Here is a 72,089-nt window from a genome sequence, read left to right as displayed (position 1 = left end):
ATCAGCTGCGGAAGGGTAGGGTAGAGGGTCAAGCATCAGATCATCTTCGATATCAGATGGTTGTATAATGTGATCTGAATGATTCAGATTTTCATCTTCAAGAAGTATTTCATCATCAGCAATTTCATTCTCAAGAAGATCCTCATCTTCGCCCCAGTCAAGAAGTTCTTCATCAGAGGGATCATCTAAAGGGACGTCCTGGGGTGAGGGATCTTGAGAGTAAAATTTGTCCGAGTTGATGCTTGGGATCAAGGTCCAGCCACCATAAATAAATATCCATTTATACCCATCTGGAATTGGGATGGTCGGGGGAAGGAGTTTCAAATGATTAGGTAAATTCCCCTATATTAATGAATCTGATAGAATAGGGTACGGGGAATCTTTTTTTGAAGAGGAGGAAGTGTTACCTGGAATAATGGGTTCAGAAACAAGTTCTGAGTTACATGATTTAATGGGCTCCAAAGTAGTTGATGGAGGGAGCCTATCACGAGGCAACTGGTTTTTAAGAGAAGAAGGATGTGATAAATCTGAGGTTTGCTCATCTTGAGGCATTAAGTCATCAGTGGATGAGTGATCAGAGATGTGCGTATCTCGAGGCAAGCTCTCCATGGTGGATGAGGGAGTGATAATGAGTGAAGGATGTTTATCACAAGACATCTGATCCGAATTGATGGGAGGGATCGAATCAGATTCTTGATCTCGAGAATGTTTGTTAGAAGAATTCACATCTCGGGACTTGATCAGGGGATCATGTGATAAAATTTGATTTGAGATATTGCTGGAATCCTGGGAAATATAATCACAAGGCAAGAGGAACGAATGCATGGTGCCAAAAAGGATTGTAGAATCCCCATCTCGAGGCAAGCTGACGGCCGATGAACAACCAGCCAGCATGTTGCCACTGCATGGCAACAGTATGTCTCCGTCATCGGGTTTCTCACGAGAAGCCGACGAAGAACCAGTGATTCCGGCCAGCGCCTGATCACTGGGGGGTTGCGGAATAGCTTCTAGAGATTCACAGCTATCAATCCTCGTCGAATGGCCAAGACCGGAGCTACACTCAACAGTCTCGTCGGGATTATCATCGACGAGGGATTGAGAAAGGATCCCTTTACCTCTGTCTGCCTTGGATGAGTGAAGAGAGCTGCGAGAAGGTGGTGCAAAAGGTAGAGAGTTGGTATTATCTGGAGTGGTCTGAGAAGATTTATGAATCACCGAGCCCTGAATGACCTTCGATCGAAGCACATCGATTCCGTCATCCTCCAATTTCACTTTGAAGCTTCGGACGCCGACATCCACCGTGACCTCCAATGGAAAGCTGATCGGGTTTTTGAGTCTAACCAAGGTTCGCAGTGTTAGGAACTAAGAAACAAAGGCAAGAATAGAAGAAAACAAGAAAAAGAAAAACACGTAGATTTACGTGGTTCACCCAAAACTAGGGTTACGCCCACGCCGTACGGGCGATTTCAGTATTTTCTTCTCCCTCAAAAAAACTTTTTACAAGGATGAATATATATATAAGAGGGGGGAAACAGAAAAAAACCCTATTACAATGGAAATTTCTAAAATACCCCCTCACAAATTTCCAAATAACACAAGGGGTGTTTAATATAATCAGGGGCTCCACATAACTGAACAATCTCCCACTTGGAGACTGATCTTATCCAAGTTCTCAAGCTTCAAATCTTCAAAGAAACACAAAGTTTGAACAAATGGACCCAAGCGACAAACCCTTCTAATCATCAGTGCTCAAACCAACTCGAAACTTTGTATAGCTTCAGCTTTGTCAACAATAACTACCTTTGGTTAACATATCACCGGATTTTTCACCGTCTGGAATCTTCTCAAGAGCCAACACTTTATCTTCTAATAAAGTCCGAATGAAATGATACCTTAACTGTATATGCTTGGTTCTTGAATGAAATGCTGAATTCCTAGCAAGATGAATGGCACTTTGGCTGTCGCTGTACAAAATACTATTCTCCTACCTCTTTCCCAATTCTGCCAAAAAATTTTGTAACTAGATCATCTCCTTGCTAGCTTCTGTAACAGCAACATACTCTGCTTCTGTTGTAGAGAGAGCAACAACTTTCTGCAATTGAGAAATCCAACTAACTGCAGTGCCATTCAATGTATAGATATACCCTGTAGTACTCTTCCTCAGTATCTCGTATCTCCAAAGAAAAATCAAAGATCTACATAACCCTGCAGTTTCAAACTTGCACATGTGAAACAAATACATATATCTGATGAGCCCTTCAAATATCTTAGAATCCACTTAACTTCTTCCCAATGCTGTTTTCCAGGCCTACTCATGAATCTACTCACAACTCCCACTGCATGTGCAATGTCCGCCTTGTACACACCATAGCATACATCAAGTCGCCAATAGTCGAGCATAGGGCACCTTCCTCATGTAATCCTCTTCTTCTTCTGTCTTCGGTGACTGTTCTTTGCTCAGTTTAAAATGACTTCCCAAGGGTGTGCTTACAGATTTGGCTTCATTCATATTGAATCTGCTAAGAACTTTCTTCACATACTCCGACTGTGAGATCTTCAATATACCATTAGCCTTATCTCTAATGATTCTCATACCAAGGATTTGATTTGCAACTCCCAAATCCTTCATTGCAAACTGTTTTGACAATTGTTTCTTCAAATAATTGATCTCCTCAATGCTAGACCCTGCAATGAGCATATCATCTACATACACCATTAAGATGATATAGGAATTGTCAAAGAACTTGATATAGCAACAATGATCAGCTTCACATCTCTTGAACTCAATTTCATGCATAAAACTATCAAATTTCTTGTACCACTGTCTTGGAGCTTGTTTCAGGCAATACAAGCTCTTTCTCAGTTTGCAGTCTTGATTCTCTTGCCCCTGAACAACGAACCCTTCTGGTAGAAGCATGCAAATGTCTTCATCCAAGTCACCATGAAGAAACGCTGTCTTCACATCTAACTGCTTTCTAGATGTAAAATTCTCCGCAGCCTACAATTCCAAGCACCGACCTAATCATTGATATCTTCACAACTGGAGAAAAATATCTCCGTAGTCAATACCCTCCTTCTGTTGGAACCCTTTAACTACTAATCTGCCTTGTATCGCTTTGCTACCATCATGCTCATTCTTTATTCTCAGATACCCACTTGTTGTGCAAAGCCTTCTTAGTTGTTGGCAACTCAGTCAGTTCCCATGTTTGATTCCTCAACAAGGAATCCATCTCATCCTTCATGGCTAACTCCCACTTGCTTGAATTCTTATCTTGCAAAGCTTCATCATAACATTCTGGTTCACCACCATCAGTCAACAGGAGATAATTTAGTGATGGTGAATAACGTTGAGGAGATCTAATGTTCCTGGAGGATCTGCGAACTTCAGCTACTGGTGTACTCTGATCAACCTGTGAATCTGCAATCTCCTTATCTTCTTCACTCATTTTCTGAATAGTACTTTCAGTCAATTCATCTAAGTTGACAACCTCAGATTTCTTTTGATCTGTGATATCTGACAGTACGGTTGACCTATCCTTGTGCATAGCCCGTTCATTGAATATCACATTTCTGCTTCTGATGATTTTTCTGTTTTATTCATCCCAAAACCTATAACCAAATTTCTCATCACCATATCCAATGAAAAAACATTTTTTAGACTTTGCATCAAGTTTACTTCGAGCATTAGAATCAATGTGAACATAAGATACACACCCAAAAACTTTTAGATGTGAAAACTTCACTTCTTTACCGCTCCAAACCTCCTCGGAATTCTAAACTCTATAGGAACCGACGGTCCCTCGATTTATTAGGTAGCAGCAGTTAACAAAGATCAACCCAAAAAAACTTTTTGGTAACCCAAAGATGTAGCCTCATACACCTAGCACGCTCATTGAGAGTTCTCGCTCATGCGCTCCGCCACACCATTCTGTTGTGGTGTTCCAGGAATAATCTTCTCCATCTTAATTCCTTCTGTAGCACAATACTCACTGAACCCTCCATCTACGTACTCCCCACCATTATCTGATCTTAAGCATTTTACTTTCAAACATGTTTCTGTCTCAACCATGGCTCTCCACTTCTTAAAAGTCTCCAATAAATCTGATTTATTTTTCAAAAAATAAACCCACACCTTTCTTCTTGAGTCATCAATAAAAGTTACATAGTACCTTGAACCTCCAAGTGATGCAATCGGTGAAGGTCCCCATAAATCAGTGTGCACTAATTCTAATTTTTCAACCTTCGGAGTCCTGCCAGTTTTTAAGAATCTCACCCTTCTCTGCTTTCCTAAGATGCAACTTTCACACATATCAAAATCAATAGACTTTATTTTTGGTAGCTTTCCTCTTGACATCAACATCTTCAATCCTTTCTTACTCATGTGACCAAGCCTGCAATGCCATAGGTTTGCATCAATACTTGCTTAAGTAACTGCAACTGTATCTTTTGGACATGAGGTCATATATAGAGTGCCAGTCTTTTTTCCATGAGCCAATACTCTGGCTCCCTTTGTAACCTTCCAGGTACCACCAGCAAACAGGATTGCATGTCCTTCATCATCAAGCTGTCCAACAGAAATCAGATTCCTTCTCAAGTCTGGAATATGCCGAACCTTCTCCAATGACCAGATGGATCCATCGGGTAATGATATCCTGACTTCTCCCACGCCTACAACATCCAATACTGAACCATCAGCCAAATATACCTTCCCAAAATCACCTGCAGTGTAATTTTGTAGGATATCTCAGTGTTGAGTGGTATGAAATGAAGCTCCTGAGTCCAAAACCCAATCATCAAGTGGGCTATCTATTGCAAGAAGTAATGCATCATGTATCTCTTCTGTTACAGCATTCGTAGAATCATCTTCATTCTTCTTTTTAGGGCTTTTGCATTGGTTCCTGAAATGACCTATTTTTTTCCACTAATTCCGAAAGCATTGTCATGGGACGGCCTGATCTAGATTTACTTCTGTTTTGATTGAAATTTCTGGATTTTGATCTACCCCGATTTGAGCTTTTGTTAATATTTCTACCTCTTGTCTCAAGATTTAGGGCAGAGCCAGATCCTGAAGTTTCACTCGCATCTCTTTTTGCGAATCTCCTCGCCAAAAACTAGATCTCGTATATCATTGTACTTGAGCTTTTCCCTTTCCCATAGAATTGCTTACTCGCCATCCTCATTGCTTCCCAAACTGTTTCGGCAAAGAAGCCGAGCGATCGAAAGCATCGAACCTCATCATCAAAATCAATTTCTACAGACGACAATTGATTTGTGATAGTGTTGAGGTCATTCAGGTGTTGTGCTATTGATGCGTTCTCTGCCATCTTCAAATTGAACAATTTCTTCATCAGATACACCTTGTTATTTGTCGACGGCTTTTCATACATACCAGACAACGCCTTCATCAGATCTGCTGTGGTCTTCTCCTTCACAACATTATGTGCAACAGATCTTGACAGAGTTAATCTGATAACTCCCAGTACCTGTCTGTCAAGAAGAACCCAATCCTCAGCCTTCATCGTCTATGGTTTTATCCCCAAAAGAGGTAGATGTAATTTCTTTACATGCAGATAATCTTCAATCTGCGTCCTCCAATACGCGAAGTCTGTGCCATCAAACTTTTTCTACTCCGGGATGCCTTTCCCTCGCTTCCTCTCGCAATTGCTCCCACTCAAAAAACAAAAAAACCTTGCTCTGGTACCAGTTGTTAGGAACTAAGAAATAAAGGCAAGAATAGAAGAAAAACAAGAGAAAACACGTAGATTTACGTGGTTCACCCAAAAACTAGGGTTACGATCCCACTGCCACTGCCCGATTTCAAGATTTTCTTCTCCCTCAAAAACTTTTTACAAGGATGAATATATATATATATATATATAAGAGGGGGGAAACAGAAAAACCCTATTACAATGGAAATTTCTAAAAATACCCCCTCACAAATTTCCAAATAACACAAGGGGTGTTTAATATAATCAGGCTCCACACAACTCAACACACAGGTGTTCAAGAGAAATGTGCTCTTTTTTTTTAACATAAATTAAATCTCCAATCAGCCGAAGAACTTCAACAATTGAGTCCCAATTCCAACAATGGAGGGGAAGGTTAGTCAGTCTGATCCAATTATAGTTTCCAGCGGTAACCGCGTGCGATCCAAATTCGGCCATCCGGTGAGAAAAGCTTATTTTACAATGGCCAAGCTTGGTATTCAGAGTTAATGGACTTCTCTTAACAACAGCGGCGGAGTCTCTAGCTGAGGCCATTGTGAGAACAAAGTCATTTGCAAATGGAGTAATATGTTCACAAAGAGCACTGCCCAGGCTTTGGGGAAGACTGTCATGGAGGGACCTAACACTTGCATTGCCGAAGATGATTCGGATAATGATCATTTTTTTGAGGTCTTCTTTGGATTTAAGGATGGCTTCAGTGATGGGCAATGAGACGCGAAAGGAAGAAGAAGAGGATCTAACTAGAACTCGAAGAAGAGGCTTGAGTTCCGAGGAGTTGGCCGGAGAGAAAATTTTGGTTATGATTCTAGCTTTCTTAGGATTAGTGTTATGTGGAGGAGAACGAAGCGGGCACTTGATCGCGAGATGACCTACTCCGGAGCAACGCCTACAAGTGAGTTGCTGTCTACATTCCTCAATCTTGTGGCCAGGTCTAAGACATTTTTTACAAACTTCGCCGTAGTCCGGCAAACTGCGACGCTTCAGAGAAGGTTGTCTTGTAGAGGAGGCATGGAGAGTAGGAGGATTGGTCTCCGAAGATGGAGGAGATTGCACCACTGCTGCTGCATAGGAGACACCTTCCCTCACTAGAGAAGCTTTGGATTCCAGACGTACAGACGAGTTCTGGGGAAAAGTAGAAGGATTCGGTCTAGAAGAGCCTGAGATTGCAGTAAAAGAGCGAGCACCTCTTCTAGATCCACCACGGTAACCCCCACGAGCTCCTCCACGAAAGTACCGAGAGCCACCATAGCTGTCGTAAGCGCCCAGGGCTATCGCGAGAGCTTCCAAGAGATCTCATACCGAAAAGAAATGCAGATCACCGTTGATCCTCACCACCTCTGACGTCGACAACGACCTTGCTTTTCCCACATGCTATTTGTTCAACATATTATTTTGATCATTATTGGAAATTGAGTGTCTCCCCTCATTAGGCAATATCATGTAGATTAATGTAGTCAAAGTGGAACAAGATAGTCAATATCTCGGATTAATTTTCAAAATGAGTTGAAATGGGATATAATATAAGTATCATTATCTAGTTTTAAATTAAGTTTTGTTATATAATTTTTGTTTAAATGATTAACATAATTAATAAGAGTGGCTCTGGATTGAGGATTCCATTCTCTTGTTTTTTGCATAATTGGTTTTGTATAGCTTGCTCCACAACTATTCGTAAGGCATCTTTGGTAGGGTATTTCTTTTTATAGAAATGATATGATTATATAGAATAATGATATATATATATAATAAAATTCAAGCCTAGAAATATAATACATACACATCCGTGTTTTTCTTTTTCTCATAAATTCAAATTGTAGAAATTTGGAAACTTCAAAGAACACGGACGTTAGAGATGGCGGGAGGGTGAGCGTGACCCAACCAAGTAAACGAAAGGATTTTGGCCACTTCATTGTCATCATTAAAGCTAAGACCAATTCATTAATATTATTATTATTATTATTATTTTATTATTATTATTATTATTATTAACGCCATCAAGAAAATTTCCAAGTGGCCATTAATAAACGAGTTCAATTGGCTTGAGCAAAATATTATTTGGAAACATCATGGCAAAATAATGAAAGAGTTCACATTGGCTTGACCAAAATATTATTTGGAAATATCATAAGAAAATAATGAAAGAGTTCTCATATTACTACTTACCACATTTTGGCTTTTAGCATTGGAAAAATATTGAAATTGTTATTAAAACTTCTAACATCTAAGGGGTCGTTTGGCATCGTCTCTGTTTTTTTTTGTCTTTTATTTTTATTTCGTTTTTTTGTCGTTTTTCTTTGTTTCATTTTTTTAAAACAAAAACATTTTTGGATACATCAACTGTTGTGTATTTTAAAAAGTTGAAAACAAAAACAAGTTTTGTTAACACAAAATTATTATAACATTTTTTTATCATTATTTTTTCAAATTCATATTTTTATAGAGTTTTTATAAAACTTTATCTTTCATATTAGTTTAATGGATGATATTATTAAATAGAATATGGGCCCCACACATTTTTTTTATTATTTATTTTCATTTATTTTTGCATGCATGGCGGTTACGGAAAAGGAAAAGAAACCCCCCATTTTTGTATTAATTTTTTTTTAATCTTTATATTTTATTAAGTTTTCAAAACCCTAGCCGCCTCTTTGTTTCTTCTGATATAGATTCTCGTTTGGATCAAGAAAGAAAGAGGGAGAGATCTTGCCTCTTTCCTCTTCTCTTTTTTTTTTTTGGTGTGTGGTGTCGGCGGCGAGGATGGAGATAAGCCTCTTCGTCAAGGGTTGTGTCGTTATCGTTGTGAGTTAAGCGTTCTCTTCCTAGATCTAGGGTTAAGTGGCGGAATTTTTATCTCCTAGATCTTGTCATGGCATTGTTATTGATCTTGATTAGGGTTATGTTGTGTGCCTAGTAAATTGATTATCTCGTGTTGATACTGGCCATTGCAATACCTCCGTTCATGCTTAAATTCTCCATGTTTTTTTTTTAAAAAAAAACATAACATTATTCTTGATTTGGGAAGAATCATATATATATATATATATATATATTTCTTTTAAATTCAATTTTATTTTTTTTTGTTTGTCATTCATTGGGATTTAGTATGCTGGTTGTGGCGTCCACTATTTTAGCACATATATTCATATATATATATATATATATATATATATATTAAGTTATGGGTTATGATGTTGTGTTCAGTGTAAAGTAATGTTGTTTATATGTTGATAATATATGTTGCTTTTACTTCAAGGATGTATAGTTTGGTAGATAGAAATTCCACTAAATTTTGATGGATGAAACCAAATTGGTTGAGGTTTTGTAGTCCATTTATATTAATATATATATATTATAATTGATTAATTGTTTTAGATGCTGTATTTGTTTTGATTTCCTAGAGGTTAGTGGAGAAGTTTTATGTATGAATAGTTAACACACACATATTTATATATAAATATATACATGTATATGTTTATATAAATTGGATTGTTAGATGTTTTAAGTATTATGACAGTGTAGGAATTTGATCCACTGTATATTCCTATGTATTTGTAGCATGTTTAGCGTTTTAATACATTGGAGTGTACTCTCAAATATAGGGTGTTCTGCGGAAGCCTAATTTCGTGGTGCTTGTAGTTTTGGTGTTAGCTAGTCAGGTAAGTAAACCACATATAAATACCCATATATATATATATATATATACATTTTGACTCTTGATAAATTGTCATTCCATTGAGTTAGTTTTATTTAATATTTATTTAATTTCTGATAGTTTGTATTTTTATTAGTTATTTAATTATTTACTTTTTGATTTCTGGTTATTTAATAGTTTTTTTTGTGTTGGTTATTTATATGGTTTATTCAATAGTTATTAAAGTTTAATTATTTATACTTTCAGAAGCATGTGATCATTATAAATTTTTCTTTTTAGTTAAATTTTTAACAAATTTCCTAATGTCATATTTTCATCCATTATTTAAAAATTTTCATATAGGAAAATTCGGATTCATGATGTATTGTTTTTGAATTGTTTTGTTTGTTTAATTCATGAATATTTGCATTTACTTGAAGTGCTGAGAAATGATTTTTGTTTTAATGCTATTTCCATATTTTAATAATTTGTTAAATTGTGTGGAATATTCTGTTAATTGATAGTTTATTATTTGATATAACTGGTTTAATTTTGTTAGAAAACAGGATCACTAAATTTTCATATTATTGCATTGACGATGATTTTGGACCCGACATATTTTGTTATAGAAACTCGTAGTCCCCAATTAATTATGCAATAACCCTGTCACTGGGGGTTAAACATTGACTGTGTCGACACGTACTTCTGACATAGAAACTATAGTTTCGCACCGTTCTATCGGTGAAGAATAACGGCTTCTGATATTCTAGCTTGGGTCACCGAGGGTAAACCTATGAGTTCTGAAATCTGACTTGGGTCACCGAGTTTAAATAAATGAGTTCTGATGTTTTGTTTTGGCATTAGTTGTTTGGGGGACTTATATGCTCGTTACTTTGGTAAATTAAATTTGTTTTGAATTATTTCTGGTTTCTGGGTTTCTTTTGATATTATTCTGTTATGTTACATTTTGTATGTTTTTTGAAATTATTGAATTTTTTGTAATTCCGATGTTTTTAGTGGTTGCTTACTGGGCTCCCAAGCTCATTAAGTTGTTCTCTCTCTCTCTTTCAGATCAGGAATAGGGTTGGGTGGTGGACAGCTTAGCGGGGTCGTTGAGCAAGTTGCCTTCTAGTTCTTTATCAAGTTAATAAATTTCCTTTGTTGTGAACTTAGAACTTCTTGGCTTATGTTTAATGTCATGTGAGACACTTGTTATTTGATTTCGTTGTATTTTGGGCATTGTGCCTCTATGTTGCTTTTGAAAGTTAATGTCTTTGTTAAAAGTTATTTTGTCTAGTGTGAGAGAGGTTTTGAGGCCTTGCGTGCCTACTTGGTCACGACCTTGTAGGTATGCGTCCGTTTGTCAACGCTTCGGGTTCGGGGCGTGACATAGAATTAATAACATAGACTAGTATTCTATGGGTAAAAATATCTCATAAAAATTGCACCATTTGAAACTAAAAAAATATTTTAGGGTTATTTTAAAAAAATTAATATATATATTTTTAGATTGGACACATTTGATTTTTATAAAAATAAAGGAGGAGGAGCAATATCGAGATATAGGCATAATTTTTTTTCTGAGATCAAGTAAAAAGTCAATAGCTTAAACAATATATATATATATATATGTATTTTATATGTTATATCCTAGTTTTTAAAAATTAAGGGTTAAACAATAATTTTCATAAATACTTTCTAAAAATATAATTTTTATACTATATAAATTAATTTGTAAAATATGAAGCCAAAATAATATTTTTAAAAAAATTGATATTTTTAAAATTTGAAAATTAAAAGGAATTAAAAATTAAAAGGGAAGAGAGAGAGAGAGCGAGAGAAGAGGAAGGGGTTTTATAGTAGAAGGAAGAGTTTTGAAAACGTTTCAAAAAAAGTTGAAAACATAAAAACGTTGTTTTTTTTTTAAACATGAGAATTGTTGCCAACATTTTTGAAAATAAAAACAAGATGGCAAACATGTTTTATTAGTTTTGTTTCCAAAACATGAAATTAAAAAACAAAAACAGGAATTGACAACAATGTCAAATGACTCTTAAACAAACAATTATGATAAGACACGTTTATTCTTATTAGAGTTATTCACTCTCATTAATGCACACATTTCTCTAAACAAGAAGAATGCAAAAATTTAAAAAAAAAATAATTGATGCTTATAAAACTCTTAATGTAAGAAAAAAAATTTAATTTAACAATTAATATAAAATTGAGGGAGTATCTTGTAAAACAATTTTCTAGGAAAAAAGAGAGGTTTAATTATAAATTTTTTGTTTTGGAGATTGAAGCATGGCCCTCATAAATAAATTGTGATTTATCCATTTTAATTAAAGAAAAAAAGCATGGCCCTTATTAGAGTAATTTTTTAATTTTTATTTTGTTAATTGAAATTAATCAAAGCATAATTGAAACCATCCTTAAAATTCACCTGCATGTTGCAAATTTAATTACTTTTCTAATGGCGTGATTGTTCCTGGTGGTCGGTAACTGATGAAGTGGGCCCTGTACAAACGAGCTCCCCAAGCTCAGCCCAACTCTGTTCATTGAGCTTTACCAATAGGTATATAATACCCAAATTGATCCCTCTATTTTTCTCTCTCTTCCCTTTTGATCCCTCTACTCATAAATGCTCCACACTAGTCCCTCTACTCTTGAAAATGGCATAACTTAGTCCCTCTACCCTTAATCTCTTCCCAGCTAGTCCCTCTACTCTTGAAAATACATCCACTAATTGGCCCATTTTAGAGTAGAAGGGACTAAGTAGAACCATTTTGAAGAGTAGAGGGACTAGTTGGGAGCATTTTTTAGTAGAGGGACCAAAAGGAAAGAGAGAAAAAAATAGAGGGACCAATTCGGATATTATACCACCAATATTGCCCTCAACTTTCACTATAACTATTAGAGTATCAGGTCTTCTTGGGGCCACTGAAATAACAGATAGGTATAATCACCAAAATAGTCCCTGTACTTTTGTCTCTCTTACCTTTTGGTCCCTCTACTCAAAAATGCTCCCGAGTAGTTCCTTTACTTTTGAAAATGTGTCCACTTAGTTAAAAATGCTCCCAACTAGTCCTTTACTTTTAAAAATACGTCCACTTAGTCCCTCTAGTTGGGCCATTTTTAAAAGTAGAGAGACTAGTTGGGAGTATTTCCAATTAAGTGGGCACATTTTCAAAAATAGAGGGACTAGTCGGGAGCATTTCTGAGTAGAGGGACCAAAAGGAAAGAGAGAGAAAAGTAGAGGGACCAATTAGGGTATTATACCTAACATATATCATCATTCTTTATTCCTGAGAAATAATAGAAGTATGTATAGGTGGTTTGTAGTGGTGTCAAACGGGCCGTGCCAGCCCGGGCCCGGTACGGCCCGTCACGAGTTGGGCTGTGCTTGGCCCGACACGGCAAATGTAAGTTTTTTCTTTTTAAAAAAATTTTTTTGGTATATTTTTTGTTTTTTTAGTCAATAAGGCTTTTAGTTCTATGCTTTTGAATTTTGGTATATTTTTTTTTATATTTTTTTAGCAATTTTAGGGTATTTTTTTATATTTTTGGGGTTTAAAATAAAAAATATAAATATAATATAGTTGGGCCGGGCCATGTCTCGGCCCAACCTCAGTGAGTTGGCGGGCGTGCCGGCCCGGCATGATTTCTAGACGAACCGTGCCGGCCCGAGCACGCATAGTGCATGGGCCGTGTGGGCCCGGGCCGTGTCGGGCCGAGCCGGCCCGTTTGACACCACTAGTGGTTTGCCCACATTTTCGATTAAAAAAAACATAAATAAAACCATAAAATAAAAAATTAGTACAAACAAAAAAAATAAATAAGAATGCAAAAATTTATACAAATTAGGAAATTACACTTTCTCCATTAGTAATGAGAAGATGGGTTGTAATATATCTATGAAATGGTCTAATTCACTGAATGTGGGCAAGGCATTCTCCCTTCGTTGGAAGCTTTCAGAGCCTGCCTTCGCTCCCATGTCAGGAATGGTCTGACCACGCTCTTTTGGCTAGATAATTGGTACGATGGGTGTGCCCCTAAATTCTGATGGGCTGAAGCTTTCCACTCGACTACCTCCCCCTTTGTGACTGTTCGGGAGATGCTTTGGGACCTCCCTTCTGGTGCTTTTGGAGACGATCCCCTGTTGGCGGAACTTAGCAGCACCTTTCACTCTGTGTCTGAAGATCTCCCTGATCTCAAAGTCTGGAAGCTCACTGCTGATGGCTCGTTCACTGTCAAGTCTTTCTATAATTTCCTTATCGACAGGGGACTGAGATGCAGGGTCACCCCGAGGATCTTCAAACACTTCGTTCCTCGGAAAATTGTCGCTTTTGCTTGGCTGGTTTGGGATAGGAAGATCCTCACGCTTGACACTCTTTTTCGCCTGCGGGTCGCAACAAGTCGCCCACTCGCAACTCGCTCTCCTCTGCTGCTCGAATACTGAGTCGATTGATCATCTGTTTTTTAGGTGCCCTATGGCGAGGGATATTTGGGACCGCCTTGCACGCCTTTTCTCTTTCCCACGTATTCCCTCTTCCTGCGCGGACCTTTGGGGTGCTTGGCTCCGCGAGCTCAGCCCTCGGCTCACTTTGTCATGTTCTTTGATTGCTAGGGTGTTCTTGTGGCAAATTTGGCTTGCTAGAAATAACTGTATTTTCAACTCAGTTTTTATTTCGTTGCAAGCTCTATTTATGAAAATTTGTCATATGTACATCTCTTGATTCCGAGTGGTCCCCTGCTAGGGAATCGCACGAGCTTGAGGAGTCTATTGCTGCGGTCCCGGGCACGCATCCAGTCTCCTGTGCCCCCTCGCGAGGAGTTGGCGCCCGATAGGGACGAGGAGCTCTCCGGCTAGTGTCCCTTTGTGGCCCCGAGTCTTGGTGGAGTCCCTCCCTCCTCCCTTCTGTGTCTCGAGGTGTTTTTTTCTCGTCCCATGTTGGACTTTTTTGTTTTGTCTGTCTGGGTCCGTTTGTTTCCACTGCTAGTGGATGGTCTGTTTGCCTTTTTTGTCTTGTACTTGTTCTCTTCGTTTAATGCATTTGTAGTTTATCCACTTTATCAAAAAAAAAAAAAAATTCACTGAATGTGTTAATGAGCTAGCCAGGTAATGATTTTAATTTATATAAATTAAGGAATGTTAAGACTACTCTAATGGCTAAGAATATTATTATTGTGCTAAATGGGGATAATAAATACTGGATTCAGCTTGCGCATCTTAAATATGGAAACTTTAATATATGGTCTCATGCTAATTTTAATAATGTTTCTTAGTTTTAAAAAAAAATATTGTGGAAGTATGCTGATAATCTCAAACTTAACCTATGGAATAATATTTGTAATCTAACTATCTACTACTGATTTCTTAAAGTGTCCATGGCGGTTGAACTTCTATTGGCTTATAAGCCCACTTACATAAATATGGACTGCCTATAGAATCTTTGAATATGGCTAATTTTTGGATAAGCAATGCTTTAAAGTAAGGGGATTTAGCAATTTGTTTTGGGGTGATTTAGACTGAAAAAGGGTTTTTAATATGAGCTTAAGCATTGATAAAAATAATCATTGGGTATGGTTTCTTGAAGCTGCTTTATCTAGAATCTCAAATGTGGTGCATAATTATGTTAATCAATTAATGCCTTGATGCTGGGAATTAGGTGGGTTAGCAAGTGCTTTGGAGGTTCCCTGTTGCTCCTCTAGTGAAAATTAACATTCATGTGTAGGTTGTTCCACTATTGTCCCAACATATGAAAACTTTTATAATCTTAATATTGGTCCTTGAATGATGTGCCTGATTTGTGAACTAGAGGTAGAAACAACTGAGCTAGCACATCATTTAGAACAAGCTCAGCAGGAAATGTTGGGCTTTATTTGAGAATTTCGCAAGTATTCAACTCAATGAGAGGGTTGATTTTGCTCAAGAGCCTTGGTTGATTAAAAAATGGAATTCGAGGTTGGGCAGTCAAACCTTTAAAGGACTAACGGCAACTAGCTAGTGCATACAGGATCTGGAAGGCAAGATGTGACATGGCTTTCAACATGAAAATTGCCACTGAAGCCCAAATCTTTTAACAAAGCATGCATGATGCAGTATTAGAGATTATGCAAGAAGGACAAGGGATAATATTAGGGAGCTTCTCTCAAATTCTTACAATTCCTATCCTATTTCAATTTTATGTACTGATGTTTCCTGGACTGATAGGGAGTTGCCTTGTGGTTTAGGTTTTGTTCTAGTTGTTGGTGACAGTGTGACACCTAGATTATCTTAGTGGGAGCAATAGACGCTGTCAAAGATTCAAGCCTAGCAGCTGAAATAGCTGCCATTGGATTTGCACTGGAGAGATGCTAAGAATGGCCACTAAACCCAAGCCGCTTAGTGAGCACTTGTCCAACTGCTGTTCATCTTCTTATTAGCGAAGATAATTTATACCCTGGAGGCTGAGAGAATAAATCAATCACGTCAAATTGTTGCTGAAGCGCAGTCCAGAAAATCACATTGGAGTTTATCTCTAGAGACAGTAATGGGCTTGCAGATACTTTAGCCAAATATGGTAGACAAAATAATAAGCTTTCTTTGTTTCATAGTGGACTAGGCCTCCCAAGGTGGTTGGCGGAGGTTACTGTTTTGTCTGTAATTCTTGTTTTGATTTTGAGTATTGTGGACCTTAATTAGCTATTTCTATCTCCTTTGTCCACAAAACTTTTTTATTTCTTTTGCAAATATATATATATATATTATAAAATATATAGATAAACCATGAATACATTAAGAATAAACCAAAAGTTTACAAAAATTAGACAAAACAAGGAGAAGAACAACAACCAAACAACAAACGCAACCATAGAGAGTGGTTGAGTAAAAAAATGGAAAACACAACAAACAGCACCACAGGATTTTGCAAATATCTACCCTTTTGTAACAATATAAAAAACAAGCTGGTTCTTCACAATAAAAACAAATATCATGTTTTATACGCATGTAAGTGAGGAGGTATATGACTTAAATAAAAGTAAAAATAAAAAATTATTTTAATATTATAATCATTGTTAGAGGCCAATGTATTTTGAGCCCATCTTTAGTTTCAAAACATTCTTATTTAATTTAGTACCACATTGGCTATTTGCAAGAGCCTTCACCCACCTTATATATGTCACTATTCATTAGTTATAAACTTTAGTTTAGTGGTTATGCTTTCTTATGCGTAAGCGCAGGGGTGCAAATTTCATGGTTGGATTCAAAATTTGACTTGAAACTTCTTAACTCATGATGTGGACATAAATGCACCGATTTTATGTTATAATGCAAAAAATATATATATTTTTTTGACATTTTAAAATGCATTGATTTGATGGCTGGTCATAGGGCCACCTAGCTAATTAAAAAGAAATTGGGCTCTCTACGGCATCTTTTTGTTTTCTTTGTTCGTTATTTAATTTTATGTTTGTTCTGTATGTTTGTTTTGTTATATCTGTTATGTTATTATACTGATTTTTTTTAATATATTAATGGAATATGTTCTATTTGGAAAAAAAGGCCTTCTCACTTTCATCAGCAAAGCAAAATGCCAGAAATTAGTTCATCTGAAAACCAAACTTCGCCTTTGATACCCTTATTCAAGATTGGTGGATGGAAATTAATCCTGTTGGTTGTGGGGCTTTTATCTTATCCAAGAAATTAGCTCATCTGAAAACCAAACTTCGCCTTTGGTCCAAGAGTACCTTTGGAGCTTCAAAACTTGTTACAAATTGTCTACTCTCTCTGAATTAAACTCCATTGATTTTATTGGTGAAAGTAGATCCCTTTCAGAGGAAGAATCCATTCGTCTCTCCCAAGTCTGATCTGAGCTTTTTACTATTTTAAACCAGGAGGAAATTTACTTGAAACAACGATCTAGAATCACTTGGCTCAGAGAAGGGGATTCTAATACTAAATTTTTTCATCAAGTTGTAAACGGGAGGAGAAACCTAAATCATATCTCTCGTATTTTTCATAATGATCATTGGATTGATGGAAACGATCAAATTGGTAGGATATTCACTGATCATTTCCACTCTCTCTTTGGAACTTCTATCCCTAACAGATTTCTCTTTGACTGGCATTTCCTATTTGACTACAAGGCAAGAGTTGATCTATCTCAGATTGAATTACCTTTCACTCTCGCAGAAATTAAACAAGCTGTTTTTGACCTTAATTCAAATAAAGCCCCAAGTCCAGATGGCTTTCCTGTTTTCTTCTTTTAGAAAAACTAGACCTTCCTTTAGGACTCATTAGTTAAACTATGTGGAGACTTCTATGAGGGTTCAATAAATCTCGAGCATATAAATTGGATCAATATTGCACTTATTGCAAAAAATAATGCGCCAGGAGACGTTGCGGATTTTCGACCCATAAGCCTTATCAATTCTACTTGTAAAATTTTATCTAAGATTCTTGCCAACCGACTTAGCATTGTAATCAGTGCTCTGGTGGATGATTCACAATCTGGCTTTATTAAAGGAAGATGTATCGCGGATAATATTGTTGGTACCCAAGAAGTTATTTTCAATTTATAGAAACGGAAAATTCTTGGATATGTCTTCAAAGTGGATTTTGCAAAAGCCTTCCATTCCCTAGATTGGAACTTTCTTCTTGAAGTGCTTGCCGCAAGAGGTTTTGGTCCAAAATGGCTTTCATGGGTCCATGCTATTCTTAGTACAGCCAAATCCCAGTGCATCATCAATGGAACTACTCAGGGTTACATCAGATGTAAAAGAGGCCTGAGGTAAGGTGACCACTTATCTCCTTTGCTTTTCGCTCTTGCTGCAGATGTCCTGAGTGCAATGTTCTTCCATGCACTTAGATCCAAAATGTTAGTGGGTGTTCCTCTTAATCAGGCGGTTAACATCTGTCACTTTCAATATGCTGATGACCTTTTAATTTTTTCTACTGGAGGACAAGAAGATCTCCAAATCATTAAACTAATCCTTTATCTTTTTTAGGGGTCTTCTGGCTTATCCATAAATTACTCGAAAAGTTGTTTGTATTCTACAAAGTACGGCTTCTCACCACATCACTCTTCTGCCAGAATCCTAAACTGCTCCAGAAATTGTCTACCAATTACTTACTTAGGGATCCCACTTTTTGGTCGAAGACCTAGACGTCTAGACTGGGCAAAACTCACTGGTATGGTCTGCTCTAGACTTGCACCTTGGAAAGCAAATTACTTATCCCTAGGTGGTTGTCTTACCCTCATCAATTCTGTTCTCTCCACCGTCCCAGTATACTGGATGTCGGTATTCAAACTTCCTATTTGGGTGATTAAAGAAATTGATAAAATCCAAAGAGATTTCCTTTGGAGAGGCCCTGATCTGGGCCCCAAAGGAATCAAACTAATCGCCTGGAATAGGATCTCAAGACCTCGCGATTTGGGAGGCTGGGGAATTCTCAATCTTCAGGAATTCAACAAGGCTTTACTTGGGAAGGGGTGGTGGAAATTATCCCGCAACCCAAACTGTAGCTTGGCTAAAATCATTCATGCTAACTACTTAATTAGTGATCCAAATGGAATTTTGTTTCACATTCCACCTAGAAATAAATCTTTCTTTTGGGCAGGAGTGATCTCCACCCTATTACCTTTCCGTTCCTACCTAAACAAAACAATCAGAAGTGATTCTAACACTTCCCTTTGGTTCGATCGTTGGCATGCTGTTCTTTTACTCAAAGATCTCTGGCCAACCCTTTTTTCTCAATGTACTTCTCCTTCGATAAATATCAGACAATTTATTCAACATCTAGACAACCCAGAGATTTTATTTTCCTCATCATCACCTGATATGTTATCTTCACTTTTAGAAATTATTCCTGATTGTTCCCTTAATCAGGATGACATTCCTTTCTAGGCTCTAGAAAAAAGAGGAAAATTCACAGTCAAATCATTTTACAAATTTCTTATTGATGGTGGAATGCTTAGCTCACATTATCCTCATTTCTGGAAAATCTGTTGCTCAAGCAAAATTACCCTTTTTTGCTGGTTTGATGGGGAGGACAAAATCCTTACTCTCACAAATCTTTTCAAGAAAGGGTGCATCACTCACAATTCCTCAGATACCTGTGTCCTTTGTCACAATGCTTCAGAGAATCTGAATCACCTCTTTCTCAACTGTGATTACTCTAAACGTATCTGGGTTTTTTCACTCATGCCTTAGATTCTAATTCTTTTCCACAAACAATACCTTTACTTTGGACCACCTGGTTACTATCGCTTACCTCTCAACACCGAATCCTCTGGGACCTCATCTCCCGAGTAGTCTTATGGAATATCTGGATTGAAAGAAATACTTGTATTTTTCACTTGAATGCTTTACAGCATTACAACATTATTTTTAAAACTGCTAATATGCTTCTTTCTTGGTGCTCAACAGTTGCTGATAGACATCAACAACCACTCAATAAAGTTTCTCAGAAAATTAAACGCTCACTCAACTTCCTTAGCGCTAAAGATTCTAATCCTACGGGAGACTCTGACCCCGGTGCTGCTCAGGAGTAGGCGCTCCTCCTGTCTGTCTAAGCAGGCCTGAGATGCCAGACAGCTTCTTCTGCCTTCTTAGCTTCTTCTTATTGCATGTCCTTTTTCTTCTGTTGTATTTTTCTATGTCTACTCACCTCTGGTGAGAGAAGTCTCCCTCTTTGTTCTGTCGCTTTTTATTTTCAATAAATCTGTGGTTCATCCACATTTATTTCAAAAAAAAAAAATGCCAGATCCATGAACCGGAATTCATTGCTGATCAATGCCCTGTATTTATCATCCGATCTAATTGATATCTTTTATTCTTTGAGAATTGGAAAGTCAAATCACTAGCATAAGAATCACCGCACAATCAAAGCCAGGTAATTAAGAAGCATGCATATCATTTCTGTATCTCAGCCTTCACCATAGCTAGAAGATACAAGAACAGGGGGCAACAATAGCAGCAATTCTAAAAATTCTAACTAGTTATTTCTAGCTGTTTAGACAAGCAAATTGACCATGTTTGGTGTGAGCTCAACTCACATCATATTCCACAACAAACAGAGCATGCAAATTAAACAAATTTTAAAGAAAAAGGATTGTTCTTCATTGACCCAGTTAACCCAATTTTGAGTTCAGACACATATTCAAAGAGACACAGTGGATATGATGGCCGTGTTGAAGAATGGAAAGGTCTCATACCTCGTAGTACAACCGCCGAGAGATACCTCCACCCATTGGTAAGCTTGCATTCACTCGGACACCTTATCCATCCCTCTCTCGTAAGCATTGCATGCATCTTCCCTTACTAAGATCTCTACTCGCACCGCACTAGAACATAGCTAGACAATGAACTACTAATCACTACTTTTCCAGCACTCACAAACTTATTATTTTTCACTGAATCATTGACTAAACTCCTTGCTAGTTTCTCCGTAGCACTACTCCAGCATCACCGACACTTGTTCCACACCGCATAATGTCCGATTAACGCTGTCCAACATCCCAAAGAACCTCCGGTTTGAGTATTTAACAAAGCACTTCTCATACCATTCAATTGCTTTGTGCTTTGCTTGGACAGCTCTTCTACTATGCTTCTACTTGCATCATTCGAGCACTCGCAATCTTCCCTTTTGTTTTTGTAAATCTCCTCCGCAGAGTGCTAAGCTATACAAAGCATGTTCCTTTTCTCCCTCACAATGGTGTAGTAGAACCCGCCATCGCCGAGCATTTTTTTGGTCAAGCTTGACAAAAAGCCCCGACAAGTCCTTGTGAGGCACCATTAGAAGGGAAGTTATTGCTTGAACAATAGCTCGAGTGATGTATGTACTTGTTCCATTTAGATTCTAAAGGAAAGGTGTGGCTTCATACCTTATCCAATCGCCTAGGAGCCAAAAACCTCCATCCTTTAGAACTAGTGCAACAAGCCTTGATATTGGCCAAGATGGTAGTCAAGCAATCACTGCATCCTTTCATCGGGTTAAGTCTCAAGAACACCGTGTTGGAGCATACAAGCTCTCGGGACATGAAAGCTTGGGACTTGAACATGAGAGGTCGGGCTAGTGGAGCATCTTTCACCAATTGGGACACCACCTCCAATCGGGTCTTGATGAAGTGGTGTTCTCATTAACATTGATCATGGAGAAGCCATTAGTGTTTGGAAGTCCAAAGAAGTTGGTATCAGAGTAACGCAGCTCACAATAATCATACCATATGATTGTTTGTTTGGAGCTTGGGCAACTATCAATGATGTCTTTGATGGTCAGCTTTGAATGCGTGCTTGGCGCTTGTCTTTTGAGAGATCACCGTGCGTAAGTAGAGGTCAAGACGGTGGCCGGGGCCTTGCCGGGCGGTTTCATTGATGGAAATGGATGACGAGGACTTGTCTTTGAGGGTGGATAAGAGGGTCTTGAGGTTGGTGGAGAAGGGGCTATTGTCTCGGTATCCGGTGGTGGCGCAGTTGGCCTTGATTGGCTTGAAAGTGAGAGTTGCCATGGCTGTGTCATGGTAGAAGAGGAGAAAGAAGAGGTAGCTCAACGCTTTGAAGTGATGAAGATGAGATGCCATTAGATCTCTTGGCTATTAGAAGGGGAATCAACTGCCAATTCTCTTATTACATCAGTGGTATTAATAAGTAATTTTATGTTTAATTTTTCCTGAATTAACCTAATATTTTTTATTTATTATTATACGTTTGGTGTTCTTTTCCAAGTGGGTTGGGAGTTCTTCCACTACTTTAATATATAAAATTATCCTAAATATAATTAAACGTTTAAATATGAATTTTACTGGAAAAAAATTAACATGTTTTTTTTATTTTTTGAGAAAAGTGGATAAACCACTACTTTATTGAAAAAGAAGAGTAGCACACCAAAAGTGCAACCAACAGGGAAAACAAAGCAAAGAGTTCTCACCAGCAGTGAAGAACTCAGAAAAGGAAATACAAGTAAACAAATAAAGCAGCTGGGAAAGCGAAGAAATCCGTCTAGAGTCACAGGACAGTCCGAGCTGCAAGAAGGAGTAGATTACTCCTGAATCAATGGAGTGTCAAGATTGCCGGTGTTATCTGCGGTCCGTGCGCTCAGGAAGTCGAGGGAGCGCTTTGTAAGAATGTTTTTTAGTTATTCATGTAAGAATGTTTCATTGGCTTTGTAAAAAATAATTTTTTGATTGGAAAGACTAAATAATTTGTTGTGTAATTTAATGTTTTTAATAAAATATGAAAGATCTTATATTAGAAAAAACATCATTACCACTTCTATTTTTTTTTATAAAAATAGATAAACCACAAATTTATTGAAAAAGAAACAATACAAACAAGCACAGTACAGACAAATAAGTAAAGCGAAGAACATAAGCACTCACCAAAGGTGAGGCACAAAAACTACTAGGTTAAGCAATCTAGAAAAACACTAAGAAGAAGAAAACAGCTTAGTAGACGAAAGCTGCCATCAGGTAGCACAGGTCTACATAAACTGAGAGTAGTAGAGATCTACTGCAGAGTTAGATTAGGATCTGGGTCGCTGGAATTGTTTGAAACCCTAGCGCTAATGAAGTTGAGGACGCTTGATCTTCTGAGAAGTTTCATTAAGTGACTGCTAATGGTTGTCTGCTACCATTGAGAACCACAAAAAAAGCATATTAGCAATTTTAATCATTAAAATGTAAGAAAGTAATGCCAAAAATTGAAATATACGGTTATTTCGCCCAAGCCAAATATTTTATAAAATAGCTCTAATGTATAGATCCCAAAGGGATTGGCATTGAGGTTGGAGGGAAGAAATCCAAGTGGTCCAGATCTTCAAAATGGAGGGAGGAGTGAAATGTATTTCGAATAATTGTGTGAAGAAGGACCAAATACATGTTAAGTAAATACAATCAATGAAGAGGTGATCTACGGTCTCAGAGGCCTTGTGACAGAGGACACAAGTATTGGTGGCATTTAAAAAGTAGCACCCTTTTTAAAGAGATTTGTAAGGGTGAGAAGTTTATCATCCCAAGCAAGCCAGCAAAATAAGGAAATTTTACTTGGACATCTTATTTTCCAAAATTGTGTATAAAGTGGATAGCGAGAACCTCCATCGATAAGAAACTTGTAAAATGATTTGACCGAAAAGGTTCCACTTTTTTCCAGAGGTCAAGTGTAAAAATCTTCATGATCACTAGAACAGTCTGGAATTGCTTCCAAAAGAGGTGATAACTCTTCAAAAGAAGTAGAGTGGAAAAGATTCCCTAGAGAGTTAAGTTGTTCAGAAAACTGACGAACGGTGATCCATGGATAAATATAGTCATTGAACAGAGAAAGCCAAAGGTCTTTCAAAGTTTTCCTCGAATACCACATATCAAACCAGAGGTAGGTGTTGGTCCCATTTTTAATTGATTTTGAAATGCAGGTGTGGACCCCACTCTCTTTAAAATTATCTTTTTGTTTTTTTTTATTTAATTTAATTAGTTTCATTTAAAAGTTTTATCTTATCCTTTCATAACCTTCTACCCAGGCAACCTCCCACCTGCGCGATTTTTTTTAAATCTCAATAAAAAGGGATAACTTCGCAGTCTTCTCCCTATCGTCTCTTTAGCGTTGTGGTGGCAAAATCGAGAGGTTCTCCTAGTCCCGATTGTCAAACGAGGATCTAAGCGACTTCCAAATACAAGGTTAGGCAATCATCCGATTTTGCACCTTTGTGGTGGTCTTGTTTTGGCAGTGTTGGGTGTTTGTTTGGTGTTGTATGTTAGATGTTCTCTGCTTGTAGGTTCTTCATGTTCTTTTAAGTTTCTCTATTAAATACGTTCTTTATAGTTCTCGTAGTGGTTCGATGAATTCAGTGCAAGCTTTTACTTCTCCATGTTTTATCCTGGTTATTTATGGATGCCATTGTGTGAATATATATTATTCTTCAAAGGTTAATTAGTAATGCTTTAGCAGTTTAATTTTCTTCTTGATGCACTGCATCGCTTTGGGTTAGGGATGTGCAGTGTTTTTGATTGAGGTCTTATAGTATCCAATGATATTTATTTTCTGATCCTTTATAAGATTAAGTGTTATACTTGGAATCCAAGACTCCTAGTTAATTTGTAAAGTTAGGGTTATTGAATTGATTTTATGTCTATAGGTTCTTTTTGTGGAGAGTTAAGTGGGAGTCAACTTGGATTTTTTTGTTGGTTTAGCTGAATATCGTAAGTATCCCACATATAAATTATGCTATATTTATACGTTCTTTGACACTAGCTAAATTTGTGAATTTAATCATTTTAAGTATTCATGTTTATAAAGATTAGATTACTCGTTATGAATCGACTTATCCTTTCCAAAGTATGATTAATTTCGGATTTATCATTTAGTTATTTAAAATATTTTAAATTAAAGACGTTTCTAAGCAAAGAGTTCTGGATTCATTAAATGTTGATTATTTAGATTTTTAAAATATTATGTACCTTTTCGTAAAAGGATACTGATCATATCATTTGAGTTTTATTTCATTTGTTTAAATTATATTATATTCAAAATCTGAATTTCTTTTTTTAATTCATTTTGTTAAATCCAGGATTTCTAAAATTTCTTTTATTTATTTATTTGTTTATATCAGACACTTAGTTAATTTATAATTATGTTACTTATTTAAGTCAGATTTTCTATTTTACTGATTTTGGGTATTTTATTTAATTTTTGTTTAGTAAATATTATTATTTTTATTATCTGTTAATGTATGGATTCTATTAATTGGTTTATTTTGATATGACAAAAAAAAATGGGATCATGTTACTGTAAACTTTTGTACTTTGCTTGTTTTGAATTTTGCTAGTTCATCGTTTGTGAACATAAGGTACTTTGATATAAAACTAGTCCCCAACTAACTTTGCAATAACCCTATCACTGGGGGTTAAACACCCGACCGTGTCGACATCGTATTTTTGTTCTAGAAACTATAGTTTCCCAACGCTTGCCGTCGGTGCGTAATATCGGCCTTTGTTAATTTTTGGCTCGGGTCACCGAGGGTAAAAAAATATGACTTTTTGTTTTTGTCTCGGGTCACCGAGGGTAAATATATGAATTTTTGTGATTTGTTTTTGGGCAATAGTTGTTTGGGGGACCTATATGCTTAATTTTTGACATCTATGTTAAGTGAATTAAACTTATGGTTGGTTTTTGCAAATTATTAAATTATGATTTTTGATAAGTGATCCCTATATTTTTTTAGTGGGTGCTTCATCGGGTCGTCAAGCTCATAAATTTTGTTGTTATTTTTTTCTTTCGGATCGGGAGTAGAGGTCAGATGACGGATAGCTTAGCAGGATCGCTGGGCCACCGTCAATCTTCTTAGCATGTAATAAGTCCCGCTTTGTTGTGGGCATAGTTTTTTTATTTGATTAAATTTGTAGCAACTCGCAAGACACTTAGTTATTTCTTTTTAGTGTCGAACTCCATTCTTGTTTCTAGCCTTTGCTCTCGTTAGACTTTTTTTGTGATTTGTTGAGAACAGTGCTTTTGAGGCCTTACATGCCTACCGGGCCTCAGCTTGGTGGGTGTGTGGCCGTTTGTCAGTGCACTGGGCCTGGGGAGCCAGGTTCGGGGCGTGACAAATTTAGTGGTATCGAGAGTTCTCGCTAATCTTGATCCTAGTATTTCCCGATAGACCTTCCGATTTAGACCGCTAGGATGACTTATGTGTTAGCTTTACATTCTCAAGAGCTAGTTAAACTTTTTAGAGTTTTGTCTAATTTTTGATTGGGTTTTGCTCGCGAATGGCACCCCGTGAGAGCCGCCAAGAGGGAGTGTTGGAGAGTTATTTGGGCGGGCATCGACTACAGCATGCCCCCACCAAGTAGGGGGCCGAAGGGTGGATAGAGATGAAGCTATGATGGAGTTGGTTCGAGAGGTGGTAGGCATGGTGCGTGACCGAGACAAGAACAAGCGAGACCACCCCCCACCACTCGCCGCCTCCTCCCGCCTCCGCCTACTTCCCGTGAGCTTAAGGAGAAGACTATTATGGAATTCAAAAAGATCCGGGTCCGCTACTCGCTTTGAGGGCACTACCAATCCCCGATGATGTGGAGGTTTGGGTAGAAGAAATGGAGAAAGCTTTTGCAGTGATGAAGTGTAATGAAGAAGAAAAAGCTTAGGTTCTGAGTGTACATGCTCAAGGGACCGCAAAACCACCGTGCATGTAGGAGAACTTCAGATTCGCTCGTGGAAAGGAGTTTGAATCTTGGGAGCAAACTGAGGAAAGCCCTTTTTCCTCTAGAATACTTCACCGTAGACAAGATGGTGCGCTTGAGAGAAAAATTCATTAACTTGACGCAGGGAGTATGTCCGTTGATGAGTATGAGATGGAATTCGACAGGCTTTCTAGGTATGCTCCGAAGTTGGTTGATGATGATCAAAGCAGGGCTCGACGCTTTGAGGGAGGTTTGCAGGCACATATTCGGAGGGGTTTAGCCGCTTTACACCTGACCAGCTATGCAGAGGTGGTAGGGCGCTAAGTCATTGGACACTCGTTTGAGGGTGACACCGTGGATCAAAAGCGTAAGATTTCGTAAGAAGAGAGATAGAAGTTTTGACAACAAGGAGACCGTAATATCGGAATGGAGGAAGATCCAAGTCTGATGTGGGTCAGAATAAGTCTCAAACAGTGGGTGAGCCGCCAGCTCAGAGATCTCGAGGATTGCCACCTGCTTCTTCTTGTTCTGGCCAGAAGAAATGCTCTACTTGTGGTGGTGCGCATGACTCTAAGGATTGCAGCGGGTTACAGGGGCATGTTACGTGTGTGGCGACCCTGGAGCACCATATTGCTCGAGTGTCCACGATGCAGTCTTTCTCGAGCACAAAGATCCTCTACAGCTCAAAAATTCTAGGCATGAACCAACACCCTAAACCTCGTGGGTTCCGTGGGTCGACGTGCAGAAAGGAGATGGTCATGAGCAACCCTCATCCTCAACTCAAAGATAAAGTTGGAAGGTCAAGACACAAGGACGAGTTTATGCATTGACTCAGGAGGATGCTCATGCCTAAAATGCAGTGGTGTCAGGTATATTATCAGTTTATTCCACATATGCCTGTGTCTTATTTGATTCTGGAGCTACACATTCGTTTATCTCGTCTGCTTTTATTTGGAAGCATGTTTTGCCTGTTACTTCTTTTGAGTATGATTTGTGTGTTGCTACCCCAGTGGGAGTTGATATTGTTCTTAGTAGAGCATGTGAGAACTGTCCCATTATTGTTGCCTGGGTCATGAGTTGCTAGCTCGCCTTCATGTTATGGGTATGACCGACTATGATATCATTTTGGGAATGGATTTTCTGCCTCAGATTTCATGCTCGTCGTTGATTGTTATGCAAAAAAAGGGTAGTGTTTATAATCCCCCGGTGAAGCCGAGTTCACCTTTCGTGAAATGAGTCTCGTGTCATCGCTGCGGTGATTTCCGCTTTACAAGCTCGGAAATTACTCTTGGGTGGGTGCTCGGGGTTTTCTTGCAACATTGGTGGAAGTTGAATCGAAGGGCCAGTGTTAGAGGATATTCGTGTGGTCGAGAGTTTTCTCGATGTTTTTTTCCCCGAGGATCTTCCCCGGCTTGCCACCGCATGCAGAAGTGGATTTTGGTATTGATTTGATTCCGGAGCGAGCCACATATCTAAGGCTCCTTACAGGATGGCACCCGCGTAACTTAAGGAGTTAAAGAAGCAACTTGAGGAACTACTTGAGAAGGGTTTTATTCGCCCTCAGAGTTTCTCCGTGGGAGCGCCCAGCTTTTGTTCGTGAAGAAGAAGGATGGCGAGATGCGATTATGCATCGACTACCGAGAGTTGAACAAGGTGACGAGAAAGAATCGATATCCATCGCCTCGGATCGATGACCTTTTGATCAATTGCGTGGTTCTCGTGTGTTTTCAAAAATTGATCTCAAGTCGATATCACCAAAATCAAGATCAAGGCAGGGGGATGTGTCAAGTCTGCGATTTCGGACTCAGTTATGGGCATTATGAGTTTCTTGTAATGCCTTTCGGGTCGATCGAATGCCCCTACTGCTTTTTATGGATTTGATGAATAGAACATTTAAACCTTTCTTGGATAGGTTCGTAGTGGTTTTTTTATTGATGATATTCTCGTATATTCAAGAGTCGGGAAGAGCATGAAGAGCACTTGAGGATTGTGCTAGGTATCTTGAGAGAGAAGAAACTGCTTATGAAATTCTCTAAGTGTGAGTTCCGTTGGATAGGGTAGCTTTCCTTGGTCATGTGATAACTAAGGATGGGATTTCATGATCCCAAGAAGATAGAAGCTGTTGTTGAGTGGAAGAGACCCACGAATGTGGCGTAGATTCGCAGCTCGGGGCTAGCCGGGTTATTATAGACGGTTTGTGGAAGGGTTTTTCAGTGTTAGGCACCATCGACCAAACTCACTAGGAAAGGAGCAAGTTTTCAGTGGTCAGATAAGTGTGAACAAAGTTTCCAAGAGTTGAAACACCTGGTTGGTGTCTCGCACTCTATTCTCACACTTCCATCTCCCCGGTGAAGGGTTTACCATTTATAGTGATGCTTGTAAAACTGGGTCTTGGGTGTGTATTGATGCAGTAATGGTCATGTGGTGGCTTATGCTTCTAGACAGCTTGAAACCATTTGAGGTGAACTATCCCACTCATGATCCGGAGTTAGTCATGCGTGATTTTTTTGCCCTCAAGATATGGAGGCATTACTTGTATGGGGAGACTTGTGAGGTGTTTACAGATCACAAGAGCCTTAAATACATTTTCACACAAAAGGAGCTGAATATGAGACAGAGGAGATGGTTGGAGTTATTGAAAAGACTATGATTTCGACCATCGCCTATCATCCCGGAAAGGCAAATGTGGTAGCCGATGCCCTTAGTAGGAAATCTTTCAAGAGCGTTGTTACATTAATCACCTCCCGATGCCTATCTTGGAGGATTTGAGACGAATGGACCTACAAGTGGTGTTAAAGGACACCGCGTGTATTTAGCGGTGTTTAGTGGTGAGACCTACTCTATCCGAGAGGATTAAAGCAAGACAAGAAGTGGATGGTTATCTGCGTAAGATTCGGCAAGAAGTGGAAAGGGGCACCCAAGTTCAGTTTAGAATTCATGAAGATGGCTCAAGAAGATTCGTGATCGGATTTGTGTTCCAAATAATTCGTAATTGAAAAAAAGGGAAATCATGGAGGAAGCTCATTATACCAGCCTACTCAAGTGCATCCCGAAGCACCAAAATGTACAAGGATTTGAAGGATATCTTTTGGTGGAACAACATGAAGAGAGATGTCGCATGCGTCAGGACGATGTGCTTGACCCTGTCAGCAGGTCAAGGTGGAGCATCAGAGGCCAGCGGGACTTCTGTACCCTCTTCCCATTCCTGAGTGGAAGTGGGAGAACATTGCTATGGATTTTGTATCTGGGTTTCCTCGAACCAGTAAAGGCTTCGACAGTGTGTGGGTGGTGGTGGACAGTCGACCAAGTCCGCTCACTCTTGGGCCGTCGGGATCGGCATGACTTTAGAGAAGTTAGTCGAGTTGTACATTGATCGAGTGGTGAGACTTCATGGTGTTCCTCGTATTATTGTGTCCGATCGGGATACGCGGTTCGTGGCACACTCCCGGAGGAGTCTACATAAGGCCTTAGGAACCAAATTGACGCTCAAAGACGACTTTTTCATCCACAAACCCGATGGGCGACCCGAGAGAACAATTCAGATTCTGGAGGATATGCTTCGGGCTTGTATGCTTGATTTTGGGCCTTCTTGGGATCGACATTTGCCATTGATAGAGTTTTTCTTATAATAACAGCTTATCGTCAAGTATTCAAATGGCTCCTTATGAGGCAATCGTATGGCGGGGAGATGTAGGTCACCTATTTGTTGGGATGATGTGGGAGAACGTAAATTGTTAGGGGCCGTAGATCGTGCAGTTGACGCTGGAGAAAGTTCGTCTTATCGTAGATCGTCATGCAAAGCGTCAGAGCTAGCGTAAAAAGTTATGCAGATAATAGGAGAAGAAGCTTGGAGTTCCGTGGGTGATCATGTGTTCTTAAGAGTAGCTCCCACTAAAGGAGTTATTCGTTTTGGTGTGAGAGGGAAGCTCAGCCCTCGGTTTATCGGGTCCGCTTTGAGATTTTGGAACGCATTGGTGAGGTGGCATATCGACTTGCATTACCACCTTCACTCGCTCTCTGCACATGATGTGTTCCATGTTTCTATGCTGAAGAAGTTCATTCCGAATCCTGACCATGTGATACAATTTTCTGACTTTGAGCTTAGCAATGATTTGACGTATGAGGAGCAACCAATAAAGATTGTGGATTTTAAGGAGCAAACATTGAGAAGCCGGGTCATTTCTTATGTCAAGGTTCAATGGAGCAATCATTCAGAGCGTGAAGCAACTTGGGAGTTGGAGTCTGAGATAAAAGGGAGATATCCGTATCTTTTTTTTGATACCTTAGGTACAAGTTTAGAGGACTAAACTCCTTCTAAGGAGGGAGGAGTTTGTGGACCCCACTCTTTAAAATTATCTTTTTGTTTTTTTATTTAATTTAATTAGTTTCATTTAAAAGTTTTATCTTATCCTTTCATAACCTTCTACCCATATTTTAGGCAACCTCCCACCCGTGCGATTTTTTTTTTAAATCTCAATAAAAAGGGACAACTTCACAGTCTTCTCCCTATCGTCTCTTTAGCGCTGTGGTGGCGTAATCGAGAGGTTCTCCTAGTCCCGATTGTCAAACGAGGATCTAAGCGACTTCCAAATACAAGGTTAGGCGATCATCCGATTGCACCTTGTGGTGGTCTTGTTTGGCGTTGTTGGGTGTTTGTTTGGTGTTGTATGTTAGATGTTCTCCGCTTGTAGGTTCTTCATGTTCTTTTTAAGTTTCTCTATTAAATACGCTCTTTATAGTTCCCGTTAGTGGTTCAGTGAATTTAGGCAAGCTTTACTTCTCCATGTTTTATCCTGGTTATTTATGGATGCCATTGTGTGAATATATATTATTCTTCAAAGGTTAATTAGTAATGCTTTAGCAGTTTAATTTTCTTCTTGATGCACTGTACTGTTTGGGTTAGGATGTGCAGTGTTTTGATTGAGGTCTTATAGTATCCAATGATATTTATTTTCTGATCCTTTATAAGATTAAGTGTTATACTTGGAATCCAAGACTCCTAGTTAATTTGTAAAGTTAGGGTTATTGAATTGATTTTATGTCTATAGGTTCTTTTGTGGAGAGTTAAGTGGGAGTCAACTTGGATTTTTGTGGGTTTAGCGAATATCAGGTAAGTATCCCACATATAAATTATGCTATATTTATACGTTCTTTGACACTAGCTAAATTTGTGAATTTAATCATTTTAAGTATTCATGTTTATAAAGATTAGATTACTGTTATGAATCTGACTTATCCTTTCCAGTATGATTAATTTCGGATTTATCATTTAGTTATTTAAAATATTTTAAATTAAAGACGTTTCTAAGCAAAGAGTTCTGGATTCATTAAATGTTGATTATTTAGATTTTTAAAATATTATGTACCTTTTCGTAAAAGGATACTGATCATATCATTTGAGTTTTATTTCATTTGTTTAAATTATATTATATTCAAAATCTGAATTTCTTTTTTTAATTCATTTTGTTAAATCCAGGATTTCTAAAATTTCTTTTATTTATTTATTTGTTTATATCAGACACTTAGTTAATTTATAATTATGTTACTTATTTAAGTCAGATTTTCTATTTTACTGATTTTGGGTATTTTATTTAATTTTTGTTTAGTAAATATTATTATTTTTTTATTATCTCATTAATGTATGGATTCTATTAATTGGTTTATTTTTGATATGACAAAAATGGGATCATGTTATCGTAAACTTTTGTACTTTTGCTTGTTTTGAATTTTTGCTAGTTCATCGCTTTGTGAACATAAGGTACTTTTGATATAAAAACTAGTCCCCAACTAACTTTGCAATAACCCCTCACATCGGGGGTTAAACACTGACCGTGTCGACACGTATTTTGTTCTAGAAACTATAGTTTCCCACTGCTTGCCGTCAGTGCAGAATATCGGCCTTTGTTAATTTTTGGCTCGGGTCACCGAGGGTAAAAAAATATGACTTTTTGTTTTGTCTCGGGTCACCGAGGGTAAATATATGAATTTTTGTGATTTGTTTTTGGGGCAATAGTTGTTTGGGGGACCTATATGCTTAATTTTTGACATCTATGTTAAGTGAATTAAACTTATGGTTGGTTTTTGCAAATTATTAAATTATGATTTTTTTGATAAGTGATCCCTATATTTTTTTAGTGGGTGCTTCATCGGGTCATCAAGCTCATAAATTTTTGTTGTTATTTTTTTCTTTCGGATCGGGGAGTAGAGGTCGGTGACGGATAGCTTAGCAGGGATCGCTGGGCCACCGCCAATCTTCTTAGCATGTAATAAGTCCCGCTTTGTTGTGGGCATAGTTTTTATTTGATTAAATTTGTAGCAATCAGCTAAAGACACTTAGTTATTTCTTTTTAGTCTTTCGAACTCCATTCTTGTTTCTAGCCTTTGCTCTCTGTTAGACTTTTTTTGTGATTTGTTGAGAACAGGTTTTGAGGCCTTACATGCCTACTAGGCCTCAGCTTGGTGGGTGTGTGGCCGTTTGTCAGTGCACTGGGCCTGGGGAGCCAGGTTTGGGGCGTGACAGCAGGAACGATAAGGAATCAGGGAAGATAGTGTACCTGCCCAAACAAAAGATTTATTCCTTCGTGGTGAATGAAAGAGTGGGCCAGGAGGGTTTCTGAAGAAGAAGTAGTTAACTTTAATAATTTTGGCCCAACAGCAGTTAGGATTAGAAGTTATTTTCCACCACCATTTTCCAAATATAGCACAATTGAATTCCTTAAGGTTAAGGATTCCCCAACCACCCATGTTTCGGGGTCTGCAAATCTTTTTCCAAGCAACCAATCTAAAACCTTTAGAACCCAAATTCAGGTCTTTCCAAAGAAAGTCCCTTCGAATCCTGTCAATATCTTTAATCACCCAGGCTGGGAGTTTGAACACAGGCATCCAATAGACTGGAACAGTCAAAAGAACCGAGTTAAGAAGAGTTAAGCGACCACTTCTATAATATAACATTTGATTTTTCATTTCACTCTTTATTTATTTAAAGGTTTAAAGTTCCATATATAACTTATTTAAATTTCTTTTTAAAAAAATCAATAGCGTAAAAATGATTAAAATTGCTATTAAAATGTTATTATGTTCTTATCTTTTTTATCTGATTTGTGTGTGTGTGTGTGTTTTTTTTTATTTTTTATTTTTGCAAATAGGTGATAAATGCCCCCACTTAAGAATATAGGTAGACATGGAAATACACTAACTACGGTGGCTTAACAACACTTAGGAATTTATCATATCGGGCGGTCTAACATCCAGGCAATGAAGACCTACCACAGCGCCCAAAAAGATATATTAGAGACCATAAACCTATGATAGTAAATCTTCCCTGCCATATAACCATGAAAGGGTGGAGAATATAGTTCCTCCCATAGAAGACCCACACGAAGATTCAGTGTACAGTGTGTGGTCTCAGTGAACAATAAGAGTATAGTACTTTACAACTTCTCTGGTGTGAAGTTTCAAACACGTGTCTACTCACTCACTGTCAAATTAAAAAACTATTGTACTATGCAGTGATTGTCTTGTGATTTCTTTTTATAAATACTAACAAGAATTTTTTTTAATTTAAAAGTGTATTAAAACCTAATTAAGGTATGGCTCAGTTTTTTTATATAATTAAAAAATTTATTTTCACTTATTTTGAACATGGGTTACAGTGATTTAGATATTCGTTTACTCTGAAACGGTGGAAGTACCACTTTTCTTATTTCAACACTTTTTAGATTTTGAACTAAATATATTTCAGTATATTTTCACCGAAATAAAATTTTATATAAACCCGCTTCTTCTCATTTCCCTTATTTTAAAATTTATAGACTACTTTTCCTCATAGAATGCGCTAGATGTTAAAGTAAATAAATAAATAAATAAAGACTATCAAAATATGCAAAAGTCTTGAATTGCATTTGAATGATTGAGTTGCCATTAAAGTCAAAGTGGATAACATTGAATGAGAGAGAAGGCCATGAATGGCGAATGCCGTCTTTTAATTTTGGGAGTCTAGTGGCCATCTGAGTTCCATTACTAGAGCCACCCAGGGGCGGAGGGAGAGGGGGAGGGCGGCCGCCCCTGTCGCCAGCGAACCCCTCCCCGCTCCTTCTTACCCTCTCTCTCTCGCCGCCTCCTGCCGCCCGTGAAACCCCCGCCCCCTCCGCTTTATCCCTTTCTCTCTCTCCGCCATCCTCGCTCACCGGCGAACCACCACCCCTTCCCGTCCCCCATTTCTGTTTTTATTTTTATTTCTCTCTCTCTCTCTCTCTCTCTCTCTCTATATATATATATATATATATATATATATATATATATATATATATATATATATATATATATATATATCTATATATTTATCTGGTAAAATCCCCCTTTTGTATTTTTATTTTTTCAAAAAACTGTCTCTCTCTCTCCAATATCCCTCCCTATTTTAGGGGTTTTTATTTTAAAAAAAATATTTTTTAAACTTCCCTCCCTTTTTAAGGGTTTTTATTTAAAAAAAATATTTTTTAAACTTCCCTCCCTTTTTAAGGGTTTTTATTTAAAAAAAAATATTTTTTAACAAATTAATACTTATCCTCTAAAGAGTAATAATTTTTTAAAAATTTATTTACAAACTTTTTTATTTGATTTATTAATATTTTATAAATTAACAAATTAATACCTATCCTCTAAAGCATAATAATTTTTTAAAAATTTATTTACAAAGTTTTTATTTGATCTATTAATATTTTATAAATTAACAAATTAATAACTATCCTCTAAAGCGTAATAATTTTTTAAAAATTATTTTCAAATTTTTTTATTTGATCTATTAATATTTTATAAATTATTTCATATAGTATATTTAAAAAAAATCTATGTTTTAGTTTTTGGTTTTTATAAATTAGTTTATATAATATATAAAATTATATTCGGAGTATACAGTTTTTTTAAAAATGTATGATTTAAAATTAACATATGGATAAATTTAAAAAAATTAAAAAATTTATTAATTAATTAATTTTTTCGTAATTCGCCCCCCTGCCCCATAATCTCTGGCTCCGCCACTGGAGCCACCCATGGTTGACTTGGATGGAAGACTTATTGGCCAACCACACAAGTTCATATGATCAATGGGAACAGAGCAAATGAAATATTTTCTTAAGAGAAGAGTTCAAATATGAAAGCAATGGCCAAGGCCGCAGCCTGATGGGTTCAATGGGCAAGATGCTTGATTAAAAACTTGGGCTGCCGAGCTAGAACTTTTAACATGGCTTTGTTTTTTTTAATTAACCATTTAAAAACGGAGTACTAAAGAGTCTTATAAAAAATCTTCACCGGAGTTTTATTTTTTATTTTTTATTTACATATATAAATATTTGAATGCTAAAAATTAATGAATTTAGTAGCCCAAATCTTAACCACTTGAACCAACTCTAGTCATTCCTCTTCATCTTAATAATTTTTCCAATGATTCCGGTTCATTCCTCTTCATCTCCAATCATTGGATTGTTGCAAATGAGGTAAGTGGTGTAGGTTTCTTTTGCTCTAATCCTAATTATTCTTTATCCTTTGCAGGATCCTGTTCCATCCTTTCTCAGTGTGTTGCGATTGCTGAACTTCTTGATTTGGAAGTTGCTATTGAGTGTGTTGTTCAGTTAGGTCTCCAGATTCGGCACATTTTGTGGGCCCCAGCTTCCTTGTCCTCATTCATTTGTAAAAGCCATGAGAGCCCAGGATTCCTGGCCAAAATTATGTAAACTTTTGCATAATTTCATGAAACTTGTCTTAAACTTGTCCTTGTTGCCATCTTGTTATTGACAATGGAGCCTGAGCCTTTAGCATCCTTTCTTCTATCCATTTAGAGAAAGAGAGAGAGAGAGAGAGAGAGAGAGCTGTGATCTCCTCCGGCGAACTTCCGGCAATCCTCCGGTGAACGTCCGATGATGAGTTTGTGGACTCAACCGCATATATTTCTTTTCCTGATTTTGTCAATCTTCCATGTAATCTCCTAGCCTTTCCTTCTATTTAATTATTAGATGTTGTAGTGCTTGAAAATACTTGGATGATGATTGTCATGTTGTCTTAGATAATAATGGTATTATTGAATGCATGATCTGCATGTTAAGGCCAAGGTTTTTACATCTATTTGGAGTTTTGATCTCACTCTATCCTTCCATCTTGTGAGTTTGTTGTAGCTGCATATTGATTTCAAATTGTTGACTGCATCCCTCATCCTTCTTTTGAAATTCTTTTTTATTTTTATTTTTATTTATTTTCATATGTTGGATATGTATAACTAGTTATATACATACCCTTATTCTATAGGTCTAGTTGTACATCATTTGTTAAGTTGGTGGAATGATATTGCAAAGCTAAAAGCAATGTATATTTCTTGTGATTAGTAATAGTGATAGTTTAAGTGTATGAGGGAAGCATTGTAGTGGAATGTGTTTAGATTGGATGGTGGAGATTCTTATCAAGTTGAAATATTGGTTCAAGACAAATGTCAAATGATTGGAGGTTAAGCATTGGATCACTTTAATTTTAATCATGTTAATTGGTTAATGCTTTTGAGATGCATTTAATTTCCTAGGTGAGTTCCTGCTAGAATACATGCAAGACACTTATTTTATTTAGTTTATTTATTTATTTCTTTATTTTGGTTTCTCTCTCTAGAGAATGTAAAAGAAATATTTGGTTAGTGTTTTAACTTGTGATTAGAGTGATTTTGTTCTAACTTTGGTAAATCATTGGGTTTTAGGATCGTTTTAGGGAGTGGTCTTGGACCTCATTTTTGCACTTAGGCAATACCAGGTAAGTAATCACCCGAGAACTCATGTTTTCATTATTTGAAGAATTTCTTTTCTTGGCAAAATTATTATCTATTATTTTATTATGATATTCTTGCTTATTGTATTAATTATAAAATTATCTATTGTCGAATAGGTATTTTCATGTATTTCTGATTTATGGCTTTAATTAGCTATGGACTTAGTATTTATGTTTTGGTATGTTATTTTTAGAATGGCTACTACTTATCTTGAAACGTTAATGCATCATTTATATTAGAATATTTGGTTGTAACCAGATCCTTATTATCTATTTGTTCTTATACGATGTGGTTATGATCATATTATGGTATGATGATAAGACCAAAAGCTCTTGAGTTAAGGTATAGTGGATGCTTTTTATGTTTTTAAAGGGTGTATGCTAATTATTAATAATCTTGAGTCGATGTACAGATTTGATGGGCATATATGTGTTTAGAGAAAATGTTAATGTAGGTGAGTAGGTGAATGTTAGATGTGAATACATCAAGAGAAATGTGGTACTACAATCCAGTGGCAAGGTTGAGTCTTGAATTTCAGGGTTTTAACTTACTATCTAGGGTGGAGATCATAGCCTTTCCTTGATGGTATCCTTACTAAAATTGTGAGGTTAGCACTTGGGAAATAAATTAAATGATTTGGTGGTTTTAGAGTCAATATTTCAAGGTTTATTAGGGCTGGATTATTACAGATTTGAGACTTCGACATTCTATGTTCATGCATGAAATTGCTAGAATGAATTTTTAAGTTATGATAATGAGTTGAATGGGAATTGGGGCCTAAATTCGGAGGTCATAGAAGCACAATTTCCAGATGGTTAAAATTGAAAAATTGTAATGATTTCTTTGATCTATCTACCTGCCAAATTTCATATTTATTGGATATATATTCTATAAGATATGATCAATTATAGTTGACATGTCTTGGAGGTATTATTGTGTAGACATGCAGATTTAGAGGCCAATTTCCGGATTTAATATGTAAAATTAGGCAAAGTGTTCAGTATAGAAAATATTCCTTATTACCATGACCTTCAATTTGCAAAATTTCATGTTTATTGGATTTATAGATTATGAGTTATGACCCATTAAAAAGACTTGCACATGATGACATCTATATGCAGAATCTTCAGATTTAACATGATCTTTCTCATTCTTGGAGACTAAAATTGGGTCAAGTATTAAACAAGGAAAAGGTTCAGAATTTTCCTAAGTTACTTACTACAAAATATCTTTGCATCTGATGTTAAATTCTGGGAGTTATGCATTTTGAAATGAGACATATTAGAAGTATTGTTATGCAGAGCTTGTGAGATATAAATGTGCATAGTGATTAGTTTTTAGTAATGATTTGGGAAATTATTTATTTAATTTTGTAAGTAATTTCTGTATTTTCAGTTATTTTTCCTAAATTGGGATTTTGAAATTATGTATTTACGTTTGTTTGAATATTTGGAAAAATTCATGAATATTACGCATTTCAACCTTGAGTTTTTTTGTTTGAATGCTTTTGATCTCCAAATGAGCGATATGCAACCACATCGGTGGGGGGTTAAACCACGACCTTGTCGACAAGTAATTTTGGGAAAGTGAGGCTGCGAGTTTAGCACCGTGTCCGTTCGGTGAAATAATCAACGGCCACCGGTATTCAATCTCGGGTTACCGAGGGTAAATAAATGATATCTCATTATTTTTGGCTCGGATCATCACCGAGGATAAACAAATGACCTTTGGCACTTACGATGAAATTTGGAGACATACTCTTCAATTTGTTATTTTTTTGGGTTTGCCCTTTTTGATTTTTGAATTTCGCAAAAAAACACAAATATTTGTCCCTGCCTTGAAATTTTACGTATTTTTTTGATATCGTATTTACGGGTTTTTGAATTCGATAAATCATATTTGTAAATATTCTTTATTAGAATATTTCACTTTGTATTTTGTTTTTGTTTAAATTATGTTTTGAAGACCTATGCTCATTTACAGCGAATAATTATTCTGAGTTCGAAAACCCCAGTATTCTTTTTGATTTTTAGTTATCTTGAATAGTGTTACTACTTGAGAACTATACCTCTGTTGAACCATTTATTTTTGTATTTGTTTAATCTATGTTTAAACTTTGAATTATTCTTAATATCTGAAATCGAGATTCAGTAAAAGTCTCATTGTTTTTAAGACAATTTTCGGATTACTTCTCGGGCTAGTGAGCTCATGGATTTTCTTTAAATCCTTTTTCGGATCAAAAAGTGATAGATCGGGCGTGCATCTTGAGAGATTATGCAGTAGTTGTTGTCTTATCCTATTGTAAATTTTTAAGTTCTTGTTATTGTGTATCCCTCGTATTTTTGTATTTTTGGCATTCTATATCCAAGTATTGTGTACTTTTGTAGAGTTTGTAATCTTGTAACTTTCGCTTAGGGTTATTATAATTTTTGCTCATCTCGGATCAGATTTTTGAGGCCTTGCAGGCCTATGGGGCTCACGCCTTGTGGGTCTGCGGCCGTTTGTCTGCGCACCGGGTCTGGTGAGCCGTGTTCGGGCCGTGACACATTTTCATCACCAATACTGAGGCCTTTAAAGTTATTAATCGCTTGCAACCTTGTGCTGGATCTCCAAATTTGGAGCATATCCTAAATTCTGTAGCCAATCTCATGTTCACCTTACTCCTAAGACTTGGGCTATTCCTGTGTGTAAACTTGCAATTCATGGTGTCAATTTAAATTGTCTTACTCTTTTCCTTCATGGTCGTGAGCTTCCGTTTTGGCTTATGAAGTGTATTAGAAATGCTGGTTTTGATTTCTAGCTGTTCCTCTACGTGCTTCTATATTTTGTTTTTGTCTTTGTAACTTTTTTCTTCTTCAATAAAAGCTCGTGAGCTCCTTTTATTAAAAAAAAAAACAACTCTAGTTTATATAAAATGAGTCGCTTTGGATAACAACTCTAGAGCTAAAAAAATCCAAGATAACATTCAAATAACCGATTTGGATAACAAGTCTCTGGTCTTCTTTGGTGCACTGTAGAGGTTAGATCTCCCAAAACTTGAAAAATTATCAAAGGATCTTGGTAGGGATGAAGGCTTTGGAGACTTCCATAGAAATTCCAAAGTTATGATGCAACCAGACAATAAAAGAAGAGGTGCTCCACAACTTCGATTGCAACCAAGCACATGATACATGTGGAGGTGCGGAGCCTATTACAACATCTTATGGCGAGGTTTTTAATTGTGAGGATTTTTTTGTCCTAGGCTAACCACATGAATATGTTAATACTCACTTGGGAGAGGGTTATTGGAGGTTTTGTAAGGTAAAGTTATCAACCAACCCTTGTTTGGATCCAGGGTTATGTAAAGGGTAGGGTTTGAGGGGGTTAAATGGAGGGTTGAGAAACCTCCATTTACCACATTTTCTCAACCCTCCAAATTGGGGTGTTAAGAAGGTTTTGCTTTTTATTTGGACCAAAATACCCTTGACCTTTCAAAAATTTACATCCATTTGAAGAGCCAAGCTCCAAACAAAGGACAACAATGGTGGTCGGGGCTCTCTTCTCCCCACTCTCCTTTCTCTGTACTCCGTCTTCTCTCGCTGCAACCCCACCCTCACATCCCTCATCACTGCTCAGCATCCCATCCATCTCCTTCTCCACTGACAAGCGTAGCGGTTCCACCTCTTTCCGCTACTCCATGCTCGGTTCCACTGCCAGAACCTCTTTCCCCACTCCTGATAACTCTGAAAGTTGGGACTTTGAGGATTACTAGATCTTCCTCAAAGACGGCAACCAGGTCATCTCTGTCCTCCAGGAGATGCTCAAGCTGGTAGTCTAATTGCTCATCCTAATGCCAGTCGAATTTCCTTTTCTCTTGATACTCTTCTTTGATCTAGCTTGAAGACATGGATATGGATGAGGACTCAGAGAAGGCGGCGGTGCAGGTGGTGGCACAGGGAGTGGTGGACAAGAGAGTGGATGAGATGGAGACTAGATTTATGATGGCTCTTAACTACATGATTGGCGTTGCTGAGAAGGATGAGGATGATTAGGTTATTGATATCTTGTGATGGATGTCTCATTTTCTTTCTTAGCTTTTTGTTCTGTGAGGGCTATAGTCAAAACCTTCTTTGTGCTCACAAGTGATGAACTGAAGTGTGTTGATTTTTGTTACCTTTTGGTTTTGCACTCTCATTTGTCATTCAGATCGTTGGAAAACGAAAGTTAAGTTACAAAGTAAATTACTTTCTGTGGAAAACTTGATGTAGCTGATGAAACTTACACATGAATGTCCCTAATGATCTTCTGTTCTTCTTTCATGCAGGATGCTATTGAAACTAATTCTTGTAGAGCTAACACATCTAGTTGGATTGATGATTATTTGATGCAAAATTTCGTTCAAGTTATACTGCAATTGATCTTTTGAGATAGTAGGTTAAATGGTTTATATGATAGTTTGTACATTAGAAACTAGTTTAGAAACTACATCCTTGAGAAATGTAAGCATCCAACTTGTTGCACATAATTCTTGGACACCTGATATCATTTTGAGCTGGAAGATTGATGAGGGCAATATGTTGGCATATCAATGGCGGGTTGAGTTATTGTTCAGTTTGTACTCATTTAATGCCTATAGTTTATTCTAAAATCTGCATTTTTGGAGTGCATAAATATTTAATAGAAATACATGAAGAAAAGTATAAGAAAAAATCAATAGATAAATATAATCAATAGATAGTTTTACATAATTATATGTCTTATGTGTCTTTTTTCTTGTAAGGGTATTTTAGTAATATTACCATAAAATATTTCCCCTCTATTACCTTCAATCCAAGCATTACAAGGTTTGGTAACCTCCATTTATCTTACCTTTGTCCCAAACAAGGTATAACTTAAAAACTCCATTTCCCTTACTTTACCCTACCCTACCTTCCATTATAAACCCCTCCTTCACCTCTCCCAAGCAAGCCCTAAAGGGTAGGGCTCATTTTTAAATGAACGGTTTAATATTACATCCCCTACAATTGTCATTAAAAGAAATTTCAAAAGATTTGACTGGGAAAACCCTGTTTGGGTTTGGGCTCTAATGCTTAGAGTCAAACTCTCCACAATAGACCAAAGCTAGTTTATCTATGGTATTAGCAAGTAAGGGGTAAATATCCTGTAGCATCACCAAACTATGGCCAAATATCAAAAGGGATACCAACCTTTAATTTGTATCTTTTTGAGTACCATAATTTGATTTTGCTTCAACGGGAGGGTACCCGCTTATTTCCGGTGATAATTTTCTGACGTGGCCGCCGGAACGACCACGTGGACCAGCTTATGACAGCTCAGTTGATGACGTGGAAGCGCCAGCGAGGCTGTTTTAATGCCCATCACTCATTTTAATCCACATCACCCCCGTGAGTGTCCACATCAGTCTCCCGCCCACTCGTCTTCCTTTCCCTCGTCTTCTTCGTCTCCTGCCCTCTCTTCTCATTCTCAATCGTCTGGTTTTTTCCTTCTCCTTCTTCTTTTCCTCCTCCGCCTCCTCCTCCTCCTCCTTCTCCTCCTCCTCCTCCTTTTTCTTCTTCTTCTTCGCTTCACATACCTGAAAGCAAAATCACAGTGAGGGTTCTTCTAAAGGGCTTCTCCTTTGCTCAATCTCATTCAAGAATTTTGACAGCTAGTTTCATTTTGTAATTGTCATGCTTGCAGTTGTAGTGGGTTTTGGATGTTGTAATAAGGGCAGAAATTTAGAGCCCACAACATACAACATACACATGGTAATATTAATTTTAGAGGCCGCAACATACATCTGGTAATATAATTTTTGAATACTAGATTAATATTTACTAAATCAATTGTATAAAACTGTATACTAGATTCTGCAAGAAGAAGAAGAAGGAGGAGGAGGAGAATGAGGAAAAGAAGAAGGAGAAGGAAAAAACCAAACGATTGAGAATGAGAAGAGAGGGCAGGAGATGAAGAAGACGAGGGAAAGGAAGACGAGTGGGCGGGAAACTGATGTGGACACTCATGGGGGTGATGTGGATTAAAACAGCCTCGCTGGCGCTTCCACGTCATCAACTGAGTTGTCATAAGCTGGTCCACGTCGTCGTTCCGGCGGCCATGTCAGAAAATTATCACTAGAAATAAGCGGGTACCCTCCCGTTGAAACGAAATCAAATTATGGTACTCAAAAAGATACGAATTAAGGTTGGTATCCCTTTTGATATTTGGCCATAGTTTGGTGATGCTACAGGATATTTACCTGCAAGTAAGAGATCAATGGTTTATAGTACTTATTCAATATGAATTTTTGTTTTCAAATTTTAATTTTGAGGATTTATTAATTTATGAAGCTTTTGAAATTTTCTCATCTTTGAACTTTTATCATTTTAGAACATAAATAAAATTAATTGCCTTACACTGCACACTGTAGATAAGCTTAACGCCACCAATGGCAATAATAACATCACAAATTTTTTGATGCAAAAAAATATGATGTTAAAAGGAGATAATGCCAATTAAGTCAAAGAACTATCATTTATATATATATATATATATATATATATATATATATATATATATATATATATATATATATTTGTAGGGAGTAAGGATGGTAACAAGGCAGTTGGGGATGAGGAGGCCCCTCCCTCACCTTACCCAAGGTCAGGGATGGAGAATCTTTGGCCCCAACTTTTAACTCCCCAATGAGAGCCATCATCTTCCCATCCTCATACTTGCTACTCATGAATTTAGTTTTTTTTTTAATTATTAATTATTAAAATGAATATATTTGGTAATATACTCATGACATATTATTCATTAAATTAAACACAAACTACCATATAAAAACCTAAAAAAAAAAATACTATATTAGATGCTAATTAATATAAATCAAAATATAGAATTTTGAATTTATACAAATAGGACAAAATCTTGCTATAATTATATAACATGTTAAATAGTTAATATGCAATTTTATCATATTAGATATCCCATAGGACGGGAAATGCTTTTTCAGCCCCTACCCATTCCCAGTCTCATTCCATGAAATAGCGTCAAATTGGCCCTAGTTCTGACCCCCATAATCGAGGAATCTCCTTCTGGTTAGAGTAGGTCCTTGTGAGGATCTGGGATTCCCCATCTTGTTTCCACTCCTATAAGAGAGTAGTTAGGCATAGAAGATAAAGTTAACAAAAAACTGATATTTCATTTGATAGTAGAGAACATAGACAACTGGTTTCTCATATAGCTAGCACCAAAGAATGATGAATCAACATAAAAAGCGATAAATTGCAAAAAATAAAAAATAAAAAAATAAAAAAATAAAAGAAAATGTTGGTTCATGCTTGGCAGAAAAAAAAATATTTGATTGAAAGTTAGAAGATGTAACTTCCTCTGTTATGTTAGCTATGTAGCAAATTTGAAAAAAAAAAAATAATTATAATATAATTCTTTTCTATTCACAGTTTCAAATTAAAATTAGTAGTTTTTACACTACTTAAATAATATGCATGCATCATTTAATTTATGGTCATGAGACCAATAAATATTTGCATTATTCTATCTATAAAATAGCTTAGTTTTTTTTTTAAAAAAAAAAAAGCAACATATAGATAAAGCACAATATTATTTTTTTAAAAAAAATTTAGTATTGATTTTGGTATTTTAAGATCTTTCCACAATTTATTAATTTTTTTATAATTAAAAATTAAATTTTATGCCGGCTCTTGTTTGGATTTTTTTGTACTTACTCTCTTTTTAATATAATTTAGACTATAATTTTTTAAAAAAAATCAGTCAAATGGTAGGCGATAGCAATGTGGCTTTGCCAGATGGGTCAAATAATTGACTGCTTATATATTATGAAAATTATAGTCAATTTGTTTAAAAAAAACAAACTTTGAGATGTAAGAAAAATAAAATATCAAATTTTTAATTTATAGCATCATAATTTTTTAAAAAAATAAAATAAAATTATAGAAAACACAATACAATAAAAAAAATAAAAAAAATACCAACTTGCCACTTTTGTAAAAAAATATAAAATAAAATAATAAAAAAATAAAAAAAAGTAGGAAATCACATAGTAGGGGTTTAGGTAAGCCCTCTAAACACCACCTAGTTAGGGATTTCTTATTTTCGGTGAAAGCAGATATAGTCTGTTTACAGGAATCCAAACTACAAGATCTTCATCGATTTATTTGGAGAACGATCGGTGGAAGACTTCTTGGCTATTTTGAATTTATTCTTGCTATTGGTCCCTCGGGAGGCATCATTCTGTCTTGGGATAGTACCAAAGTGATTGGATTTTTAATTCATTCCGAGACTTTTTCGCTCACCTTAAAGTTCACAAATAGATTCGACAACCTTCCTTGGTATTGCACAACTGTTTATGGACCTAATTCCCGGTTAATCAGAAATGATTTTTGGAACGAACTTCGTCTTGTTTAAGGATTGAGTTCGACTAATTGGGACCTTTGTGGAGACTTTAACACAGATTTTCTCCATGAATGATAAGAATAGAGGCCTTCCTAATTTAGGTGACCTTGCTTCGCTCAAAATTTCCTAAATGAGCTTAGTCTCTCTGATCATTCTCTTCATGGTAGAGGTTTTACCTAGACCAATGGTCAATCAAACCCAATTTGGACACATTTAGATCTTTTCCTCTCTTTCTCATGATTGGTACTCTGCTTTTCCCAGATCAAGTCAATTCGCTCTGCTTAGATTTGGCTCAGACAATGCTCTCATTTGTCTAGATTTTGGTTCACACTCTCAGAGATCTCGTATTTTATGCTTGGAAAAATCTTGGTACTCAAACGATCACTTAAGTCCTTTAATTCAAGAGTGGCGGTGAAAAACCAACTCGGAAGGATGTGGCACCTTCATTTTTTCTAAAAAAACTCATTCTCTTAAAAGCTAATCTCAAGAAATAGGTGTTCAAGAACTTCAATTCCATTTCAATTCACAAAAAGCCTTGATCTTGGAACTAAACTCCCTGGATACCATTAGTGAGAGTAGAGAGCTTCTAGACACAGTCACAACGTGTCTCACAATTACACTTGGATTTATATACTCTCCAAAAAAAGAAGAAACATATTGGTGACAAAGATCCAGAATCACCTGGCTCAAAGAAGAGGATTCTAATACAAAATTCTTTCATTCGGTTGCTTATGAGAGATGCAACAGATATTTTATTCCTAGAATCTGCTTCAATAGTTCTTGGATTGAGGGGAACCAAAATTCGGGCAAGGTCTATTCAAATCAACTGGGCTTCTATTTGGTACCTCTAGGCCTTCTCGATTTCTACTGGACTGGCAACATCTGTTCAGTTATAAAGAAAGAGTAGATCTTTCCAACTTGGACTAGCCCTTTTCTTAAGAAGAAATTAAATAGGCAGTGTTTGACTTGGGTGCTGATAAAGCCCCAAGGTAATGGTTTCCCTGTTTTTTTCTTCCAAAAACATTGGGACTTAGTGAACGATTCCTTTTTTTTTTTTTGCTCTGCAAAGATTTCTTCGAATGAAGGGCTAATCTAGAACTTATCAATTGGATCCATATTGTTTTGATTTCTAAAAACAGTTCACCTGAAAAGGTTTTTGACTTTCACCCTATCAACTTGATAAATCTTCTTGTAAAATTATTTCTAAAGTGCTCACTAATAGACTAGGGAAAGTGATAAACTTTATGGTTGATGATTCATAATCAACCTTCATTAAAGATTATTACTTCTCAAGAATTAATCTTTCATCTCCAAAAGCAAAAGTTCCTAGGTTATGCTTTTAAAGTAGACTTTGCTAAAACCTTTGATTCACTAGATTGGAATTTTTAGATATTCTTTCAACTAGAGGATTTAGTCCTTGTTGTGTCTCATGGATTTTCAACATGCTTAGCACCTCCAAAGCTCAAGTGTTAGTGAATAGGAAACCACATGGCTTCATTCGTTGTAAACGAGGATTGTGCCAAGGAGATCCTTTCCCCCCTTTTCTCTTCGCACTAGTAATTGATACTCTAAGTGCGATGTTCACTAACGCTCTTCGGAACAACGTCCTTCTGGGTGTTCCAATTGGATCTTCGGGCAACATTTGTCATCTTCAATTTGTTGATGATCTTATCATTTTCTCAGTGGGAGGGTAAGAAAACCTGCTTATTATCAAGCTTATCCTTTACCTCTTTGAAGGTATCTCTAGCCTTACCATCAATTACAACAAGAGTTTCCTATACTCAACAAACTTCATGTTTCAACCTAGTGCTTCAATCCTAAATTGTGCAAGGTATTTTCTCCCTCTTACTTACCTAGGAGTACTGATGGTTGGAGCCAAATTATCATCCTGGAAAGCCAATTACCTCTCCCTTAGGGTTGTCTTACTTTTCTCAATTCAGTCCTCTCCTCTATTACTACATACTAGATGTCTATCTTCAAATTACCACTTGGGTAATTAAAGAGATAGACAAGATCTGCAGAGATTTCTTTGGAAAGTACCAGAATTGGGATCAAAAGACGTGCGCTTGGTAAAATGGGATAGGTTATGCCATCCATGCAGTATGGATGGGTGGGTAGGGTATTCTCAATCTTCATTCCTTCAATAACACTCTGCTAGCCAAATAGTGTTGGAAAATTTATATCGGACATCAAGGGTACTAGTCTAAAGTTATCCACCAAAATTATCTTAGTAGAGGACCTCAAAGGCCACTTTTTCACTCTCTGCCTGGAAACAAATCTTTTTTCTAGGCAGGTATCATCCTGATTCTACCTGCTTTCAGAGCCTGTAACTCAAAAGCAATACATAATGGTGCTACCACCTTCTTCTGGTTCGACAACTGGTCGAGCTTCTAAAGACCTGTGCCCTGCTCTCTTTAACAATTATTTAGCACCCTGGATCACGCTCAGACAATTTCTTCAGAATATCTCTATATGGGAGTCCCTCTTTCGCAAGGCATCCTCTAAGGATCTTCCAACCCTCTTGCAATCCCTTCCAGATTGCAATCCCTCTTCCACGAGGCATCCGCTCGGTTAGATCACTTTACAAGTTCCTAATTGATGGAGGATTGCGAATCCACTTTATTCTAATTTTTTGGAAAGTGGATTGCCCAAGCAAAATTACTCTTTTTTGGTGGCGCACTAGTGAAAATAAAATTTTGACTCTTTCCAATCTTGCAAAAAAAGGTTGCAACTTCCAGAATGCGATAAATACTTGTGTTCTATGCCACCAAAACTCAGAAATAGTGGACCATCTTTTGTTAGAATGTGATTTTGTTACCCGCATTTATACTTTCTTCATGCATAACCTTAATTTCCATTCGCTTTCACGTTCAATTGAAGAGGTTTGGACGACTTAGATCCCGTCCTTTGAAATGACCCAACGTTCCTTCTGGGATCTTCTTTCTAGAGCTATTTTCTAAAATATTTGGCTGTGAAAAAATAACCGCATTTTTAATTACGTCTCTCTCTCTCTCTCTCTCTCTCTCTCTCTCTACAGCTTTGATTTTGTTTAAAATTTTTCATATACTTCTTGCTTGACTTTCTACAGCTAGAGACCCAACCTAGCAAATTTCCAGTGATACCATTCTGTCTGTCAAGCGCTCTCTCTCTCTCCTGAGTGCCATATCAACTGACCTTGCCAGCAACTCGGTACCTACACAGCCTCAAGAGTGATCCTCCTTCACTCGACTGAAAAGACCTCAGTTGCCTCTTGGTGGACTTCGTCATCTCAGTCGTCGGTCGTCTGTTCATTTTTTATTGCTTTTGGATTTAGGAATGTAACACCTCTGGTGATGCACTCCTAGTCTTCTGTTTTCCCTTTGTCATTTTGTGGGTCTAGCTTTTTTTCCTTTTCTGCATGTTTTTTTTAGTTCCTTGTCTGTTTGCTCAAATTGTTTGTTCACTCTTTTTGGCTTGCTAATAAATTTGTGGTTTATCCAATTTAAAGAAAAAACATAGTAGGGCTTCATTTCCGACCATAAAAATTCTTTTAACTCAACATGTAATTTCACTTCAACTGAATATATTCTCATGTAGATTACCAAGCCACTGCTTACCAAATTTCTAGTATACAAGATAATAAATAATATTCTTTATAACACTAGACAAACATAAACAAGCAGAGGTCACCAACTAAAAATTCAACGCAGCAAAGGAAGAATTTTACCAACAGTAGTCTATCTTGGCAGGAGATCAGAATTGGTAACATCATTGACGGAGGGAACAACGGTTGCATGTGACTGAGAGCTTGATGAAGATGCAAGAATCTGAATGTTTCTTGGCCGAGTTATGAATGAAGGAGGCTGGCTGGGTGTTGGGAAAACACTGTGGCCACTGCTCCTCAGCATATGAATAACCAGAGACATTGTTGGCCTCTCTTCCACATTCTCTTGGACACACAACAATCCTATTTTGATCAACTTTATTGCTTCATCAGTTGAATATGAACCTTCAAGCAAAGGATCCACCAACTCCAGCTTTGTTTTCAGTCCACAAATGCCACATCTGTTTTTATTCCAATATGTAATTTATAGTTAAGCACCTGCTTTAATTAGTATCAATTAACATATCATGAACTTACATGTCTGATAAGAGTTTGGCCATATTCTTCAAAGTGTGCTCTTCCATTCCTTTGTGCAGTTAGTACTTCTAATAAGAGGACTCCAAAGCTAAAACAATCAGACTTTACGGAGAATAGCCCTACCATTGCATATTCTGGGGCCATGTATCCACTGTTTGAAATTTCAGGTTTAGAATTAGTATGGGAGGGTATAGTTTAACAGAACAGACATCAAAGAGAGGAGTTTTTCTTACTAGGTTCCAACAACTCTGCTTGAATTGGCTTCAATTTCATCTCCTCCATATATCTTGGCCATGCCAAAGTCTGAGATCTTGGGTGTCAGTTTGTTGTCTAACAAAACATTACTGGCTTTGAGGTCCCTGTGAATGACTTTGAGCAGTGAGTCTTCATGGAGATAGACAAGGCCTCTGGCAATTCCTCCGATGATCTGAAGCCGTTGATTCCAATCCAATTGCACCCGCTTTTCAGAATCTGGCAATGGAATCAAGGGAAAAGAAACAATGTATGATTGTTTGAATATATGAAGAGAGAAAGCTGTTTGATTTGCAACTGACCAAATAGAAGAGCATCAAGACCCTTGTTTGGTAGGTATTCATAGACAAGTAGCTTCTCTTCTTTCTCAACACACCAACCAAGCATTCTCACAAGATTTCTGTGCTGGAGTTTCGCAATTAACTTGACCTCATTCTCAAATTCAGTGGCACCTTGCTTGGATGCTGTTGAGAGTCTCTTAACAGCGATCTCTGTTCCATTCTTCAGCACACCCTGCATGCATAATAATCTACTATCATTAACTCTATTGACTATTAGTTGCAGTCCTACAAAAATGAATACAATTAGTGCGACGAATTTACTTTATAAACAGGGCCAAATCCACCCTCACCAAGCTTATTTTGATCGGCAAAATTATTTGTAGCTGTTTGTATACTACTCAGAGGCATGTATTTATCAAACTGAGCTCTTTTGCTTGCTGACCACATTGAAACAATAATTTGTTAGCAGCTTCACAATATATATCACTGACATAAACAAACACCAGACAATCAGAATCAATTACTGACGAGAATGTACCATGTTTCTGCCTCAATTTCCAGCACAGACAAGAGAGACAAGTAGCCAAGAGAATGAATCCCACAATTGGCATGACAATAACCAGAACACTAACATTGGATGACTTCTTCCTTACTGCCAATTCAAATAACAAACCACTCATCATCCAACACTTCTGCATGCTTTAATTAAACAAATATAGATTTCAATATACATCTGAACACTCACCACCAAATTCTTGTGTAGGAGTACCTTCTGGTATCACTGAGGTGTCAAAAAAGGGAAAGGCCTCATACCTCAAGGTGCAGCTGCCAGAGAGATATCGCCATCCTTGAGTCAATGCACAGTTTTGCAAAGAAATATTCATCCCTCTCTACAAGCAATCCTCACAACCCTCTCTGCTGAGGTCTCTTGTGCACTGCACAAGCGCATAGCTCTCCAGAGAACTATTGATCGCAATCTGTTATAATTCGACATTAGATGAAGTCACACTGGTAGGACTATTATCTGTAATGCATATCTAAAATATATATGCACAATACCTTTCCGACTCCTAAAAATGTTGGACTATTAACTGCATCGCGAATGAGTCCCTGTACCATTCCGGTGGTGATATTGGCAGCAATCTGGTTACTTTGTTCAGTTCCACACATTGTCCTTCCATCAGTATCCACAACCCCAAAAAAACTCTGGTTGGAGTACTTAATAAAACAGCTCTTATACCATTCAATGGCTTGTGTCTTGTTTGTGCAATCTTCTAGAATGCTGTTTCTTGCATTCTGTAGACAGGTTTCGCAAGAATCCCCTTGTGGAGCTAGATCTCCTCGGCATAGTGCTAGGCCATAGAGCTTGTTCATCGTCTCCCCTTCACTAGTGTTATAGAACCCGCCCTTCAACGGAGTGTTTGTCATCAAATCAGAGAGAATGTCGTTGAGAATCAGGTCATTAGGAATGGAGTCTTGGTAGGGGCAAGAGCTCTGAGTGACCTCTATATAAACTCCCTGAAGGTTCTGAAGGAAAGGAGTAGCTTCATACCGTATCCAACAGCTAGTAGCCAGATATCTCCATCCCTTCCTCATTGTACAACAAGCTTTGATGTTTGCCAAGATAGTAGTCAAGCAACGACTGCATCCTTCTGCGGTTAAGTCTGGTGAACACTGTGCCAGAGCATACAAGCGTTCAGGGGGCAATGCTCTGTAAGAGAACATAACGGGTACTTGGGATGGGGCCTCTTTGACCAACTGGGACATCACCTCCATTGGCTCTGATGAACTGGTGTTCTCATAGGGATTGATCATGGAGAAACCATTGGTGTCTGGGAATCCAAAGAAGTTGGTGTCAGAGTAACGTAGTTCGCAGTAGTCATACCATATGATGGCTTGTTTTGAGCTTGGGCACTTCTCAGAGATGTTTTTAATGGCTGATTGGATGCAGGCCTGGCAGTTTTCTTGTGAGAGGTCACCAGTGCAGAAGAAGAGGCCATAGACAGTGCCTGAGATTTGATATGTAGAGTTGGAGGATGAGGATTTAGAATTGAAGGTGGAGAGGAGGGAGTTGAGGTTGGTGGAGAAGATGCTGTTGTCTGTGTAGTTACCACCGGTGCAGTTGGCTGTGATTGGAGAGAAACTCAGGATTCCGGCGTTGACATGGTGAACAAGAAGGCACAAGATGGCGAGGCTTAAGGATTTGTTGGGAAGAAGAAGAAGAAGAGCCATTTGTTTTGGTTGGCTTTTTGGATGTGAAGAGCATGAATGCATTCCCTCTAATTAGATTTATGTTGAACAAATACTCAGAGACGATCGTGTGAGCAAATTGATTCCCAATCTGGAGTCTTGATGTTGAACTTTGGAGTGAAACCTTCGTTTGAAGAGGGTGTGACAGCTCTTTGGTTGTTGAAATATATTTAAAATTTTAATTTCTGTTTAACATAAAAAAAAAATTATCTAGAAATCTTGATTAGTAGGGACCTGAATTAGCAATTTTTAAGTTTTAAAGGTGAAGATTAATAGAAATATAAAAATTTTGGATTAAAGACATACGCTCAATTTACTAAGTGGACAAATTCCACTAAACCAAAAGTGTGCATGGATGTATTGAATGCACCATGCGACCTCACCCTGTGCACAGGTGACTCACCATTTATACCCACACAGAGGATCCTATTCAACATTCTTGGGATGGGATTTGAGTGGAGTCCTCCATATGAAAAAGAATGTGTCTTGTTGTTAGGACTAGTGTTGACAACTTGTTATTTTATTTTTTTTATTTTACTTTATTTTATTTTGAGCCTTTTGGTAGGAATAAAATTTAATTTATGCAACATCTTTAAGATAAAAAAAAAAAAATCATCCCTGACTGTTCTCATATCCAGGATGACACTAATTTTTGGGCGCCAGAAAAAAGTGGGAATTTCACTGTCAAATCTTTTTACAAATTCCTTATTGATGGCGGATTGCGTTCTTCGCATTACCCTTTACTTCTGAAAAATCCGTTGCCCTAGTAAAATTACCCTTTTTTGCTGGCTCGCTGGAGAAGACAAAATCCTCACACTAGAAAACCTTTTTAAGAAAGGGTGTTTATCTCACTACACTTCAGATACTTGTGTTCTTTGTCACAATGCTACTGAAGACCTGAATCATCTTTTCCTCAACTGTGAGTTCTCCAAACGTATCTGGAATTTCTTCCACCATGTTTTGGATTCCATCCCTCCCCCACAGTCTATTCCCTCAATTTGGACCACCTGGCTGCCTTCCCTTATTGCTCAGCACCGAGTTCTTTGGGACCTCATTTCCCGCGCTGTTCTGTGGAATATCTGGATCGAACGGAATACTCGTATTTTTCAAATGAATGCTTCACATCATTATTACATTATTTCTAAAACTGTTATTATGCTTCTTTCTTGGTTTTCAACAGTTGCTGATAGGCACCAGCTTTCACTCAATGAAGCCTCGCACAAAATCAAACGCTCCCTCAACTTTCTCAGCGCTAGAGTTCCTAACCCAGCTGGCGATCACGACCACGACGATATACAGGAGTAGGGTTCCCTGACTCCCTACTTTGCAGGCCTGAGATGCCGACGGCATTTTCCGCCTGCCTTGCCTTTATCTGTATTTTCTCCTTTTTATTTTTTGGTGTTTTGTTGTTTCTTTGCTTTCCCTCACTGCTGGTGAGGGTTGACTCTTCCCCTATATTTCAGTTTTATCTCAATAAATTTGTGGTTTATCCACATTTAATTCATAATGAAATGCATTTGAGCTATCAATATATTGTTTATTTAATGGTTTGAATAAAATGAATCGACTCCAACTAAACTTTTTTTTTTACAAATGCAACATAATAGTCAAGGGTGTGCGCACAGGCTGAGAAATGATTGTCCAGCTCGTGCGCCCCTACCTAGTGATATGGGTTTTTGACTGCAAGTTCATAATCATAACCAGGGATCTATTACCACCATGGCATCTAGCAGAACTTAAACTTGAGAGTTTTAAATCCCCATATCAACACCTTTCACACTATGCCCAATGCGGTTGGTAGAGGTGTCAAATGGGTTGTGCCGGCTCAGGTCCAACGCAACGCCTTTCACACTAGTGCTATAGTACCACGCCCAAGCTGTCCTGCATTGGCTCGGTAAGCTTAATGCGAGATTTTTTTTTTTTGATAAAGTGGATAAATCACAAATGCATTAAAATGAAGAACGGTACAAAGCAACCAGTACAAAAGAGGGGGGAGGGGCTCCACCCGGAACCGAAACACATCATAGGAACAGACAAGACAATAGAACCACTAGAAGTGGGATAAGACAAGCCACAAAACAAGACAGCTAGAAGGAGAGAGGGTCTCCTCCTTAACTAGGCAGCACATCAGGAGCAACAACTAGCCAAAGAAATCATCGTGCATGTCAGGAACAAGCTCCTCACTGGAAGATGGACCTGAGAACTGAATAAAGCGCCTTAGCGCGAAATAGAACCCCTCCGACTAGTGCAAGTCTCTAGCAGGAGGCTGCTGGAATCCATGAGAGGAACATGAAACAAATTTTTCGGACATAAAGGCGAGTCACAGAAATAAAAACTGAATTAAAAACAGAGTTATTTCTAGCAAGCCAAATCTGCCAAATGACCGCTCTCGCAACCAACAAACAAGGAAGCTATCCCAAAGGTCCACACTGGACAAAGGGGCTCTCTGGAAATTAGATAGACGAGCAAGGTGGTTTCAAATCTCCTTAGCCACCGAGCACATGAAGAAAAGATGGTCAACCGACTCAATATCCGAGAGACAGTGAAGACACGTTGTCGTAGAGGAAAAATTACATCTCCTGACAAAAAGCTTATCAAGAGTGAGGATCTTCTTATCCCATTCAAGCCAACAGAAGACTGAGATTTTACGGGGGACAAAGCACTTAAGGATCAAAGGAGTGAATTTGCACCGTTTTCCCCGATCGATTAAGAATCTATAAAAAGATCTAACAGTGAAAGAGCCGTCCACCATCAGCTTCCAGAATTTTTGATCCTGGTCGTCCACCCTAGAGGAGGAGGAGATCCAAGATCTGACCTCAGTCAGGAGCGGGTCCTGAGACATATCCACCGAAGAGAGGTTACCGAGAGCCTCCTTAACGGTAGCGTAAGGGTTGGCAGCCAACCGAAACTCTTTCCCCCAGCGGTATCTAGGCGCGCACCCTTCAACCCAATTATTGAACCAGAAGAGCGTGGATTCGCCATTCACAACCACAGACCGCAGGCAGGATCTAAAAGCCTCCAGGGACGGGTAGAGACCTTGCCAGAAGAAAGAGCCCCGACGATGGCGAGTCAAACAGAGGTTCCACCTAGGATGCTGGGAAAAGTAGTTATGAAGAATAGGTGCCAGGCCACACTAGGACGGGTTCATTAGAACTTTCCACCACCATTTCCCAAGCAAGGCGCTGTTAAACTATAACAAGTTGATGATACCCCAACCGACTTGATCACGTGGTAAGCACAATCTCTGCCAATTGACAAGACGACACTTAGGATGGTCAATATCCAGCCAAGACCAAAGAAAGTCTCTTCTCAGTTGATCAATTCTATTGGAAACCCACTTAGGCAAGCGGAAAATCGACATCTAATAAGTAGGCAGCGCAGAAAGAACAGAGTTGATAAGGGTAAGACTGCCTCCTAAAGAAAGAAAGTTCGCTTTCCAGGAAGTGAGCCTAACTTGGATTTTATGGATGAGGTCCTCCCAGTCTTGTCTACGTGGCCTCCTCCTAGCAATAGGGATACCCAGATAGGAGATCGGGAGGACATTCATCGAGCAGTTTAAAGTAGAGAGGTCAGATAAACTGGGAAGGGCACCAAAGAGAACTAGGATTAACTTAATGATCCTAAGATCCTCTGCCCCTCCAACAGTTAAAATAATTAGGTCATCCGCATATTGAAGGTGGCAAGCACGACCCTGGCTGCCAAGCGGGACCCCAAAGAGGACACGAGAAGCAAGGGCCTGATTGAACATAGTACTAAGCACATTTGCCGACAGTACAAAAAGTAGAGGCGACAGTGGGTCTCCCTGATGCAGCCCACGATGATATCTAACATAGCCTTCCTGGGAACCGTTGATAAGGATGGAAGCTTTAAAGGAGTGAAGCAAGTTGGCAATCCATTGTCTCCACCGGGTCCCAAAGCCCCTGGCTTCCAACATCTAAGGAGAAAGTCCCAATCAACCATATCAAAGGCTTTAGCAAAGTCCATCTTCACTACATTGCCCCCCAGCCCCCATTTCTGCAGACCGAATATGAGCTCTTCGGCAGCCACCACATTGTCCAAGATAGATCTACCCTTGATGAAGGCGGATTGCGAATTATCCACTAGGCTATCAATGACTTTTGGCCAACTGGAAGCTGGAATCTTAGAAATAATTTTTAAGGGGAGCGTTGATAAGGCTAATAGGACGATAATCAGAAACAGAGGTCGGGGTGTCAGTCTTGGGAATGAGGGCAATGTTTGCCCAGTTGAGCCTCTCAAGGTTAGTGGAGTGATCATGAAAATCGAAACACATTTTGTAGAGATCTGTCTTAAGGATATGCCAATAGTTACGAAAGAATAGAATCGGGAAACCGTCCGGGCCAGGAGTCTTATCACCGCCCAACTCACTGATAGCAGCAAAGATATCCTCACTCGAAAAGGGGGCCTCTAGTTCTTCCAGGTTAATTCTTGGTTTATTGGCAAGCAGGACATTCCAGTCAATAACAAGACGAAAATCACGCTTGGAGCCAAGCGCTCAGGGAAGAAAGTCGTAACGCCCTCCCCGATTCCGATGATCCCTTTTACCGAGTTACCCCAAAGTCAACCTCGACAATGTGGTTGCGGTTGCGGTGACCATTAGCGACAGAGTGGAAAAACTTGGTGTTCGCATCCCCTTCCCGAAGCCATTTAACCCTGGAGCGTTGTCTCCAGTGAATTTCTTCCTGCCGCAGGGTTAAAGATAGCTCCAGAGAGAGCGAGTCAGCACTTCGAAGTTCCTCTGCACTCAGGGATCTAGCTCACGAATGATGTCCAGTCCATCAAGAAAGTTTTTAGCCCACAGCTTAAGGTGCTTCTTAATACCAATCAATTTTTGGCCACAATAAAAGCCCCACACCCATCATAGCGCTGCTCCTCCCACCAACATCTGATTCTGTCCTACAAATCATCTGTCAAGCACCAAGATCTTTCAAATTTAAACTGAGAAGGATTAAAGACATGATTACGGAGAGACAAGAAACCTGTCAGGACGAACCCAAATAGGGGTCTGCTGATTGTTAGTCCAAGTGAAACGTCTCCCCCGTAGTTGGGTCTCAACGAGGTTTAAATCACGAATGAGCTCCTGTCCGTTACGGATATCCTCCCAACAGATGTTCCCAGAAATTTTATCAAGAGCTGAGAAGATAGCATTAAAGTTGCCACAAACGATCCAGGGTACTCCAGGCGGGGTTTACAGTCCCTAATTTCCGACCAAAAGTTACCCTTAAGGGCACGTGCGTTAGGCCCATAGACAGAAGTACAGTGCCACTTTAGATAGGTCTTTAACATCCACAAGTTCCACAGTCAGACAGAAGTTGCCTGAGTGGATAAGGGAACCCTTAAAATGGTTACTATTCTAACTGAATATTATCCCACCAGAGGTGCCTCTAGCAACAGAAAAACAGAAGCAATCTAGAGAAACTACCAGTAATGGCTCTCCAGGTGGGACGGTCCACCATGGAAAGTTTGGATTCTTGCAAGCAAACAACAGCTAGGTTTTAAATTGATCAACAAAGTCACTAACAAGGTTTTTATTCGCCCTCCCCGACCCTAACATTCCAAGAGATAATATTCATAAAAAAAACTGCACCTATCGGGGTCCCATAGAAGAGCCCTACGGACCTTTGATCGGCCGACTCTAGAGTTCTCTAGTTCCCTAATGAATTCTAAGCATGCAGCTCTATGGTTATTGTTATCATTAAAACGAATACCACAAGCTAAACAGCACTGAATTAACTAAGCATCACTCCAAAAATTAAGGGAGAGAAAGTCAGAAGGCGTACCTTCTGGAGAAGTCCCTCCAATTTTCTTCTTAGCGGACCTGGGAGGTTGCTGTAGAAATCCAGCATCCTCATTCCAGCGAGAAGAGGGCTTTTTTTATCTGTGGCTCCTACGATGTGCCAGCGGAGCAGAATCGACCTGTCGATCTTCAGGGCAGGCCGGAAGGGATGCATCCACGGAGAAGGGTCCTCAGTAGAGAGCTGCTTTTGTTCGCCCTCAGTCCCCAAGAATTGCGGCGAGGATTCAAATGGAACAAGAGCAAGATGGTTGATGTCCGGATTGTCTGCTTCTATTCAAATCCCGTCCTTAGTCTCAACATGGTCATCATCGGTCCAGGTGTACAAAGGGTCAGGGGGAAAGGAATCAATGAGCAGTCTGTTGACCTTTGGCACAATAGACCAGATGCCCAACATGAAGTGCCAAGTGAATCCCGGCGGGATTGTGATACCAATAGGGTGATGATCAGGGTTTTTGAAATCCCCTGGAAGCTGGTCACTTAGATCATCGCCGATAGAGGCCCCGGGGACAGGATCCTCCGAACATACACGACTGCGAAGGGGAATGATCGGCTCAGAGTCTAGGGTCCAAGTCTACCACACGGTCTAAAGGAGGTGGAACGAGATCCTTCTCGGGGGGATCCACAACTGTTGAATGGATAAAGCTCCGAGGATTACGATGGTCCACCCTAGAATTAACCAACAAAGCATCCACCTGATTCAGCAGAGAGGTCTTCTTAGAAGGAGGGCCAGAACCTTGGCCCACATGTTGGCCCAGTGGCTGAGATTTGAACAACTCAGCATTTTGGGCCACACCCTATCTTGCATCAATGCCACGCCTGATTCGGCCCAAGGAATGGCCCAAAGAAATGGGCTTGGGCTGCCCATCAACCAAGAGGAGCTGGTCCACAAGCAGTTGACCAGGGGAAGACTCGCTCCTGCCTCGGGATTGGGCTGCATAAGGGAAATCAATCTCCACCAGACGTTTGCCTCGGATAAAGACTCAGTGGAGAACTGATCACGATGAGAAGGGATGACATCGTCCACACATTTGCCTCGAGATACAACCATGCATGGATCTCGCTCAACCGCAACAATCGACACGTCCGAGGTTCTCTTACCGATGTCCACTTCGCCCGCGACAACACCATACAGACGAAACGCCTGGGGAGCGGGCGATCTTCCAGTCGCTCCGAGGAAGGGTACGACAGACCGTCAGTTGTAGAGAGGAACAGGGTAAGACCATCGGTCTTTTAAAGACCCCCAATCCTCTGAAACAATCGGACGATCATCGAAAATTAAACCACCGCCATCCTCGGCGGCCTCCGCCGTAGAACACTTTCGCCCACCGTCCATCTGCTTGTGTTTACCTTTGAGACCTGCCGGAATTTGATGAGCAGCACAGGGAAGTTTCTCTAAGGTATCAGGTAAGACAAACTTCTCTGACTGTGAGTTAAACAATAGAACTGGAGATCGGTTATCGGTGAGAAGGACAGGGAACTGCCGCATGCTAACACTCAGCTCAACCAGCATCGGAAGCTCAACCGAAGGACGCAGACGCACCAAAGCACTCAGTACCGACGAGGGCTTGTTGGTATGCCGGCGTATAGTAATGACTTCGCCAATCATCTTCAACAAATCTGAAACCGTGTTCCAACCCCAACAGTGGAGCGGCAAGTTCCAAATATGCACCTAGTCCGTTCTCCCGATTTCCCTACCGGACGATCCCACCTCCGGAGACCATCTACGGAGCCGCACCGTATAGAGACCGTAGGCTGTAGAGCATTTCAGGTCGGACAGCTTGACCACCTTCTTCGTCATCTCCTCCCCAGAGCACTTGATTAGCAGGGATTCACCGTAGAAGTTCGAGGCCGACCCCACCGTCTGAACACTCAACTCAGCCGCAATGATCTCTAGTAATTTATCCGCATAGACAAACCCAAAAAGGAAAGAGGCCATCACCTCTGTACTCAGCTCCTGCTTAGCCCGAATGATGTCGAGAGAAAGGGGAATAAAGACCATGACTTTACGATGAGGCAGAGGTGGTGCAGGGGTCTTCACAGGAAGAGAAGGCATCGACGCCTTAGGTACTTGACGATGACGAGGAGGGGAAGACTCCATGGCCAATCCCGATCCCTGGGAGGCTTGCGCACCCCGCCGCTTGAGGTCACCAGACAAAGTGCCATGTCTTAGCCCCGGCATATCATCATGCCCATTCCTTCGGGTACCCAGGCTGGGCTTAGCGTGAGGAGACACATGGCAAGCCGAAGCAGTGTAGCCTGTCCTCGAGCATCTCAGACAAACTATCAGATGGCGACACTCATCCGCACTGTGGCCATCCCGGAAGTAACGCAAACATGGTTGGCTTGGGGACTCCGGCGAGCGGCGACGCTTGGTCAGGAGATGCGAGCTAGGTCTAGCATTGGCAGCAGCCGAGGAAGAACTACCTGAAGAACTCTGGCCCAGGCCTAGCCCCTTCGGCTTGCGTTTACTCCCACCCCTGCTGACAACGACCCACTCCTTGTCGCGCTGGGGACGAGAGTTGCTAGAGGAGCGGGGAGGAACAGCACGATCCTCCGAGACCGAGGAAAGCGCAGCTTGAATATAAGAGACCCCCGGTTTAACCCTACCTTCGTTACCAGAGACCATGGAGATCCGAGAATCCTCCTTCGCCTTCGACTTCGGCGTTTTCTTAGATGCGCCGCCGTGGTCGCCACCATCATCGCCGCCCAGGAGCTCGCCCAGCAGGTTGTCCATACCCTGGAGACCATTCCTTACCTAATGCGAGATTTTATTTATTGTTTTTATTTTTTATATTTCCATTTTTTTTATCAATGAATCTTTCACTTCTGTGTTTTTATATTTTTTCCTCCTATTTTCTAATAATGTTTTAGCAATTTTGGGGTTCTTTTTATATTTTTGGGGTTTAAAACAAAAAAGATAAATAAAATATGGTATGGCCAAGCCACTTACAGGGCCTACCTTGGTAGTAGGTGGGCCATGCCGACCGGGGCACGCACAGGGTTGAGGCTACAATGGGCCATGCCAACCCATTTGACACCACTAACTGTCAGGTTATCAAACCTTTGGTTTTAAATACAAATATTTACTTTAAAGTTTATATTAAAATCTATTATTATACGAAATTGGCCTAAGATTATGTGAACTATATATATAAATATAAAGTAATAGTGCCATCTCCTTGTTTGAGCTATTCTTTGGAATATCTAATTGGAGAGGAACAACAACACATTTAATCAATGCTTCCTCTCACCCATTACAATAAAAAAATAAAATAGATAAACCACAAATTCATCAAAAGAAAAAAAACACCCATTGCAATTCTTATAAAAAAATTGATCATACTAATTTCTCTTTTTAGGTATCACACAAAAAAAGACTTACTCCTCCCAAATTAAACCACAGATTTATTAAAGACACCCATTGCAATTCTAATAAAAAAATTGATCATACTAATTTCTCTTTTAGGTATCACACAAAAGAGACTTACTCCTCTCAAATATAAGCTTAACTTTTTATGCACCTATCCTAGTGTTGGTGGGAGTTTTTCCACCACAAAGGAAATAGTCAAGAATCCCTGACTCGCCGCTTCAACAAGAAAGACTATGAATGGATGATTTTTGAGTAGTCATTTTTTTAAAAAGTCTTTTTCTAACATCTCTCACCTTTGTTTTTTTGGGTAGGGTCATCATCTATCTCTGGCGATCATGCATGTATCTAACTCTTCCGTAATGCTTTATGTTTCTTTGTATTTAGACATGTACTCTAACTCCTTTGTGTATCTACCTGTATCATACTTGTAATTGCTTCCTTCTTTTTTGGTATATTTTAGGTAATTTATTTATTTATTTTTTTAAAATATTGTTTAAAATGCGTGTGCTACTTATCCAATGCAGTGCATAAGCAAAAATAATCCAAAAGAAATTTTCATGACAATTAATCTTTTATACTTACGGCATAAGCAAAACTAGTCCAAAGAAATTTTCATAACTACTATTCTTTTACTCTTACTACCATTTGGTTCATGGGTTGTGGATACTTTTACACAACCAGATTCTTCAAAATTTAATTGTAAAGAATTTGATTATTTATTTATTTATTTTTAATAAAATGGATAAATTACAGATTTATTAAAACAAAAGAAACATAACAAACCAGTAAGGAACAAACAAGAAACAAAAATAACAAGCACCCTGACAAATAGAATAAGAAGTTGAGCACAGTAATTAGAGGTGAAGGAATTTGATTAATTATGCTAATGGTTTGAGTCAATTAATTGTTCAAATGCCATATAATGATATAATTATAATGGCCAGAAACAATTTCAATTGATTTGATATAGAGTTTCTAATTTCATTGAATAAGCCCATTTTGAAAAGTTGCAGATATTATACCTTTTATTATTAGTGAAAATTTAGCCGCAGCCACCCCTACTTGTGAATAAGGACGGGTAATGTGTCTATCATCTTATCGAAACCATAATAAATGTGACAAGGAAATATCGTTTAAATATAAGCTTTTATTATTAGTCAACGTCTTGGACAGTATTGCAAATCAACGTCTTGCAAACGTAATAACAAACCAGGACGCTCTTCTGAATGTTCGCTTCCAAAGTTCAGGAATCCATAAACGAAACAGCAAGGACAAATTTTTGGGTGGGTGTGATGTTAGTGTTATTTTTTATCTTAAATATTGAATTTTAATTTGTATTATTTTCATTTAATTTTAATTTGTGTTTACTAAAAAAATACTAAAAAAGTTTTGGGTAAACAACCAAAATAACTCCTTAATTATCTTTGTATGTGTTTCTATTTTGGTCCCCCAGTTTTAAAAAGTTACGTTTTTGTCATTTACCTTTACTTTTATTATGATTCAGTCACCCGAGCTCACATCGTTAACGGCAATCCCACATGCCAGTCCCTTTACTTTTATTACGATTCAGTCTCTTACCTTTACTTTTTTTATTATTTTTTTATTGCAGCGTGGGATTGCACATGGGATTGTTGTTAACGGCATACACTTTCGGGATGCTGAATTGTAATAAAAGTAAAGGTAAGGGACCAAAACGTAACTTTTTAAAACTAGGGAACCGAAATAGAAACATACACAAAAGTAAGGGACATTTTAGTTGTTTACCCAAAAGTTTTATAGTGAATTTGATAATATATATGTCAGAATTATCATGTTAACACTAGTTCGTTATGTCATCTGCATATGCGGATATGCCACGTCATCAAAGAGAGCCACATGATCACTCTTATTGACCTATTCATTTGGGTTGGCGTGCTATGTTACGTGTCGATAAGTGTGGCCACATAGCTCTCTTTAATGATATGTCATGTCTACGTATGTCAATTTTGTGACAAAGCTGAAATGCGACATGGTAAATCCAACTTACATGTGATCAAATTCTCTTCAGAATCCCCTTGATATCCTATTAGTGAATACAAATTAAAGTTGAGTGATTAAAATTATACAAATTGAATTTCGATGCTCAACATGGAAAAATGACCATAGTATGTTAGCTACGAAGATATTTTTCCCTAAAAATAATACTACTATTGATAGTAGGAGGGATTAAATCTTTTTACAAATGCTACAAGTGCGAGTTAGTTAAAGGCTTGTGCGAGAATTGGACTAGAACTCGTCACTACCACATGCATCCCTCGAGGGGTTTGCTCTCGGGACACTTGAAAGTCCTACATCACACATTTCGCCCTAGGCCAATATTGCTGGGTTGGTGGTTCTCTCAATTATCAAGCTCATCCCTCGTATTTATCCCGCTCTATCGTTTAATTTCCAAAAAAATAGTTATTTTTCTATCAAGTTTGGCAATGTGCTTCCCTTACGAAGACCCTTAATTGCTAATTAGGGTTTTCCAACCTTAACTTATTTGGAAGTACCCATATATGACAAGTGCCCTTGCTATCAAGATTGGTAAACCCTTATTTTGGGAGATAGATCTCAGGTATCTTCGTATTTCTCAAAATTCTTATCTTTGGGAGAGAGACACCCTAATTAAATCGGTTCTTATCTCCATCCCAACCTATTAGTCGACAGATCGAGACACCTATCTAGGGTGATCAAACCTATATAGACAATAATCGATGTGATTTCCACTTTATAAGCATGGCTTCTAGCTTGTCAATTAGAAATGAATCTATAGGCCTAAGGAACAAAGTGGGTAGCGCATTATCAGTATTATAGATTTATTCTTACCCTACTCGATGAAAGTAGTGTTGGAAAGTTTCTTTGGGCACGAGTTTGTGTGGTGAGAAAATCATCCAATTTAACTAGTACTATAACATAGCTACATGGAATCTTTTTCCATAGATGGCCTTAAATAATATCCTTCTTTTAGATAGAATTGTGGGTCTGTATACCTACATTTAGTTACGTGTTTACCCTATTTTCAAAGATGGTGCCTCTAACTTATCTTGGTGAACATCGGGTCAATAGTTGAATACCCATGTACCTTAAGAACTTCAAGCATCTAATGAACATGGTTAACGATCTACTGGCACCTAGTACTTAATAATCTCCAAGAAAAGGTCTCTAATATGCCTCCAACATCCACAATTTCATGTTGTGGAATTTCAACAGAAATGGAAAATAGCAGTCAAATCCTTCTAAGGATTTGTTTTGTGATGGGGTCATCGATGCCATGTGACATCACTCATCTCAAAATGCCCCTATCATTGGAAAGAATATTTTCATTTGGCTGGCTTAGGACAACAAGGCCTTCCGTTAGATAATCTGGCTAATAGGAGATGTAACAGATTTATGAGCCCACCTACATTCTTTGGCACCCAACATTCTAGATAATGGATCTTCTTTTTTCCATTCTCCTCTCACCACATGCATTTGGAACCCCTTTTGGGTGTTTCTTTTGTTTTTGGTGTCGGCTCAAGGCTCAAGGCTAATAAAATCCCTGGAATCGACGACACTGAACAACATAAATAAGATGAGGAACTCAATGAAATGCAGGGGAAGCATCAACAACATTACCAGATAGAAGGGTTTAAGAAACATACCATCCACAAGTACCACAATGGTTCCAAGAAATAAGCAAACTAATAATCATGCAATAGAATACAAACACACTAGTGGATCCATGTCCTTATACAACATACTCATGCTTAAAAATAAACATACAAGGTACAAGAAGCGGGCACAGAAAGAAAGCTAGTGAATGCCCAGCACTTCTGCCTTTCTGCCACGCTACTAATCACTAAAGCATGGAAAGAAAGGAGATGGTGAGTAACCTAAGTCACTCAATGAGGGGTTAGCACAATCCTTATAGGATATACAAAAAAAAATAATCGGAGAAAAACAATAAAACCAAGTCGTTGCAAAAATACCAATAAACTAGAACCTTTCTGCACATATAGCTACACATATATGAGTAAAGAAACCGTTGATAACATACACAAACTACTTTTTGCTCAAAAGAGTGTATCCACAGTTCAAAAACCGAGGATTTGCATAAAACAAGTTTTAACAACTCTAACACATATAATGTTTCATCAAAACGATAGTTCAGGAGTTAAAGGAGATATAACATTTCAATAGTTCTTCGCATGGAAACATCAAAATTTTCAAAATATGAAATCAACATCTCAATCATCAAGTGATGGTCTAAAACCTCTCTAAACTCTAGCCGTGGCTATGGCTAAATCGAGAGCCATCAAGGTCCTCATGCCCTTGACGTTGACCCACCGGCAATGCGTGTGGTGACTCCAGTTTCCTGATGTATATCCTATCCAATCAAAGTTCTACGCACCATCTGAATTGGACAATAAACTCGAGTATTCACGCCACCTCAACAGGCTGGCCGTGAAGACCACCCACTGTAGCAAGGAAGGGCTCCGCGCCAGTCACCATCAAAACTTGTGGAAGCTCAAGAATACAATCTATACAAAATATATAAGAAGTCCACATCCAAGATAGTATCCATACTAGGACTAAAACTCAAATCCACAATTGTCGATGGTAAAATCACAATAGTATATAACCACGGTTTCAGTATTCATTCAATGTCAAATATAAGCATGATAAATAACATATGATTCAAATATCAAATATTTCATAAATCAACAATAGCATGGAAGACCTTCCAAAACCGGTTAAAAACCTTGGTTTAACATAATAAGCCATGAACCACCACCATTCGTATGAATAAAATACGGAAACAATAAGTATATATGTTCTATTAGAATCATGCAATCAAATAACCCACTCACCTTTAGGTGAGAAAACCTCGAGCACGCTACTCCTTTGTTGGCTCCTTGCCTCGAGCCGAGCTTTCACCAGCTAACTGACCAACAAAAACCAAACAAGAACAAGAATTAAACAAGGCAACTAGAGAAAGAAACCCTAGGTCACACTAACGGGCAACCTTAAATCAATCCTAGGGTAGCTCAAAACTAGCTTCCAAGATTCCCAATGAACTCCTAGGGTTTGGGCTTCACTCTAAACCAAAGAATTCCAAGAAACAACTAAGTTTAGCTGAGCTACAAGATTCAAGAACCCTAACAAACAAAGGATCAAGGATACAATCAATCAATGGAGTAATCACAATCTAAATCAAACTCTCAACTTCTCAAAGCAATAACCAACAAGAAGAACCAAGATTAAACCATCAAACCACCCCTAAATCATCCATCCAAACACTAACACCAAACAAGAGAGAAAGGAGAATGCTTAGCTCAAGCAAACAAGGATCAAAGACAGATGTTGGCTACAAGGTTGGAAGAACAAAGCTAGCAAACCTCCTTTCTAACTCCAAAGGAAGCACAAGGAAGAGGAGGAAGGAAAGAGAAGAGAGGACCAAGAAGAGGAAGAAGAAAGCACAAGCAAAAGAAAGCCAAAGTGGCTTTATAGCCCACCAAATTAAAAGAAAGCCAAAGAAAGCACAAGCCTGGGCGCACCCTCGAGCGCCCGCTTAGTCGCGTCCTGTGAGTGTAGGCTCTTTGAACGCGCCGTACACACACCCGACTGGCACAGGCACCCCACGAAGGCTCGCTTGGGTAAACCATGTACCCTCCTCGTGGGCGCGAGGGCGATCCCGAGCGCTACCCAGCGGGCCGGGCACGTGACTTGGCCTTTAGTTCAAGCCACGAAGGTGAGCACGCACACATGCAAGCAACACCTCGTGAGCCCAAAAACTAGCTTGAACGTGCTTAGAGCGGAACCCGGTCTCAACTACCGAGGTCAAACAAAGCGAGGATCAAACCACAGTTCGAGTCTATACACACTAAAAAGGGCAAAACACCACATTTGTGATCTCACTTCCTCCATCCTCCTCAAAAGACTATTGATTATTCCAGAGGCCCAAATAGTGGAACTCCTTAAGAGAATTGTGGGATATGTTGATCAAAGTGATTGTATCGAGCATTTGGCTTCAATAAAAGAAGCTCATATTCAATCATATTTTTTTCTTTCGGTCCCGCTTTGGACTAAAATTAATTGTATGCTTCTCTTATGGTTCTCCATAGTTCCTAACCCTAAGCATTTAAAGCTTGATGATTCGGCCAATGTAGTGAAATGTAGCCTTGATTTTTTTGAGATCCCGTGTTGATGAGGTGAGCAATCTTGTGGAGGATGTAACTGTCATGGGTGAGGGTTAGTCTCTTTTGTGTTCTATCCTGAAGCTCCTCAGGAATTTGTTCCAGTAACATTTCTTTGTACTTTTTTATATAACTTTTTTAAAAATTGTATTTATCGTTTACCCACTTTATTAAAAAATTTAAAAATTAATAATTACTTTCTAATATTAATAATTTTTTTAAGAGAAATTGCTCAAAAAGTCCAAACAACTTTATCATTGGCCCAAACAAAACCTTGATTTTCCCAAATTTCTTGGAAGTCCCTTCTATTTTTCAGAATTACTTTTAAGTCCAACGACTAGATAATCTCAGATTTACTATTTTGACTTCATGTTCAATTTTTACTTTTGTTTTCGTATTTTGGATTTACTATTCTTACATCACGTTCAGTTTTTAGTTTTGCTCTTTGGCTTTTTGGTGTATTCGACTTCTATTTTGGCGAATCTATTCAAATTTGTGTTGTCGAACAAAAATTCAAACTTTCAAAAAGTGGCGCTGAGGGATGAAATGGGCCGGTTGTAAAAAAGAGGCGTAGAGGGATAACTTTTTGTTAGAAGAACTTATTGGAATAAACAAAAAGTTCCAGGAGACTAATAAGTAATTTTTTTAACCTACTTAATAAATCAATATTATTAATTCAGTATTAAATTAAACTTTGTTATTAATATTTTTTATTTTATTAAAAAAACTAACAAAAATAGATAAACCGCAGGCTAATAATTAACCAATGGAATACAAGAAGCTTAAACCAAAAATAACATTAATACATTGGAAAAATAAATAAAAATATTCATTTTAGTAATATCCTTTTTGGGAGGATTATAGTAGATTCCCCGCATCGGCTGACTTCTAGAGTGTGGCAGTTGAGGTTAGTTGAAGTCACACTGTAGATGAAAATTTTTTTATCAATGAGTAAAATCATATTAAAATAAGAGCCTGTGAAATGCTCTTTTTATTCATTTATTCATTTAATTATCATTTTTATTTGTATTTGCATTTTCTCTTTTAGACAAAAAGCTCCATTCATTAGCTAAAAACAATGCTTTTCTTTGCGCTGCCCTTTCTAGACCACTGACTCATTACACTAGTTACAAAACTCATGCCTAATATTTCTTGTTTTATTTTAATAGCAAATAATATAAGATTATAAGTGTCATAAAGCCTGCACAAAGTCAAGATAATGTAAAGAAAATATAAAGAAAGGAGCATGTAATAATATTCTTTGCCGAAACAAAAGGAGATCAATGATTTGGAATACTATAAATAGCATGGAAAGGTTGGTTTTACATTCAGCCAATTACTTGTTGCAACTCCTTTTTTTTTTATATAAAGAATTACTAGTTGCAACTTGCCGCTTGAGATGCATATATATATATATATATATATATATATATATATATATATATATATATATATATATAATAACGGGTTGGTGTTGAATTATTCTTTTACCTTTTTAGAAAATAGATTAATCATATGTCCCATCAATTAAGTCAAGGGATTAAAAATAATGAGTTTCGATTAAAAACAAGAAACATTGCCAATGATCCACTAAGAATTATTGTATTATTATTGTCAATGTTGTCCATGAGTTGAGTTTGATTATGTATTGCCCAAGATTAGATTAAAATTGGTTAACTCAAATTCAATAGAGAAAAAATATCAATTCAACTTACAAATTTTTTTTTTTTTTAAGTGTATTAACCACGTTTTATTAAACAAAAAGTAGCAAGAACAAAAAGAAAGGAAAAGCCACGGACAACGAAGTCCATCAAGAAAAGAAACAAACACAAAGCAAACAAGTTAGGAGGCCATCACCAGGGGTGATGCACTTGTAACACCCAAACAACCGAAGAAGCAGAAAAAAGATAAAAAGGCACATGCTGAAGAGATGAAGGTCGCTGAGAGGTAACAAAAGGCCATCTTCAACTATCGGGGGAAAAAGATGGGGGTGGATCACTCTCGATGCGGGTTAATTCATGTTGGCTCTATGCTCGACCGGGTCTTGTGCTCAAGAAGACTAAAGAACGCTTGATCTTTTTGGACTAAATCCGAGGAAATATGTTGATGTTGCGGATCCCTAGTCATGAAATCCAAGCAATAAACATATGAATTGTTTTAGCAATAATAGAGAACACATGCAAAGCTTAATAATTAAAATACAATTATATCTCTCCAGCCAAATATTCTAGTAAATTGCTCTGGAAAGAAGGTCCCACGAGTGTTCGACAACGAGTATCTATTAACGGGATCCAAGAAGTCCAAACCTCTAACAATGAATGTCAGTGAGGTTGTAAAGTTAAGGTTTGTTCGAAGAACAACCAGATTAGTTCAGCGAATTCACATCAAGGAAGGAGGTGATCTGCTGTTTCTGAGTCTTTATGACACAGAACATAAGTGTCTGTCGCATTTTGAGTGTTATAACCTTTGCTGGCTAAATTGGTAAGGGTTAGGTTTCTATCCTCTCTTTCTAGCCAACAGAAAAAGATAATTTTTGCTTGGAGATTCTGTTTTCCAAAACTGAGAATAAAATGCACCACACATTCCCCCATCTACTAGAAACTTGTAAAAGGATCGAACAGAAAAGGTTTTGTTGTTCTCCGAGTTCCAAGTTTTCAAATCTTCATGATTACTAGAGCAATCTGGAATTGAGGACAGAAACGACAGTCTTTCTGTGTGCTTTGCTATGCGAAAGAAATTCTTACTAGAAGACAAATCTTGTGTAAATTGTTTTAACGTTATCCCTGGGAAATTACAATCATTGAAAAGGTCAGGCCAAAGGTCTTTGGGAGCTCGACCTTGTAACCAATTATCATACCATGACAGTGTGGAATCTGCATTTTTCACAATCTTCGAGGTACATAATCTGAAGGAAGGTAAAATCGGAGTAATACCTACCAAGAAGTAATATTTGTTCCTTGGTGGTAAGTGAAACATTGGTCCTAGGGATCCTCTATTAATTCAAATAGTTATAATGAATGATTTTAGACCAACAACCTTTTTGATCAGAACATATTTTCCACCACCACTTGCTTAGGAGGGCTTTATTAAAATCATGGAGATTCAGAATTCCCCCACCTCCTATGTTGCGCAGTCTACATATCCTTTTTCCATGCCACTAGGCGTAAGCCCTTCGAACCCAACACGGGCCCTTCCACAGGGAAGTCTCTTCCGATTTTTGTCTATCTCTCTCACTACCCATACTGGGCAGTGAAACACCAACATCCGAGATGTGGGAATTGAGTCGAGTAGAGCTAAGAGGGTGAGACGGCCTCCAAAACGAAAGGTAGGTTGCTTTCCAAGACATTAGCTTAGCTCGGACCGAGGTAATTAACTCCGTCCCGATCCTCGTTGTCTAGGACGCCTTCCAAAAAGTGGGACCCCTTGGTACATAAGTGGAAGGCAATCCCTATTGCAATTGAGGATTGCAGCTGAGGCCGCACTAGGCTGAAATCCATAATTAGTAGAGTAGAGGCAACTTTTCGAGAAGTTAATAGTGAGTCCTGAGGATCCTTCGAAAAGATAAAAAATTAGTTTTATGATTCGATGGTCTTCCTGTCCTCCCGCTGAGAAGATAATCAGGTCATCCGCATATTGAAGGTGACAAATATTTTCCATGGAGTTCAAGGAGACCTCTAAAGTCCAATGTAATTAACTTTAATTGTGAAAGTTTCACTTGATTCTATTTAACTCAAAATTAAAACCGGTTTGTAATTAATTTTTCACAGATTATATAATATTTTAAATGAATAAAATTTCTATTTCATTGACGATGAAATCACAATTGATGCTATACCACATTCAACATGCACAAAAAATAATAATAAAATAAAAAATAAAAAATAAAAATTGCACTACATTATATATACTAAAAAGGTAGAACCTAAAAATTAGAAGCTGTATTTTGGCATTTGTGAAACGGCATTTGAGTGTGTGTTGGTTAGAGCTGCAAGAGTTCAGCAGCTTTGCTTTAGTGCTGTCTTTCCTTGGCATTTGCTTATGTGTGACAATAAAATATTTTTTGCAATAAAAAGTA

At 38.1% G+C, this 72,089-nt stretch overlaps 2 protein-coding genes and 1 pseudogene across 2 annotated transcripts; 1 reads left to right on the top strand and 2 right to left on the bottom strand.

Annotated features, from left to right (window-relative positions):
• The first annotated feature begins 30,337 nt into the window (after window positions 1-30,337).
• LOC120258648 lies at window positions 30,338-30,820 on the top strand. Its single transcript, XM_039266099.1, has one exon. The coding sequence runs from the start codon at window positions 30,338-30,340 to the stop codon at window positions 30,818-30,820; it is 483 nt and encodes a 160-aa protein (XP_039122033.1).
• Window positions 30,821-49,378: 18,558 nt separating this feature from the next.
• On the bottom strand, window positions 49,379-51,480 carry LOC120258339 (annotated as a pseudogene).
• On the bottom strand, window positions 51,273-52,665 carry LOC120258647 (cysteine-rich repeat secretory protein 38-like). Its single transcript, XM_039266098.1, has 3 exons — window positions 51,623-52,665; window positions 51,442-51,532; window positions 51,273-51,359 (listed from the first exon to the last, which is right to left on the bottom strand). The coding sequence occupies exons 1-3, from the start codon at window positions 52,654-52,656 to the stop codon at window positions 51,273-51,275; spliced, it is 1,212 nt and encodes a 403-aa protein (XP_039122032.1). The 5' UTR covers window positions 52,657-52,665.
• Between the last annotated feature and the right edge of the window lie 19,424 nt (window positions 52,666-72,089).

Source organism: Dioscorea cayenensis, chromosome 4, assembly GCF_009730915.1.
Source record: "Dioscorea cayenensis subsp. rotundata cultivar TDr96_F1 chromosome 4, TDr96_F1_v2_PseudoChromosome.rev07_lg8_w22 25.fasta, whole genome shotgun sequence".
Lineage (NCBI taxonomy): Eukaryota > Viridiplantae > Streptophyta > Magnoliopsida > Dioscoreales > Dioscoreaceae > Dioscorea > Dioscorea cayenensis.
Note: the sequence above shows the minus strand (reverse complement) of the source record. Positions and strands in the feature narration are given on the sequence as shown.

What these genes read in the sequence shown, in the direction of transcription:
- LOC120258648 (XM_039266099.1), top strand. Translation starts at nt 30,338, where the DNA reads ATGCAGATAATAGGAGAAGAAGCTTGGAGTTCCGTGGGTGATCATGTG.
- LOC120258647 (XM_039266098.1), bottom strand. Translation starts at nt 52,656, where the DNA reads ATGCATTCATGCTCTTCACATCCAAAAAGCCAACCAAAACAAATGGCT. An exon ending in AAGACACAAGCCATTGAATG is followed by an intron (nt 51,533 to 51,622) that starts GTATAAGAGCTG and finishes AACTGAACAAAG; the next exon opens with TAACCAGATTGCTGCCAATA. An exon ending in CATTTTTAGGAGTCGGAAAG is followed by an intron (nt 51,360 to 51,441) that starts GTATTGTGCATA and finishes GAATTATAACAG; the next exon opens with ATTGCGATCAATAGTTCTCT.